A 57922-nucleotide genomic window follows, 5' to 3' on the forward strand; every position below is an offset into this window, starting at 1 on the left:
CACGGGACTCTCACCGCTTCTCCGCGGTTACATCCCTTGGAGATCAGTAGCTGTCAGGTGGTCACAAGGTCTGGAATATCCTGTGGTTGCACAGTCCTATCTTGCTGCTCCACTTCATAAGACTATGTTACTGGCTTCTATAGGGTGTGTCCCACGTTAACAATGTGACTCATAGGATAAGACACGTTCTGCCTATTCCTGCTGTCACAGAAAAGTCATTATCCTTAAGGCCTTTTAGCACTGTTCGATTGCTATGAACTAGTTGCATTGCAAATTAAGTAAAACTGGGCTCATCTATACACTTGCGGGAAGAGTCAGACACAGAGCAATGAGGGCACATCACAAGAGTGCAAACAAGAAATGAAAAAGGTACTACTACTGTTTGAAGAGCAGAAACACTAGCTGCAATCAATAGCACTAACCATGCTCAATAATGTGATTGCTTGCATTAGGCAGACTTCTGACAAATCAAATGAAAACTGCACACCAAGCCTTTTCCCAAAGGGATTTACAATCACTAGGCCCTTTGTTATTTTACTGAAATTTTTTTCTGGGATCTCTAGTTCTGCTTCTTTACCTATCCACAACAACTGTTCTCAGTAGGTGATGCAGGTCAGCATTGATCTACTGCTTAGAACTGACTACTTGTAAGGAATAGCATGTTTTCTTTGGATTCTGCCTCAATTTGACGACATCTGCTAGATATTCTCAGAGGATGCTTTGCCTCCTCACCATTCATAATCCCTCATTATGTTCACGAAAGACATATGGTAGATGTTCTCTGAGCCTTTTTTATCCCCTCCTTTTTCATCTCTTCATTCTGATGGGTTTCAAAAGGAATTGTAAGAATTCTTTCAAAACAAGCAGAACTTTTATGCAGTAGTCCTGCAGGAAGAGCAAACACAAGTCATGGGGAACTGGGGTTTTAGACTGTCTTCAGCTTGAAGGGATTCCAACCCAACTTTGCTTCCCAACACCCTACTCAACATTTTGAAAAAGGTAATCTATACTCAGGGACCATCTAAAAGCTCTGTGGTCTTTGCTCATATTTTAATTCTGTAATGATTTTTTTTTACTGTTGAACACAATGTGAAGTACAAGAGTCCTTTGAAAACTCCACATTATACTGTATCTCTATCTTTTCTCTGTCTCATGGCTTTAGTATTTTTCCATGGCACAGCAATGGGTGGTGGTTAGAGCACTTTTCTGCAAAGTGTGGGGTTTGCCCTCTCAGGCACGAATGGTTACAGAAACTAGCTTTTCCGCCTTATGTGTGAGTAGTATAATGACCGTGCTATTAAAAACAGGTGCGTTAATCTTCCTTTATTGGATGTAGTTCAAAATGTTTGTATTATTTCCTACTGCTGCCCAAGTTAGCTATCTAAAAGTAAGGATCCTAGTTCAAAGGTACAGTCTCAAATTGCATCTAATTTCAGGGTATCCGCAGCTGATAGAGAATGTAGCAACACTGCACTCCCTGTGCCCACAACTATGTGCTGCCACCACATATCTCGTATTAGATTTGGAATTTGATCCATTTCATTTGTGGCTGCACAATTAGCTGATCCAGACGAAAACTACCTCACTGCAGCAAATTCCCTGTTGGATCATGTCATGCCTCTGACTCACCTTGGAATTAGATCAGGCAAGTGAAGAGGTGGGAAGGCACGGCTAGGGACAGTACTTCAGCAGACTGGGTGAGGAAAAACAAGCATGTCCGGGGGATAATTCATCCGCTCTATTTCAGACCTCATTCCAAAAAATGGCCTCTGCAACAGTGACTATTGATTTCACAAAGGAGGTTATTTATCCAACAGTTCTCTGACATAGGGCTTGCCTTTAGAAAGTCTTATAGCAAGTTTTAAGTAGGATATTTTCTAAAAATATGTGCTACTTGTGTCCAAAGTAAACAGTCTCAGATGACTGGTATGGACATTTCTTCTTTCTTTGCACACTCCTTTTTTTTTTCCTGTATTTTAAAGATGTGACATACTTCTAAATTTGCTTTAATAAGTGTTTTATTTCTGTTGTTTGTTTATATAATTTATTACTTTTTTTTTAAACTTATGACAAGAGTTCATCCATAGAAAGATTAGTTCTGGATTCTGATAATATACAATGATTCATTTCCCTATATTCTTCTGGTAGGAAAGGATACTTAGGAACACCAGCTTGTAAATTACAATCTGCTAGGGAAGTTCTAACATATTTTACAATCACTCAACTGACATACATCTGCATTAGATAAGCATTTTCTTAGAGGAAGGCAAAAACATTGTGGCTGTGGAGGTCTACTGCCGTTCTAGTTTATTGGAGCAGTATTTTACTTGTCCTACCCATTTATTTTAGCACATACTAGTTTTATAGTTGCTGCATTGTAAAGATAAGGTGTATAATGCCAGGAAAAAGTCAGGCCAGTACACTTTTAGCAAGAAGACAGATATGAAGAACAATAGTTATCTCATGACAACCAGTGACCTTTATTTTAACTGCATTTTCATTATAGTCTACTGTGTACATTGCTTTTGGAACTGCAAGCTGTGGAGAAATGATAATCAAAGGAAAAGAGAAAGGTACAGAATAGAGAAAGTGCCAGCAGTCCATTTAATCACAGCTTTTGTCTTTGTCTGGGCAAGTACAAGACGTTTTGGATGGCACGCAAGATGCTGTAATGCATAACAATACAATGATATGACTAAGACAAAATTTATCCCAGTCACAGAGCACATGTTCTAAGTACTGGACTACAATGATTTACTTCCTATCTATAATCTTATTGTACGTCCTAATTTTTTTTTAATATATTCCTCAATCTCTCTGAATTCAAAGCAGTACTTGCAAACCAACTCATATGAAGTAATAGTTCATATGCTTACACTGTAGTTTTGTTAAATGATTTTGGATAACAAGTTCACTGAAGTCAAACACAAAATGTGTTTATACCATTTGCTTTTGTAAGCTTATAGTGATGTACCATGATAAATCTGTAAGAGGCAGATCATCTGTAAGCTGCTGACTGCTGGGATCTCTGGGTGCCTGGGCTTCCCTGGCTGGAGCATCACTGTGTGCCAGCCTCCTGACACTGCCGTAGGGAACCACTTGTCCTAGTGCTTTTTTTGGCACAAACACCTGTTCTCAGTGTGGCCAAACTGACTACACCCAATATGGTCACTTTTTCTTGCTGATAACTCAGACCAGTTTTCAACCAATGATGAGGTTAAAATTAATCTTTTTGTTCTCCACCACTCTTTGAAGAGGGAAATAGAAATACTTCCACTGACCATAATGGGCATTAGATTGGAACACTACTCACTTGATAAAGAGCTCTTTTTAACTCAAGTCCTTGAAATAAAACTAAATAACAAGCTTAGATTGCATGTGCTCTGAAACCAATAAAGGAAGCAGTCTCCTCTGTAGAGTTTGTAGTGCTCACACAAGCAAGCCACCATTGAAATATACTGAAAACCAGAAGGTATTCTTAGAATTACTGAAGTGTGTTTTGTGAAACCCTGTGAAAAATTTGCCTGGTATCTGTTGTCAAGGTAGCAAACCTTCTTTATTTAAGAAAAATATTACTTTCATTGTGTAATATAGGGAAGGGAATTTAAGAATATGCTTATGCTAGCAGTAAATTTTCAACATGTATTTTATTTAACTCACATGAACAGTACCACTGAAGTGAATGGTATTAATTTAAGTTTTGAGCATTTTATATATACACACAATTAGAACATTAGAGTGGAGTTAGCCTCCTGATACAGCCAGTCTGCAGTGTGCAAAGGTGCCAACTGCACAGATCACAGTCTGTGGGATGGGTCTATACATAAATCTTACCAGGCCCAGCAATGCAATGAAACATCAGGATAGTTCAACAGTGCTACAGTCTAAAATATCCCATAAAGAAAATAATCGTTTTACAGAATTCAATTTGTCTATTATAGCAAAAAGTACATTGAGTTTGGATAAACTGAAAACTCAGATAAACCGAAAACTCAGATAAACCAAACTCAAATGAGCAGGATACTCATCTCCCTTTAACAGATGTTTGTTCTTCAATGTTGCAGTTGAACACGTTCAACTGTGTTATAGTTTTGTTCCCGAAGAGGATTAAATAGAACAATACACAGGGGCATCTCAGACTCATGCTTTTCAAAACATTAAATATATCAAATGGTTTTCAGATATATAGAATCAATAGTTTTCATAAAAAGCCTTCTAACCAGAATTTTTTTATTTTTATAGCAGAAAGAGAAACTTCCACCTGTGTTCATGACACTTGTTTTCCTTTGCTGACTACTTAGCTGCACAGTCAGAGGCTTAACATGAATCATTTATTTTCCAGTAGCAGTGCACAACTCCAGCTGCTTCAGATGTGCCAAATGCAAACACAGCTTCTAGTTCTTCCCACAAGATTTATGCAATCCATTCTACACCACATCTTTTGAAGGCATCTTATGTCAAATTCCTAGAGTAGTAAATAAAATAATAGATAGACACATCTGGATGAATGCACAAAAAGATATGTAGACATTCTGTTGTTCGACATAGCTAAATTCTGTTTATGTGATTTATTCTTGAATACCTCACTGATTACTACATACCATAAACCTAAAATAGTGTGCGAGTACCATATGTAAGTCTGTTGTCTAAACACATTCTTGTAGTGTGTTGGGAGCATTAAGTGAATACAGGGCAAAAGGACAAGCAGAATTTAAGTTGTTTATTTTTTTTAACAAATTCTCCTTCCTCAGGTTTTTAACTCTTTGCCTGGTATTTAACTACTCTGAAGTATAAAGGTAATCTCATGATTCTGCACGGCTCATACCAAGTAATTCTTGTGGTGTTTCATAGTAGATGACCTTCCTCTGTGATACTGAAGCTGAAAAGTCATTATATTATTTTCAGAGCACTAAATTTTTTCATTTCATAGAAGTGTTCCCATATTGAATAGATAAGTTTTGTAACAAAAAAAAAATTGTAAAGCACTTCATGAGAAAATAATCTCATAAAAGCATCACTTTGTATTTCTGGAAATAGATGGGAAATAAAACTCATCCAGCTTTATAAGGTATTGAATATCTACATGTGCAATACAAATCTAGAAGATAAATATATATTGACAATATCAGTCATGAAGAAGACCAGAAAAAACACTCATTTTTGTAATAACAGTATAGCTATGTTGAGTGAATAGCTGGGAAAAACTGCCTGGGAAGGTGGAGAATGAATATGAAACACAATGATGCTCTCACCTACAGCACAAAAGACTCTGATCTGACCATCTTAAAATTTATTGGGAAGGTTGATTTCACACTGTACTGGAATAAGAGCAAAGTTGAACTCAATTGTTAAGTCAGTCTAAATTGATTTTAAAAGCTGATTTAGATAATGCAATTAATGTAAAAGCCTATTCAGTTCCATTTATTACATTTTTGTATGTAAACAAAATCTGTTTTATGAATAATTTTGAGATTTTTTATGGAGTCAAAAGGTGCTAACCGAAGTTGAAATACTAATGAAATAATTTTGCCACTATATGCTTTGAAAATAGCTGGCACTTTATCAAATTTAAATAAGGGATTCAGAAAATACAGACTAGTAAACCACAAATGTATAAATCTAATTGACAGAAATCATAATTAAAAGAACAAGAATAGGAAACTTATGAAAAGGAAATTACATTTCAACTAATTGCTATTCCTGGAACATGTAATTACAAAAACAAATCTGAAAAAAATGGTATTAACACAACAAACACATTTTGAAAATGCCGCTGAAAAATTATCACACAGGAACTACCAAGGATAGGAAGTAGTTACAGAGTAAGGAACAAAATATCTCCATGGATCAAAACATGGAAAACAGAAGAAAAAGGGCAAGTTTATTATAGCAAAATGGAAGCAGTAAGATGTTTATGAAAGTTCTGTAATAAGTTTAGTGCTTAATACATTAATAAGTGGACAGGAAACATAAACAAATGCGGGATGGCAAAACTTTCAAATGGCACAAAATATTTAGTTTATTCAAATCCAAAAGGATTATGGAGATATCCAGAAAGTCCTCATCAGTTGAGTAAACGGGTAGTGTGATAGCAAGAGAAATTGTAGGCTCATAAAGAGCAACCACAATATTAAAGTAAAAACACTGAGATACTTATCCTAACCAGTAAGTTCTTAATTGACTAAATCAACTCTAGGCAAACCTGGTCATCCTTCAAGATAGTGCGTGCATCCAAAAATCAATACATTTGAACAAATAAATAGGGGAAGGAAAGGAATACAGAATTCTAATGAGAAAGTATCAAACATTACTTGTCAAATTTCAAAAGATTCTGTGCAAAAGCATGGAAAACATCCAAGGAGGGATTTAAAAATGGAAAATGTTTACTTCCGAAAGCAAATCGGATTTGTTCCCTCGAATCTGCTGTGGAAAATTTTCAAAAATAAAAAAAAAGGGAAAGGATAGCTAAAAGTAGTAAGAAATAAAAACTAATATTAAAAATTGGGATCAGGTCACACCTGTCTCCATGTATCATAATTTAAAATGAGAAAGTCTTCATCAGTTAATGAAGTCATAAATTGACAGAATCAAATGAGACAAAAACCACTTTGCTCATAGTACGTGGTTAATTTGTTATGCCCATTTTAACACTACATTCTCAAAGCTAAGAATTAGAAATATTTGAAAAGAGAAGTGAAATTTGAGCAGAGAAAAGGTGTAAATAAGATAGCAGGAATATCCAGAATAAAAATAGTAAATATAGAAAATATTTTGGAAAGCTACAGTTTAAACCAACTTATAACTGTTACACTGAGATGAAATGTAGGCTTGGATTATCCCATTTTGGCAAAATGGGAGTTAGGTCATTCAATCCTGTGTGTAAAATCTTTTGTCTCTTTTTTTTAACCACAGCATTCTCAAACTGGGTTATATTTATGACTTGAACACGAAAAGCATCTGTATGGCCAGTCTTCGCGAGCGAAGATTTTGGGAAAGGTCATTACCCTTCGAGCCTGCGCAGTGGATTTTTTAGGTGAGACACAGTGTGCGCTGAGCTGAGCCCACCCTGTAATCCTGAGGTTCATCTGCCGGGGCCGAGCAAGCTTGGACAGTGGCAGTCAGGTCCTCAGGATGTAGGTTTGTTTAGAGTGACCTTCTCTTAGAATGGATGGCCTTACAGGGCTAACGAGCTCCATCTGCCCAGGGGAGTTTTTCCCTGACGGGGAAAAAAGCATCTGTATATTTATAATAATGGTACCTACTGTAATCTTACTTTCATATACAATGTACTGTTTTGCCAACTATTCATTTCGCACACACATATATTTGCTGTTGCCAGTGGATATGTATTTTGAGGCTGAAAGATGAAGATCTGCTTGTGCGCTTTGGTGAGGAGAGGGAGACTTAGTTTTTGCATGGCCCATATTTTATTGAAGGCCCTCAAACTGAGACCATCTAGATGTTTTCAACATTGAGATAACCTACTCTGTCCTAAAGTAGAGAGACTCAGACTCTTGAAATTCTTTAGGACTGATCAAGTAGCATTTAAAAAATATCCTGACCCAGTTTTGGAATTCTTCTGTGTGTATATGCCTGTGTTTGTGGTGTTTGGGCTGAGTTGGCCATGGTCACCATGAGTAGCTGTGGAAATGAGGAGCCTGTGGCTACATGTACACTGCCTCAAGTAGCGAGCGGCATCCCCAGGCTAGCACAGACTGAGACAGGTGTAATGATAGCAGGTGCAACCCACACCCTTGAAGAGTCATGTCACATCAGCTTAGCTCAGGCTGAGGCTGTCCCCCTTCCAGAGACAGTCCCAGCAAGGCTCCCTGTGCTGGCTTAGCTTCCCTGTGTGTGTGCACAGAGAGCAGAGTTACAAGACAACATGCATATTCAAATGTCATCCTTCAGTCTGCCAGCTGGGTGCTGTTCAGGCCCTTGGAAGAAATTTCCCCCTTCTCAGGTGTGGGCCTCAGTGTTCCTCATGTTCTGAGGATGATATTTATGGAAATCTACCAGACTGGGAGACGTTCTCTCCCCGAGGTCACCGTGGCAGGTAACCCTGTTTGGCCTCTGAGATGGGGACCTTGGGCATATTCCCACCACTCCGTCTCTGAGCAGACTCCCAGATGTTCAACCTCACACACACGTTTCTGTGTTTCCATGAACTGCACTATTTTCTGTCACTTTTGCTGGGGTGGGCTACGCCCGCTGCTGCTGTCTGACGGTGAGCGGCGAGGCCGGGTACCATCCCACAAGGAGCTCCCTCCCGATGGAGGATCGTCCGCCCCCGCCGGGTCTGTCTGGCCCGGGGAGCCCCATGGGGCGGAGGGAGGAGCGCGCAGGGCCATGTGAGCAGCTGGCGGCGGCAGCGGCCTCGGGGAAGACAGATGGGGTGAGAGACAGCGCGGGTCCGGCTGTCAGCGGCCGAGCCCCGCCGCGGAGGGAGCCCCTCCTCCCGCCGTGCGCTCCCGGCCGGGGCAACCATGGCGTCCAGCGAGGAGGACGGAGGTGGAAACGGCGCGGTGGAGGAGAAGGAGAAGGGCAAGAAACGGAAGCTAGGCGCCCTGGCCACAGCCTGGCTCATCTTCTACAACGTCGCCATGACCGCGGGGTGAGCGGGCGCGGGCGGCAGCTCGGCGGCTCCGCGGGGCGCGGAGCGGCGGGGCCGGGGCAGCGCGGCGGGGGCGCGGCGGGCCCGGGGGGCTGCGGAGCGGGAGAGCCGGGATGCGGGAGAGCCGCCGGGACCGGGGCTATCCTGGCCCGCCGGGCATTGCCTAATACGGTGCAGCGCTGCCGGCCGCCGGCGCCCGCGCCGAGGTTAAGTATAGCCGGCACCGGAATGCCGGCCGGGATGACGCGTCCCTCGGCACAGCCGCCGCCGCCGCCGCCCCGCCGCCGCCGCCCGCCTCCGGATGGGGAGGCGAAAGCGCCCCTCGGTGCCGCCGGGAGCTTCACGCCCCGGGGTCCCGTGTGGGGCAGCGCGTTCGGGTCCGTGGGCCCCGGCTCTGGGCAAGCAAAGCCCACCCCAGCTCCCGGAGGGGAGAGCGTGGCCCGCAGAACCGGCGGTCATTAGTGATGAGCGGGGACGGGTGGAGGGGAAAGCGTTGCAGTAGCCTAGGGGGTTCGTTTGAGCTTGTGCTATGTGCTGTGAGGCTTTGCTCTAGGGAAAGTGGAACAGATCATAAGAACACTCAGATTTATGTTATTAGTGCTTGAACCACCTATTTCCACTTAATGAAAATTTGCCCTGTTCACTAATTATTGGGGAAAAATACTTCCAACCTTTTAATTTCCACATGCTTAAAAGAAAGCTAGGAATTAACCATTTTATAACTTCCAGAGTGATATTCATCAGGAGAACAGTTTTACTGTGGTTACCAGTGAGTGAATTCTCTGTCCTTTGAATCCCATAAAGCAAAACTGACATGCTGTAGTTGAAGCAGTTCAAGTACTGATGGAGAAAGCCAGGAATATGATCCTAATGGCTTTCTTCTCTCTATCATCCGTGAATCATATCTCTCTATCAAGTCCGTTCATATATTGCTGCAACACCTTTTGAAAAGTGCTTTTACTGAAAGTAATTTTTTTCTAACTGGCAGGTTACTGTTACCTCATTGAACTCCCAGACTTGTGCTCCATGTGTGAATTTGCTAATGAACACTGACTCTTGCCACAGACTTTTATATGTCTCTAAAAGATTATCGAACCATATTAGTTTTGACCTTAGGTGCTGCTTCAGTATCTCCTACTTCCTTCTCTCCCATCTGCCATTCTTATCAAAAGGGATTAAGACATGCAAAATTGGATATTTTATGTGGAAATTGAGAAAAAAAAAAGAGAGGAACAAATTCTTATAATCTTTTTTGGTTACAATTTAAGAGAAAAAATAAACATGAAATAGAACAATACTTAACACGGGTACTACACAGGATAAATAAGTAGCTAGAACAGCATATTGGTCCAGTTATCCAGACAGTGCAATATAGCGAACTGTTTCTAGAGTTTTAACAAACTAATGCATAACTGCATGTTAACAACCATTATAATAAAGAAAACTTGCAGCTTATCTTCCTTTCTAACACAGATTTAAGGGACTAAAATGACAGATGAATACCCAGTCTTACTGAAGCCCCAACTGGAAATGCTGCCTTTATTATAGGAAGTGTTTTCCATTTCCTTGTGATTTGCAATACTCAGTCAAAGCCACTGACAACTAAATAAATCCAGCTACAGAAATTCATGTCCACATAAAAATTTATTTAAGAAAAATGTATTTGCAGTCTTTGCTTCTGAATGTAGTCCAAGATTACTTCCCTCTGCAATGCTTTGGTTATGGAACAAGATACAGAGAATGTCTTGTTAGATTAGATGTATTATGACTTCTCAGTCTAGGGCTAGGACAGAGCTGTTGCTGTCACCATTCATGCTGCCAGCTGGATGTAAACTCACTGTCACCCTCCTCTTGTTAAACACGTCCCTATAAAACAGGGCAGCTTTACTGTGGAGAACTACAAGTGATATTTCGGTAATTCCGCATTTCCACAATGGTGGGAGACCACCTGAAATAAATCCACTCATATTTAAAATCCGTTATAAAATCTAAGTGACACTTGCAGGGGAAAATTTTGGAACTCTGGCAGATCGGATTCATGGGCTTAAAGTAGAAGGGATCAAGAAGGGGAATCATTCCTACCATGTGTGGAAGTCTGACTAACTATGTGAGTTTGAAATGCTGTCATGAAATGCTGGGATGGGCCATGCCAAGTGACTGCATAGCAGTAGCCACCTTGCGTAAGAGTTGTTGAGGGGCTGATACTGAAGTACGTGCCATCCGAGGTGAACAGGGACCTGTCATGATCCATGCGACACTCACGCTGTTACAGCACAATGGAGCTGACCAAAAGATTAGTATTTCCTGATACCCTGTTTCCAACATTAACCAATACCTTATGTTTAGGGAGGAGTATAGGAACGGTAGATGAGTTAAATATTTATCCAAATGTTTGTGTAAATATTTCTCTGAATGTTTATGCGCTCTCTGAATCTGCCTCTGAGTTTTTCTCAGACCCCTCTGCTTTGTTGCTTGGGCCCTTCCTTAGCCAGAACTCATGTCGCTGTACAGCGTGCTTGCTATGGCCTATGGAGAATGAAAGAACTCAGTATTTTTTCCCAGTATCATCAGATGAGGAGTTAAACTAAAATTGTTATAATTTTGGGGTTTTATTTTTACCTCTCAAAATAGCCATCCATAGCTCTGGTTATGTCTGTGTCTATATTAAAGAATTTTTGTACTTTCTTAGTCTTTGTGGATTGAAACCTGAAGTTTTGAATCATCTTGCTAGTATGATGTCTTTATAAATGTGGTATAGCTCTGAAAGGTTGAGAGAGTTGAGGTTGTCCAGTATGGAGAGGAGAAGGCTCCGGGATGACATTATTGCAACCTTTTGGTACCTGAAGGAAGCCCACAAGAAAGCTGGAGAGGGACTTTTCACAAGGACCTGTAGTGATAGGACAAGGGGGAATGGCTTTAAACTGAAAGAAGGTGGGTTTATATTATATATTAGGAAGAAATTCTTTACTGTGAGGGTGGTGAGACACTTGCATACGTTGCCCAAAGAACCTGTGTTTACCCCATCCCTGGAAGTATCCAAGGCCAGGTTGGATGGAGCTCTGAGCAACCTGGTCTAGGGGAAGGTGTCCCTGCCCATGGCAGGAGAGTTGGAAGTAAATGATCTCTAAAGTCCTTTCCAACATAACATTCTATGATTCTATGATAAAGGAACGTTTAGTACACTCTTTTGAAAATCTTAATTATGTAAATATGGATTTATTGTGTGGAAGGAACTGCGCATGCCTTGGGTTATTGTACAGAGTCTGGGCTGACGGTGGGGATCAACCAACCACAGTTTAGAAGTTTATTTTTCTTTAATCTCAATTTACATTCAATTTAAATTTTGTATCAAATTCTAGTATGATTAAAAGACACTGTTACTCTCTTTCTTTTACAGTGGAAGGGTTATTAGTTGGTATAATTGTTCAGCTTCCCCTCCCCCCCAAAAAAAATAAAAGTAATCCGACATCCTTAAGTGTCCTAGTTAAATATACCTGCCTCTGGAAGCCAGGAGCATAGAACACCCATCTTTCAGCACTTTGCCACCTGATTTTTAAAGATCACTTCTCAACACTATTGAAAACATAATACTAATGGTAACTTCAGTTGGACAATCACAAACAGAAGCACTCAGATCACTAGTCAGTCCTGAAATCAATGAGTTGAGGGGCTGTGAAAAGTGTAAAACTGATGGGCATAGGTTCTGTTCCTTTACTCATTCAAACCTGCAACCCAAACAGTGGCTTCAGTGCCAAGTTCATCGTGTGTTTTCAAATAGCAGTAATTAATGGTAGAGATGCAAGAGGATTTAATAGTAAAAATATGGAGTCCCTGCTAGTGAAAAGTCTGATGGATTGGTGGTTTTGGGGGTTCCCTCAATTCAAGTCAATCCTCTGAAGGTAGCAAGTCATTCTCCATCCTTTTCCAAGTAAAGAGATAAGAGTGTAATGTTTACATAACATTATAATATTTATGTCTAAAGATATTTTTGATAATCTAAGAACACTGACAAGTGAAGAAGCAAAGATATTCTGTAAAGAAAAATACTCTACTAAATTATTTACGATGGATGGATATTTTTAGAATTCTAATTTGAAATGTATCCATTCTCTTTCTTTTGTAGGTGGCTGGTATTAGGTATTGCCATGGTGCGGTTTTATATACAGAAAGGAACACATAGAGGCTTATTCAGAAGCGTTCAAAAGACGCTTAAATTTTTCCAGACATTTGCTTTGCTTGAGGTAAATTTTAAACATTAGTTTGCTTTACTGAATACTGCATATCATAGGCAAAACACATTATTATCCTGAATTTAAAATCACAGTATTATATTAGTACTAGAAGTCCTTTTAAATTTATTATTTCATAAAGGCGTTTTATTATTTAATGAAGGAGGGGCAAGGTGATTACTTGAAACAAGTGGGCACATTTTTTTCAACCTTGATTCTAGTATTTCTTTAAATCAGACAGTGCCTGGGAACAGCTTCGATTTGAGAGTCTTGAATGAAAAAGGCAAAAATTCAAATGCATTTCAGCCATCAGATCAACCCTCTAGTGTTGTAGGTATTTCACCACCATCTCCAGAGATTATAGCTTACCTATTACTCCTTATACTGGACTTACTATCCTTTGTGCCTTTCCTGCTTCTGCTTGTTTCCGGATCAGATTCATGTACATCTGTGGAAGGAAGCTGTTGGGTTTATTGAGCACTTGCAGTTCTTTCCCAGGCACAACAAAGAGTTAACTTTTTTCCTCAATCTGCCACAAAGTCTCTAGTTCAAACTATTAAAATCATGTCGCCAGCTGTGTATAGTAAAATTCTGTCCTGTAAAATTCTTCTTTGAATAAGATAATGGAAGGGAAATTTGCCAGTTGAAAATAAAGTGCTTTGTAAATATCTAAATGTCTAATATATACAATTAGTTTTGAAAATAAATCTTTCATGTGCTTGCACAGCTGAAATCCTGAGCCCGTTGTTGCCAGGGCTCTGCTGAGAATTTCTTTTCTGTTAGTTGGAGACAAAAGACCCTTCCCTTCAGAATTAAGCCTAGGTTTATATTAATATCAAAAGGCCATGCTTGTAGTGTAGCTAGTAACATGCTGCACATCTGTAACCTCTAACTTATTTTTATTTACAGGTAGTCCACTGTGCAGTTGGTGAGTTCTTTGTTTTAGTTTCTCCTATAACTAGTTAAAACATGAATTGTGGAACAGAGATAACATGTTTCTCTTTTTAAGGAATAGTTCGCACATCTGTGCTTGTGACTGGGGTCCAAGTGAGTTCAAGAATCTTCATGGTGTGGTTCATTGCACATAGTATAAAACAGGTATGTGTGTAAGCAAGTTATGTTTTGATTGTTTTTAAGGAGAAGCTGTTAATACAGTTCTCATTCCACAAGGAAGACCAATTTAAAAATTAATGATATTCCTTAATGAGTATGCTTACATACTCGAGTGCAATCTTGGAAATTGGGGGTTAAAAAATGGAATTTATGTGCTTCTTCCCAGGAAACTGAGTCTGGGTCTTGCCTGTGAATCAGCAGTGTCTTCGGCATTGTGCCGGCTGTGGTCTGCCTAGGCGAGATCAATGACTACTGCTGTTATTTAGCAGCAAATCTACCACAGTGTTACCAGCTCCATTTCAAAAACTTTAATTAGCACTTGCTGAATTAATATAAATAAAATGTAGATTTGTGTATTTAAATTGATGTCTCATATTGAATTTACCCTGATAAACATGGTTGTGATTTTGCAGTTTATTTTAGGAACTATCTCAGAATTTAAATGTTATGGTAGTATTAACATTTGATGACATGCGTAAATGCACATCCAGCATGCCACGGTGGCACTTGTGGTCCTATATAAATGACTATAGTTTGTCTGCCTGGCTGTAGGTGGCTATTGTAAGGCTAGTGATTTGTTAGCAGAATGAAAGAAGGAGACTGCTTACAGCTCGTAGGTAGGACATTCGGGTCAGTTTCTGAGGTCTGCTTTCTGCGAAAGGCATGTAAGAATTAAGTGAAGGACTTTGTGCTCCTGAATTTCTTTAGAACTTGAAAAGCTGAGCCATTGAACTGTCTCACCAGCAGATGGCATAGGCCTTTCTGCAAATGGGTTATCCTAGCACCTGCCTCAGTTACCAAATCTTTTTGTTTCAGTTCACAGAGGACTCATTTTCTACACTGCATCTTTTTCCTTACTGTTGCTTTTCTTAACATGGAATAGGCTTTTCATAGTTGTTTTTTTTTTTGGTAAGCTAAGTGTTTTCATTTTTTCCTTAAGGGAAAATGTCTCAAAGATTAAAAAGGTTTTTTATATTGAATGTTTACACAGAAGCTGGACTTACCACTGCATCTTACCATTTTTTATTATCTATAGTGGACTAAATCTTTAGCATATCCAGTAATTTCTTTTATTTCCTTTATCTACAGTACAGTAGGTCAAGCTGTGTCCAAGAAAAAATACATGTGAATGTATGTCTGATTGTATTTCATGCTATTATTGCTTAGCAGGCATGAATGTTCAGGGTCACTTTAGATGGTGAGAGGCATGTCAGTGATAATAGCCAGACCCAGATCTCTCCACTTGACTGGAGATTTGCAAGGCAATAGATAGAAATTCTCTGCATACTTATTTAAAAGCTCTTCAGCTTGGATTTAGCACTGTGACATGAATCCAAGTTTGGGTTATCAATGTTTGTCTCTAATTGCGTGAGGCAAAGAACAGCCTAATTCTGTCTTTACTTTTGCTTCTCAGTTTGGATGTCTTTGCATTTCAGTTGTTCCTATTTTGTTTGTGATTTTTTTTGTTTGTTATTTTTATATCCCAGTTTTTTCTATGATGTTGGTGAGATCCACTAAAAGTGCACCTTCTTTGACTGACACATTGAGGGGGTGATTTTATGAGCACTTACCATTCTTCTTGACTTTTGACAGAGTTGTGGATTTTCAGCATCTTGGAGATAATAGTAAGCTTTGTCACCGTGTTGCATTTTATTTTAAAAAATCATTTCCCTTTTTTGTAATTTTAACAAAACTTGAGTTACTGTATTTTATTTCACAGACGTCCCTGGAGCTTTTCAGCCTTCAGGCATGGAAGTGTATTACAAAATTCCTCCCTCTTAAAGAAAAGAAAATTACTTGTGTGTAATTCTTCTTCTCAGAAGGTAGTGTTTGTAATAGATCCCCGGGAGCCTTCTCTGTATTTGGGGACTTTTGTTTATTTGTTCACTCAAGAGTGAAAAAGAGCCGATGTTTCGAAATAGCAGAGATGTGCTACCTACTGATGAGGCAGTTTAATGACTCAGAACTTAAGTCTTAAACAGGATTGTTGAGTGGGTTTACCCAAAGCTCCTGATCTACCAACTACTCTTCATTTAATGAGCCATCTGTGCTCCACCTACTTAACTATCTTAGAGCTCCCTGAAGTCTGCCAAACTTGATCTTCTGTGACCAAGTTCCAGTTAGCAGATTATACAAAGCAATTCCTTTTGTCTAAAGTTTCATGGAGACGTGCATTATACAGTGAGGAAGAAGCAAGATAAAAAGTAAGAGAAAGTCTAGGAGACAGAGTAGTGAAATGCAGGATGGTTAAAAACTCATTATGGAAAGAACATATCTTCTGTAGCATTGTTTGGTTCTTGCTGTTTTAAGGAGTAAGAAAATAAACAAGTAAGTCAACCACAAATAAAAGAGAGGGGCCGTTAGTGTAGTGAAAATGCAAGTAGAGAACAAAGGGAAGGAATAAGCATAATTATAGAGGTTTATATTTGATATTTGCATAAAGGATAAAGATTGCTCAGTTTGCAAAATGTCTGTATGTTAGTACACACATATGATGTATTTACACTGTACATATCACTTTTATGACAAAATCTTCTTTCTTTATAAGATGTTAGTTCTGTTCCATGTATCTTAAAGAGAAGTCTGTTGCATTTGCACAGAAAAGAGGCTTAAGGATGAAGAAAATGTTGGTTCTTTATACTTCCGCAGATCCAGAATGAGGAGAGCGTTATTCTTTTTCTGGTGGTATGGACTGTGACAGAGATTACTCGATATTCCTTCTACACATTCAACCTGCTCAACCATTTGCCATACTTCATTAAATGGGCCAGGTGGAGATGTCTTGCACTTCAGTCTCTCATGGTTCTGTGCATGGTAGTTTCTCGCATGCTGAGCTAACACTCAGGAGAGCAGAGTTTTGAGCTTTCGCTATGTGTCAGCAAAGTGCAAGTTGGTTGCTTTCTGTACTTGGCATCATTGTTGCTTGGTTTTAAATGTTAAAAGTATTTTAGCTGAGATTTTTGGAGTCTGATTTATTCATTGCTTTCCGTGTCTCACAGTTTGAGCTCTGCTTTCACTTACTCTTAAATTTTTTTCTTTATCTTTGGAATCCTCTTTTAACTTAAATATGACTCTTTAAGATGCTTTTGAATACTGTGCCCAAAATTAAGCACCTGTGCTAGTCTTTGTGGATGTCAGTTCTTTGAAAATATGGGCATTGTTGTCACTCAATCTTTGTGCGTATTGTTACTTTATATGAAGTTCTGCTTTATCAGAGCTTTTGTAAGATTATATCCATGTACTGAAGTATTGACTTAGTTTAGCCCACATAAAAAGTGTATTCCATATCAAAACTGTTTGGATTTTGAAGCATGCTTAGGGTTGGCCATTAGATCACATATATTATGGAGACTGCCTGTTTATCAGGAGACTGGAAGACTATTGTCTGTATTCATTATTTTAAAAATACATGTAAGACAGGATGTTAAAAGGAAAATATCTAGCCTACGTTCAGTGCAGGTGACTCTTATTTAAAAGAGTTTGTTATTTTCCTTCATTTTTGTTTTATAGATAATTCAGTTTTGATGCTTCTAATATACTTCTTTGATATGTCTGATATTTATGTCCACTCCTATAATATGTTATATTTTTGCTAGTACCTAAGATGATAGACTTGGTTACGTTTAAGCATTAAATGGCAAACTTAAAAATAATCAGGTTGGCTGTCATTAATAGCTTTTTATGTAGGCTTCAGAAAGAAATATGCGTCCATTGACAGATATACTTTTTGCCATCAGTGTGCCTTGAATGACAAGATTTTGTTTCCTTAATATAGACAATAGAGAAAATCGACATTCTAACAGCAGAGTTATGTGGTGAAATATATTATAAACAAAACACTTGAAAATATGTTATCTTTTCATAGAGTCCAAAATATCCCATCAAGATTTATGGATAAACAAACAGCACAACTGGACATAAATTCAGTACTCCAAGAGAGCTGGAATTTCTGATCTTTAGCTTATAATTGTAAAAGATTCTCCTGTCTGTTGTTAATGGAATTGGTATGCTTCAAATTTTAGTTCAGAATTGTTGGGGTTTTTTTAACTGCGTAGAAACACACTGTGTGTAAATCATTGCATCAGTTCCTTCTAATACCTCCTCTAATCTATAGTGTTCCCAGTGGTGCCAAGCAATAGGGCAAGAGGCAATGGACAGAAACTGATGCACAGGAAGTTCCACCTGAATATGACGAGGAACTTCTTTACTGTGAAGGTGACTGAGCACTGCAACAGGTTGCCCAGAGAGGTTGTGGAGTGTCCCTCACTGGAGATATGCAAGAACTGTCTGGACACAATCCTGTGCCACGTGCTCTGGGATGATCCTGCTTGAGCAGGAAGGTTGGACCAGATGATCTGCTATGGTCCCCTCTAACTTGACCCATTCTGTGATTTTGTGATTTCCCTAATCTGTAGTCTGACTGCAAGTCCTCTAAGCCCATTTACTTCTAGGAGGGTTTCATGTTTAGTCGCTGCTGTTTTGGATCTCGTCTCTTTTGGTCAGGGAGTGCACACTGTGCCTTTCTCTCTGTGCCACAGCTGTCATTGCTGTTCCCTGCGTGAACTGGAGAATTTTTCCTTAGGAGAACCTGCATATCCATGGTGCACTGTGTGTAAGGACAGCACAAAGCCTTTTGATTACAGTTTTTCATTTTGTCACTGCCTATGTGGCCCTGTGGCATTCAAACCACATTTTCTTTAAACTGAATGCTTCGTCTTTGATTTGAACATCTTCTTCTCACTTTAAAATCGATCTGATAAGTTTCTGGCACTGCCATTTTCTTTTATTTTTTTATTCCAATTTCCATTAGTGGTAAATTTGAATTTCCCATGTGGTAGCTAGTAAAACAGACTGATGTTTCTCAATGTTTTCATTATCTTCAAATAAATTATAATACATACAGTTGACCAAGTGTGCATGCTCTGTGATGAAAATATGTAAGATCATCTGAATTTGGGATTCAGTCCTGATCTGAATCCTGTCAATAACAACAGGAGCCAAGATCAGTACATGTAAAAGAAATCATTATTGGAGACTACAAGTTTGAGGATTGTTTTATTATAAAGACATACAAACACTCTGATACTTCACTTTCTTAAATAAAAGCACTGAGGAATGCATGCTCTGTAAATCTAAGCAACTCTCTCCAAAGTAAATGAAACTGGTGTTCTGTGCCAAGTCAGGATGTGGTCTTTGATTTTGGTGCAAGATCTACTGTAATACATTGCTGTGCCACTAATAATAACAAGAGAAAATTTTAAATTTGGGGAGCGTTTCTCACAAAGTTTTTTTTACTTTTTAATGCAGATACAACTTTTTTATCATTTTGTATCCTGCTGGAGTTGCAGGTGAACTGCTAACCATATATGCTGCTTTACCCTATGTGAAGAAAACAGGAATGTTTTCACTGAGACTTCCCAACAAATATAATGTCTCCTTTGACTACTATTACTTCCTTATTATTGTCATGTTCTCCTATGTGCCATGTAAGTATTATTTAACTGCAGAAACATTTTAACATAATAATCAGTCATCAGCAATGCTGGAAGCACTGCCTGTAGTAAAATTAGCTGAACATTTTCTACTGTAAAAGCCTGCTTTTTCTTGTTCCAAGCTTTGCTGTGCTTTAATTGGTTACACTGAAATTTTCTGTCCTGTTATCTGTTTCAGAACATAAGCTGTCATAAATTTTAGTGAAAATGCTAAAAACATTTCTAAGACTTGTACAAAGTAAAAAAACTTTTTGCTTACGCACAGAAATGTCTGTAACTGTGTCACTGAGACTTCCTAGTGCCTCGGCCACTTTGAAGCAATGGCTTAAAAATGGTCCTGCAAATTGTGCCAGAGATTTGCTGTGTTGTTATTGCTACTAATGCTCATTTACCTCTGAAAAATCACAATTCTAGCATGCTTGGGAAAAACTTGAAACGATATTCTCCAAGATTTCATTTTCACAGAAATCAGCCCTTCCTTCCCTGCCTCCAGACCTCTCAGAACATCTTTAGTCCCTGGTTTAATCAGTTTGTCCTTGTGCTTAACGGATACCAGAAGCCACAGATCAATTGGCTGAACTAAGCTAAGGGTAGAGAGACTATCTGTCTTCCACTTTCAGTGTTATTTCCACAGGTATCCTAAGCAGTGAAGACGAGGAGAAAGCAACCTGATTCAGATACACTGCCACAAATGGGGCTAGATCAAACTAGGGATATATAATATTTTAGATAACATTACTAACAGAATATATAATAGAATATTTTGAAGAATCTGTACATTGAGGTTAGAAACAAGGTAGCAGGTTAGAGAGAGAAATAGAGAAAGAGGAAAACTGAAGTTAAAAGGTCTGTGATTTGCATTCATAAAGGGAGAAAGAGACCTTAAGCATGGACTTTCATAATATGTACATACACTGAAATTTTTTGTCACAGGAAATCATGAAGGCCAACTAGTGAGATTGATGTGAGTAAAAAATGTCCTAAGCTGTCATAACTTATTAATGGGTTTACAGCTGTTTATATAACTTAATGTTTAAGGAATAAATCTAGTTTTCTAACCATTAAGTATAAGAATCAAATCTGTCAGCAGGACAGTAATATAATAGATGACAGAGGGCCAGGAGAAAGGGATCTTCTCACTTGAGACTTGAACAAGTAGGTTAAATTTGTATCCTCAAAGTCTTAATTCAAACATGCTTACCTTAGCACAGATTTGAAGGCTTCAGGCACTGCCAGAATGTGATTAAGTCCTGTTTCTAGAAAGAAAGTGTTGAAGCAAAATTCCTTGAACACAGGGTATATATTCAGGGGACCTTGTCTGACTTTTGAGTAATTGTTTTGTAATTCACTGCAATGTTAATGACTTGTTATTATTTACCTTAACCAACTGCAGCACTGTGTGCCATAATTTTTACTCATTCTGCAAAATTGTATTTTATATGATCTGTTGAATTTTGTCATATAATTTGCTTTCTTTTATTTTTTTATCAAGTATTTCCACAACTCTACTTCCACATGCTGCGGCAGAGAAGAAGGGTGCTTCATGGAGAAGTGATTGTGGAAAAGGACGACTGAATCAAGATGTGTAACTATGGTGCTTTTAGTGGAAAACAAAAAAGAGGGTAAAACCTCAATATTTCCTGTGATTTTTCTGAGTCCAAGTTTTAAAACATGGAACAAGAATAAACAACTGTGCATAAAATAGCATGGATTCTATTATTTTTACAACTGATATATTTTCAGACCTATCTTTTCATCCTCGGTTTCGCTTTGGTTTTTAATTGTCTAATTCTTCAAACAAATTATTTTCTTATTTTCACAAATAGTTTTCTTGGTTTCACAAATAGCTTTAAGAATTGGAATAGTTGGCTACTGTGCCCTCTGTTCAGAAAGTTGTGTTATAACCTGTAGTCATCATCAAGAACAGAAGGAGAGTTGATAAGTTGTACTGAAAGTGAGTCTTCTGGAAAACAGCTGAGAGTAAATTGGGTAATTGTGTTTTTCGTAGTCTAGGTGGCTTGAATGTTATTTAAGCTTTTTATTAAATAATACCTTTCCTGTTATAAGTACTGTAGCACGTTGTTGAACAATCTTTGAATTACAGTAGGACTTTGGATAGCAGCTAAGTCCTTGATTGTCAGTGCAAATTTGGATCTCCCTGTATTTTCATTTGTAATTTACAGATAAGTAGAATAACAGATATCAAATTAAGTGTTTAAAAGTTTGTGCTGAGGAGTAGACTTGATGTGCCTACCTTTCTCTGATCAGTGGCTGGAATGGGACTCATTTGCAGAGAAAGTCTGACTAGCATTGTGTTTGCTATTCTACACTTAAAGTATGTATGCAGAAAAATCTCAGTTTTGCATTTAGAAACTGTAGCTATAGTGAGATATTTGACTTCTTATAAATAGCTCTGTGGGATAAAATATATTTGAAATAATGTCTTAAAATAGAAATTGTGCTTTGAATCATCCCATTGTGCAATTTTAATTGCCTCCTTTCCATTAATTGTTTATACTGTGTTGACCTAATTCTATTCAATGTCTCCAATAATCTGCAAGAAGGATCTGCAGTATATTAATGAAAGTTACAGATGATATTGCATTATATGATACCTGAGTGGGAGAGGTCCAACAAATTAGACACTGCCTAAGGGATTCAAAGAAAAGGTAATGCATTTGAGGAAACTTGGATACTTAGTGAGAGAGAGAGAGAGAAGATTGAAATGTAGTAATGTGGTAAGCAGCTTTGATAATGTAGGCAACAAAATTGCTTCTGGCATCACTAATGTCAAAAGAAGAGTATATATGCAGACGAGCTGCATTAGGCAGCTAGAAATCAAAATATTTGTGATTGCTGAGGTGATATCTGGAGTACAGTCTTATATTTTTGGGTACCTCAAGAATTGAGACAATCTTTTGAAAAGTCACAGAACAAAACCGTGATTAGTTTAAGTGAGAAAGAAGTCGGAAAGATTGAGTCATTAATGTGTATAATTTTTTGTTTTATGAGAAATATATGTAAAGGAAGAGGCTTTCTAAGTATAATGGTGCAACTGGAATTGATTATATGAATTTGAAGCAGGGTGAATAGCCAATGAATGTCAGGAGAAAGATCCTGCTAATGAGATCACTTAGGCTATGGAATGACACAGTAGTGCTTATCAATGCATACAATTTCTTGGAAGGTTTTCATTTATATTTCACAAGAGTTTGAGCTACGTACTTGCAGAGGCAGTTTCCATTTTTAGGTTCAATGGTTCTGTGGTAATACAGCTTTTTTGAAATTTGTAGCTGCACCTTTTTCTGGTGTATCAGGTAGTTTGATAAAAAAACAAGGATTTGCTATATCCCTAACTTTCAAATTCCGTTTTGTGCCTTAAATTTGTGATATTTATGCCTATCTTCATTACACGTAAATGAGTTTCCTTTTAAACAACAGGTGCATAGTGGACTTGAGATAGAAGAGTTGTATTTTTTGCAGTTTTAAAAGGTGGAATCTTCGTATTCTTTAAAACAAATTTCACACAAGGTGCTATAATTTAACTTACTACTTCTGTGTTTTGTATGTAGCTAAAATTATTAAAGGTTTGAGATATAAACTGTATTTACAACACTGAATCACAAAATAGTTGTGTTACACATATTCAGACTAGCAGTTGTATTTGTCCAAAGTTCTTAGAGTACTTTTTTATAAACTCCACTTGCTTTTTGATTCATGAGGAACATCATGGCATTTTTCAGAAGTATATCTCAGTTAGCAAGCAGAATAGTGTGATTAAATATAACTAACTAAGATTCTGTGCCTTTTTTACTGTCAAGGCAGCTCACTGAAGACCATAGCTATCAATTAATTGAAAATGCATTGGATACTTTAAGGGTGTGATTTTGAAATCCTTGGTCAGATGAGTGTATCCCACAGATACTATTCCTGCAATAAAAGGAATACTTGCACTATAATACTGTATTATATTTTTTTTCATTGTGTCCTAAGGATATTATACGTCCATCAAGGAGCTATTTTTATAGCCTTTTGTACATGTGACATGAAAAAAATACAGCACTGTTTGCTAAAATTGTGAGTTGCACTTTCATAGAGCAACAGTGTACAAGGTAATGATACAATTTAAAAACTGATTTACAGCTACAATATAGTCATGATAAATGAGTACAAATAAAGCTAAAAATTACTTACAGTATCACATTCAGCGTTTCATAGACCAGAGAGATTGCCATGTAGATTATTTGACATGGCATGTACTTTAAAAAAAAGTAAACAACATGTATCTTTTCTCACTCTTCTTTTTTGACTGAAACCTTTTGCTGAAGCCTCCATGTATACCTTTTCATAGAATCACTAAGATTGGAAAAGACCTGCAAGATCATCAAGTCCGACCTTTGACCAAACACCACCATGTCAACTAGACCACAGCATTAAGTGCAATGTCCAATTGCTTCTTGAATGCTTCCAGGGATGGTGACTCCACCATCTCCCTGGACAGCCAGTCCCAAAGTCTGACCACCCTTTCAGTGAAGAAATTCTTCCCGATGCCCAACCTGAACCTCCCCTGGCGCAGCTTGAGGCCTTTTCCTCTTTTCCAGTTGTTAGTTGCTATATTGTTAAAATATCTTCTGAAAGATAGGGAGAATTGCAAGTCAAATCCTCTTGCTATTGACTTCAGACTTCCTAGGTAGCTTACTTAAATTTCAGTATAACATCATGAAAAGTTTAATTAGCTTGTTAAATAGACATTAAAATTAAGTATGATTTTCATATGGTGCTTTCTTTCCAACTTCTTTTTTACACCTATCTTTTTTTTGTCTTATTCTCTGCAATACTCCTAGTTTTCTAAAGCATTTAAATCCTCCTGCTTATGTAAGATTAGAAATGTATTCAAACATAAGCATCTCTACTGTTTTCATGTAGTCTTTAACAAATTGTTTTCTTACCTGTGCTATACATGTTTTCTGAAATGAATTCATATAGAGCATGACCTTATGAAGCTTTTCTAATGACATTACACAGGAATATGCATTTGGAAGGAGATTCCTATTCATCAGGTGACCTTGCCTACTATTGGTAGTAACAGAAACACACCACCCTTCATATAAAATCCAGCTAAAAGCCGTTGGATTTCTTGAGGTTCTCCCCAGCACTCTCACAGCGTTCCCGTTGTGAAAGGCTCTTTTGAGACAGATTGAGGTGGCTTGTGTCATCACAACTCTGCCTAGAATGTCTGGAAGCCAGATCCTAGCCTCAGGGCAAGGACAGCAGAAAGGAATATGATGCTGAGATATTGCATCTCCTGCATTAGCTGCGAGGGGGTCACTGGGGCCATTGTGAACAGTAGCTGATAGATGTAATTTCTGTCACCACGCAGGGTGTGGGAAGAGAGGAAGCTCAGTATGCTCTCATACCTTTTGCCTAGGAAGCTCAGGAGATCAACTGGGAGGATCTCTGTGATAAAGGGTGTGTTGCAGAAAGGGCTTTCCTGCTCCACTCAGCTATCTTATTACTATCTATTAGGCTATATATCTTGAGATATACTGGTATGCCAAGGTGGGTGTGCCACACTACTCTCAATCATCTAGTTCAAAATTAACTGCCTTGAATAAATGGTGCAGCATGCTGCTTCTAATTCCCATTGAGCATAACATTTAGCCAGCTTCATGTTAATGAATAGATTGCAATGACTAGTTAATAGGTAGGTGTATGAAGACTTTTTCTGTGACCAGATGGAACCTACCTTTCTTATTCAGATAAAATATTTTAAATCTAGGTCTAGCTACTGCTCTGACTGTGGTACTTGCAGTCTTCACAGTAGCTTACTTCAGTGGATATTTGGATATTTATGTGATTAGTAAATAAACTATAATGAAAACAAGTTACAAACATTATAATAATTTATAATTTAAGGTAGTTGCTACATTAACACTTTTTTGTGAATTCAGTTCTTACTTAATGAAGAACTGAAAAAAAATGAAGGAAAGTTAATACAAATAAGTGTTCTGCACTGAGAAGTAGGGCTTCATAAATCAAAATTTTCATGCAGGCAAACTGGCCGCAGTTCATAAAGGATCGGTTATGTGTTTTTGAACAAAAAGGTTGAAAGCTTTTCTGAAAATTAAAATTTATATCATAACATATATTTTAAAATGTGCTGAGAGATACTGTATTATTTATTACCAGTTTACAATTTAAATTCATGCCAAACATACAGTTTTTATAGATGATTAACTGTAGGCCATTAAAATGTTTCATTCTGTGTTTGTTACAGTGGCTGTTTAAAAAACAAACCCCTCATGTTTCTGCACAGCTCTGTGTTCTCTTGCTCAAGTGAGTTGCAGTATGGTTATTGTCTACAATGCTTTGCAAGGCTGCTAAAGTGGCAGGCTCCTATTTGCAAGGGATAGCTCCTTAAACTTGCTTTCATGATGGCACACCTTCACAGTGGGTTCAGTGAGTAAAACCGTATGCCACTGGTGCCATTCTAGGGGTCCTGAGCGCCTTCAGTAGGACTGAAGGCTTTACAGATGTGCCTGAGTCATCCTTACGACTTCCTCAATGGAGAAGACCTGTCTTGTGAACTCTTAGGTCACAGAACTAAGTCTGGCAAGTGAACTTAAGGCTGTACCAAGACAAACTGTGGAGAACCTGGATGTTGGGTAACTCTAGCCCTCTCATAGGAAGTTGCTGTCAAGTTCAGGCCTGCAACTGGTAGTGGCTGGCAATGTTCAATACTTTCTGTGTCATGTTGTATCACCTGAAACGTTGTCTTTTTATTCATACCTCTCTATCTTCTGTGTTCAGTCTTGAATGTATTTGAATGTCCTTTCAGTTGATGGCTTTGTAAAAGTGTAAGTACAAAAAAATTTATCTAAGTGTATCATGTATAGAATTGTACTTAAAGATTCTTAATAATGTAATTGCACTGCAGCTGCTTATTACTGTTATTTCTTCTGAAATGTGTTATCACTAGCAGTTTACAGAGACAGGAAAACAACACAATACAATACTTTAATAACTTATTTATTTGCAAAGATTATAAGGTTTTTTGGGATATAGATTCAGATATTTGTTTTAGAGATTGTTAATACTGTAGCACTGTAGAAATTATCAATTAAAAGACATGTTCTAAAGTACGTTCTATTTGATTTATTTTTTTTTTTAGCATCTAGAAGTAATTCAGCATTCAGCATAATACATCAGCCTGGTTCTGTTTGCAAATACTATACTTTTTTTATCTAGAATTATTTCACAAATTAATCTTGAGGCCCCCTGTAACATATTTACTATTAGAAAGCCTTCGTTTTCATATTTCTTAAAATATATTCCATAAAAAGAGGTAGGTTTGAGTAGTAATGTTGGTTTATCATACAAGAGGGGAAAACACAGAGCATTAAAGAGAATGTCAACATGTATGAAGAAAATTGCCTTACACTGGTCCTGAAATAGATATTCCAGTAGAAGATGTTTCGGTGATTTGGAACAGGATTTTTTTGTGGTATTAACCTTTGAGGGGAGTGGAGGCAGTGAACATCCTCTGGCTGTCCTTTGCTATGTGACTAACAATGACATTGCAGCTATGAGGATTTTGTTGCCATGACAGTATGATAAAGCAGTATGTAAGCATTCACACCTTCTTCTTTTGAATTAGGAATCAACCCCAAGGAGCTTAACTGTGTACAAAGCCTAAATCCTGTTAGTCAGATGTATTTTAATGGAGACGTAGATCTCCTAATCTGAAAGTCACAGAAATGGTCTTCTGATCTAAATTTGCAGAACAGGATTTACTTATCCTGGCCCTCTACCAAGGTTAAACCATTCAGATTTCCATAGAAGCTAGTGGAAGAGTATCCACTGATCTCAACAGGAGTATGATGGGACATAGGCATTCGTGCGTTCTGTTCTGTATAAATCTGGATTTGCAAGGAAAAGGGTAAACTGTAGCCTCCCTGTTAGTACGATCTGGGAGAAAGGAGGTGCTTGTTGTGCATGATGCATGATGGCACACTTCTTCCCAGCTTTACAGTGTGCCCAGCACTGCTCCCCCTGCAGAACACACCAAAAGGCCTGGAAATCTCCAGCATTACACCACTATTGCATTATACTGATTTGAATTCAGCAGTCATAGAAAATCCCTTCACATATCTGCAAAAGTATCTTTTATTTCTGAAATTAATCCAGGCCCAGTGACACATCCCATTAAAAATAGGCAGGGTAGATCATCCCTCACAGCTGCTTGGACATTCCTAGCTTGCAATATTGCCGTCACTGAACAACTTTGATTTCCATAGGTACTCTCTTGGGGGTTTGTCCTCATACCACTCTCATAAGATGGCACTTTGCCTGCTCTTAAGTGGCTGTTCCAGAGTCAGTAGAGCAAATTGCAAATGACGAGTAAGAAAAGATGCAGATGTGTACTGCTTCACACACCAGGCACCCTCCTGCGCTCCGAAGAGAATCCTGGGTGTGTAGTCAAATTTGCATGCCTCTTAATTTGCCATGTATGAAGCTGCATAGTAGAACAGGATAGACCTTCAACTCATGAAGAAAAGAAGCGAATTTCAGTACTGAAGACAGCAAACTAAGTTCTATTGTGTAAATTAAGTCTGGGAAGACCATTAAGATTGAGAACAACAAAAGAGCAACAGAACAGACAGAACTGTGGATCTTGCAGCCGACACTTGCAGCCAACTGAAAGCAAGTATTTAACATTACTCCTGTTTTCATTCAAGGTGAGGTGGTCTTACTGAGAATAAAAGAATGTAATTCTTGCCAGAAGGAGTCTTTTACGGTGATCATCTCTGGGGCTCAATTGATTTAACCTTCCTATCTCTACGTTATATCCAGCCAACTCTTAACAAAAGAATTCTGTCTCTAGAAAAAAGACCCTGGAAACAATTCCTCTCAACGTTCCTAAATAGCAAATTTGTTTTAGAGTTCTTGAGATATAAACACTTTTGAACATTTTCATACACTTGAGAAATGATAATTTAAATCATATGAAGATTGATTTATTTATTTTGTTCTCTGTGCTTACTATAATACAGTGCTTGAAAAGGTGTAGGGAATGTAGAGAACAATACCCAGATACTAAATATGCTGGTATTGAATCTTTAAAATGATCATATCTTAGGGTTACCAGAAAGAAAGCAGAGGCACAAACTAACTTTTCTTAAATGGAAAGAGTATCTGAAATTTCATATCTTCATGTTCAGCTCTGCTTGATCCATAGGCAGTGTCTGCTATTGTCTATTATGTTATAAATTTCACTGTGTTCATACTTGATACAGAAGTTTGGGGTTTTTTTAAAACAATAGACATAAGTAGTTCCTGGTAGAAATGTGTCAGTGCCATGTGCAACTTGGGTTGGAAAAAAACAGGGTATGGTATGTCCATTTCTTACTCCTCTTAAATTGAAAGATTGTCTTAAGAGCCATATCAGACAGTGTTGCCATGATGTTTTTCTTTTGCCATGAAACCAAAATTAAGCTACTTTTTACTTTATTATTTTCCCACAACTTTTTTGCTGCGTGGAAATAACTCTATGGTCTAGATGACTTTCTCAGTCATCTCAGGGCCTTGCTATTTTACAAGTCAGCAGTAGTCCACAGTCCACAGCTGGAAATACACTTCATCATGATATTCCTAAACCCGGGCAATGGCTGCATTCTTTAGGAATAACTTTATTCTCCCACAAATTGCAGGATGATGATAAAATCTTCAAGGCTAATATTCTTTATGAATGTGCTTGCCTCCTGAAATAAGTCTGTTATGTTTGAATGGGGCTGTGTGGTTTTCTTGTTTGTTTCTTTCCACCTCTGTAGTTACTTAAAAACTAATTACTCCATTGCCTACTGAATATGAAGTCAATGGAGTTTTGTGGTTGTCGGGTATGTGAGTTCTTTGAGTTTATGGCAAGTTTGTAGTCCACTTTTTTGATCATTAGCTTCAACTCTTAACCGCAGATATTTGTGGGAAAGATACAGTGATTTCACCTTTTGTCTGAAGTGAGCATTATACTTTGGGATATCTTTCTGAAGACATTCAATGTTTAAACATTTTTGTCCTGCTTCCTTCTGATCTGTGCAGGATACTGACCAAGAGGGAACAATCATGAGATCTCTTGTAAATAACGTCAGGTGGTTGTTAGTTCTTATTTCCCTCCCCTAACTCATTTGAACACTTGCTAGAATCCTTGAGCTGTTAAACATCACTAAGTTGGAGATAACTCAATCCCCTTCCTGTGGTCTGTAAAGTATTCGGGGTTAGACTGTGCAGAGAGCAGAAAGTCAGCAGAGAACAACAGAAGCAAGACTGTGTGTTAGATGAAGAGTGAGAAGCTTTAGCCATGTGCTGAGAGTAGTATGTACGATATTTGTTTGAGGAACTCAGTGTGTTTGAAACACCGACTGTGTTTCTGAGTCAGTCAGGCCTGAATGGTTGCTGTGCTTGTGACTGGAACAAGCTTGTTATTTAGCCCTTGGTATTGAGAAGACACATGAGACGTGCTTCACTGATGAGAGGTACCATTTATATATCTGCTCTTGGTTTTCATCTCCGGGCACACTATGTCCCTGCAATTTGCACGGTTCTACATGTTAAAAGAATTAACACCTTCCTCCAGTGTTTTAATGTAGTTTAGTTCCAAAGAATTGTCAAGAACTTCTTGGAAGAAATAGCACCTTAGACTGATCTGATTCCATCTTGAGAGCATGAATGTTTCAAGCAGCAGAACTAAATCTATTTAGGGTTTTGGGTGCCCTCTGTAAATAGTTCTGGCAGATAATTTAGTCCAGTCTTCCATCTTTCTGATGTCGTCTTTTCCAGTACAGTCTTCTAATTCATTCTGCGTTATAAAATCTCATTACACAAAATAAAATATGTATGAAAGAGAAATATGAGGTATGCAGGTGAGCCTACATATTTTAAAGGTGGGACCTCTTCTTCCTTACTGCAATCTTTTGTGGCAATTGTGGGAGGAATGTCAGACCAACAATTCTGAGGAACAGTAAAACTGTTGGTCGCTAACACTGGCCTAAAAGTTTTCTGAGCGAAACAGTTTGAGGGGAATCTGCTCAGGGATGTGTTTTTTGTGAGCGCTTGCTAAGAAGTCAGTCACAAGCTCTTTTTGACAAGGCATGTCAGGGTGGTCATTTTGCTTTAAGATGGGTGCATGTATTTCACTTCAGAGATGGTGCTTAAACCTTCAAGGTGTCTTGTACTAGTACTAAGATTTCTACCTTTCAAGGGGCTTTAACCTTTCTGTGATTCAGTTATATTCCCATTACAGGCCCATAGCATCCCTCCAGTTATGATCTTTCTTCAGTGTCTATTTCTTATATCCCTGAGACTGTTCTACTTCAAAATACTCACAGCCCAAGTAAGATTACCCAGTATTTCATCTGGTTTAGAAAGGTTATTAAGCTTGATTTGGTGACTGTAAGCATGGAGGTTTTTTATCAAGGAATTTGTAGCTTCAAAGCTATGAGATCTGCAATGAAACCTTAAATTGGAGGAAGGGGTTAAATTCATTATTTACTAGAACTTCTGAGATTGTAACAGGTGCTTATTGAATGAGATAATTAGATACGTTTAAAGTCAGCTGCAGACAAGCTATTATTTCAGTATGTTGCTCTGAGAAACCACAGGTAGAGAATTACAGGTCTCATGATGATAGCAACTGCCCTCAGAGCACTAACCAGTGTCACTTCCCATTGCAGCTCCTCTTCTGTGGGAAACTGAGAAATAATTACCATGTAACTACTCTGAGCTCTAAATAGCTATTATTCTTTAGGTATACTATTTACCAAGAGGTTTTATCTGTAAAAAATACCTCTTGAAACTGTCTGCAGGCAGGATGTGATAATTTACAAAAGCTTTCAAGAGATTACATTTTGAGATGTCACAGCTGGGTGGGTTTGCAGTTCACAGTAGGTTTGCAGACACAGATCATGGGACTAGATTCTGTGCTGCTGTATCTCAGTGGCATTGTGCTGACTTACACAAATTTGAAGAGCTGACTTTTAAAAGAGTCTTTCTAAGAGTAGTTCAAAATTCGAATATGTGGTACATGTGATATTTTTCTTTTTTAATTTAAAAGAATTTTAATTTATTTAACAAGTTTCTTTAACAAAGTTGGAAACAGTGAGGGGGTTTCTTCTGAACCGGTTTTAGATGATACATTTTTCTGAATAATGTAATAATGTGAAAATGCAATTTTCTGTCAAAAATGCATTATTTTTCTAGGAGACTCTTGGCTAGCGTAGTCTCGAAGTCCTGAGACTGGGGATGTGGGTATAGAAAGTAGGGTGGAAGAAGGCGAATGAAAAGCCGTCTTGCCTCCCCAGCTGTGAGTGGCCGGCAGAGGCTCCCACGTTGAGGCAGCTGCTGTGCAGGATTGTGGCCCCGGCAGAACGGGGTCAGTGGCTGGAGACACAGCCAGCTCCCAGGGCAGGCTGGAGAGATACCAGCTGAAAGAAGCTGTGGAAGGAGCACTACTGAGTGAAGCCTGAGAAGCCAAGGAAGCAGGGAGTGGCCACAGGGGGCGAGGGACAGAAAGGAACAGTCTTCAGCCACTTAACACATAGTCGTAAAATCTAGAGGAAAGATTTCCTGGGTCTTCTGTCCTGCAAAAAAAAGGAGGTAATGTTGCTGGAAGAGAAGGAGGTGAAGGATTCATTAATCCCAGACCTGAGAAGAAGTCTCATTCAATGAGATTTCATTGTATTAATTTACCCCAATCTGTCACTGGCAGAGTAATCTTTTGTTCTGAATTAATCTGTTTCTGTCCAATATAAGCAACAGGATGGAAACTTCTTCTGACTTGTCATGGCATCTCTTTTCATTGCTGAGTGTTTGGCTTGTTCAGTGCATCAGGACGTTAACCCTGATTCACCTTAACTCTGTGCTGAGAAAATTCTCTAGGGTCCATCTGAAACACCTACACAGTCACTTCCCTGAAGCCTTTGAAAATCACTGAAATAGAGTTTTGCTAGAATCCAGCAATCTGAGTTCCAACCCTGCCAAGGATTTGGCTTCAGACGTAGGTAGCCTCCAACCCCCTTCTGATACAGAGGTAGGTCTTCAAAAGAAACCAGCTACTACCATGAATCTGAACTCTTGCAGTGGTTCATTGCTTTCAGTCTGGGAATCTAGGTGGAGTTAAAATAATCCCTGTTTGAACAGTTAACCCATCTCATTTTTAACCAATATCACCTCTGGGAAGGGTGACTGACTGAGAGAACCATATTTTGTTCTCAGAAGCTTAGAAAGAGGCTTAATGTTGTGACAGACAAGAAACTGGCTGAGAAAACAAAGGATGAAATGACAGCAAGAACTGTTTAAAGAGTAGGAACATGGGATTTAACAACAGTGCAAAATAAAAACAAGCTAGTTCCAAACTACAAATGCTTATCTTGCATATCTGAGGTAAAAGGAGAAGGTTTCCATATTACCCAGATTTTTTTTCTGACACTTAAAGTGGACCAGACAGTCATTTGATGGGAATTAGTGTAGTGTCAGGAAAGTTACGTTGCTGGTTTACACCAACTGATACGTGGCCCTTTGTGTCCATAAGCCACATTGTGTATTTCTCTTTTCTATGTTGCTTTAGGTTTTCTAAGCTGCATCTCTAGATCGTTCCTTTGAAAGCTGAAAGAAATCAGCGACTCATTTCACTGTACTTCGTCTTACTTGGTTTAAGGCTATGGCAAACACAATTTTTCTTTGCTGTTGTATGTGAGTTCCCTTCTGCCACTGAGAACATTATATTGTCTTCACAAAGGATTGATGCTGTTCATTGGACATAAAACTAAAGGGGACACTAAAAGCAATTACAATAATACAGTATCTGCAGACAAATAGCTCTTCTGACACAAAACAACAAAATGAGTTATTGCTGTAAGTGTCAATTAATGCTTTTAAAATGCTTTAATTGCACAGTATCTATTTCAGACTATTGAAATACAGAGGTAATTTGAGCTAAAAGAAGATATGATTCACAGTCAAGATGTAAGCTATGACTTGACAAGGGGTTTAATAGCTGCCTCAGGCAGATCAGAATGTGTTATAATGAGAATCTAGCAGAAAAACACATTGTGGAACTGAATTTGAGAGGTTCTCAGAGCGAGTGATGTCAGTGACTAGCTGGTCATGCTCCTTCTACAAGGCAAAAAGACAGAAGTGGTCAGTCTTGACAGCAGTGACTGCTGCAAGCTTCAAGTTGGTTACAAAGTACAATTTTTGAGGGAAATACATGCATTCATACATAGTCATATTCATATATATGTACATACATCCATATATAAATATCAGATTATTTTTTTTTTTGGAGTACAGTTCAGTGAAATGCATTTCAGCATGACAGAGAAGTAGGATCGTGACAAACCCTTCATCAATTTACTGTTCTCTGTTGTCTGTTCATGTCCCCTGCCAAGTCCTTTCTGGGAAGCTGTAAAAAGAAAATTATTTGCTGGCTTAGGCTTGGACTTGACTCTGTTCCCTTCATTGCTACTGTACTCTTCTCTGCGGGGGATCATTTTACATTTTCTTAATTGCAGTGAGAGCTCATGGTGTTGGCAGTGGTTGTACTGAGAAATGGATTTTGACGAAGTGTAGTCCATTTGCTCCACCAGATCTTCAGCATTTGCAAGCTGAATGACAGCATCCTGTCAAAATAATGCTGACAACTTTGTCACCAAGGGGACAGATTTATTTGGCACCCATGCATTTTCTAGCAAGATTGTACTTCAAAAATATCTTGCCATGTTGCTTTATGTTTACCTGTATTTTTCTGTTTGAGAATATTGCTACATGAAAGTAAAATAAAAGGGAAGTTGTTGGCTGGATATTAAGGTGAGATTCCTTTCACCTATCCTTAGATTTTTATGCTGCAGATGTTTGCAGCCAGGGCAGGTATACAAGCTTCCCCCGAGAATCAGGAGAGAGAAATGGGTGGTTCATTTAGCTTTTGTAGACATTGAATTTTAATTGAGGTGAATCGCACTCTAGCCTCTTTGGCTATAAATATCACACTGTACTTGGCTCTGCAAACAGTATTCCTAGAGATACACGGATAAAGGCCTCCACACTGTTCATAGGCTGCCACATCACGAGTAGACTGGTTGTATCCCCTGATGCATAACAGCTTTCACTTTAGAAACTCTCCAAAACTGATCAGTCTCCAGGGCTTGTAAGCCCCAATTGAAGCAAATGAAGGAAAATATTGCAGATTATCTCTAAAGGGGAAAATCAATCCCGTATTTTTCAGGGTCTTGTCTATGAGAAATTTAGAAGTCCTACATCTCTTAGAGGCTTCCTAAGGAGTAACATGTATGTGACTGTGCTTACAGTTCATGCTTGTCCGTGCCCTCTCTTCAATGGCTTTTCAACCCAGTTGTGAATTTCAGCCACAAGAAAAAGAGACAGTAATGTTTCAAGGACATTGTATTCCTAATTAATTTTTTTTTTTCCAGAAAATTTGTGTTTGAATAGAGAAGAAAGCACCAAATGAATGCTACCATGAACAAAAGGCAGCACCATCAGCTGGTCATTGCCTTGCCGCTGGCTAAACCGGGGTGCACACAGTGGCTGCCCTACCAGCACCAACAGGCTCTGGATGAGCCACTGCACCCTGCTGTTTCTCACTCTCTAGCTAGTACCTAGTGGATGCAAGGATTTCAGGAATATAAGAGCAGAATCTCAGGTTGCTGAGACAGAAAGGCAATAGGAAATAGCTGTATCTGTGGTGAAATGCTAGGTAGATAAAAATCCATAAGAATACAGGCTAAGACTGACCTGCACATATCATTCCTAATCACTTGTAACGTTGTAAATACTGTTTACTTCTAGAGGTCAAAGGAGAACCAGGAGAATTTGAGAGCATAAAATATACATACTGTTCAGAAACTGGAGCAAACTATTGACTTGCCTTCACTTGCAGCATAATTTTTTGCAATCCCCAATTTTCTGACATGAAATCCTCTTAGCAACCCCCTGAAACACTTAAAAGTGTAAAGAAAATTGCACTCTATCAGCAACTCTGTTCAGCTCACAGAGAAGAGATCATCTCTACTGCCTGGGTATTGTCTAAATGTTATATTAATGAGTCTACTTAAACATCTTAATGAGAGAAAAAGGTATAGAAAGGAGGTTCCTCTGAGCAATTTATCACAGAACTAGGGAAAGCTCAACAGGGGAAATTCTGCAAAACAAAATACACAAATTCAGTGTGGAAGAGGATCAACATCCAGGCTGAAACATCCACTTGTCAAGCTTATAACCAACCTGAACAACTGCTTAAAATCAGCATGTGCATGTCTCTATCATGTCTAATACCTTAAACCTCCTCAGTCTTTGAGTAAGTCTTGGGTTTTCAGAGCATCTCGTGGGCACTGGTTCCTGACGTGCTCCCTTTGTTCCCTGCCCTGCTCTGCTCAGTCGTAACTCTCTGCCTGTCCTGTTGACTGACTTCTTGGCCCTTCTGCTTGAGACTCTGTGATTTGGGCATACCTTTTTCCTTCTTTATCTCTGCCTCCACTGAGACTGCAGACTGAAGGACCTCACTAGCATACCATCCCTCAAACATTGGTGCTTATGTCTAGTGAGCCTGATTTTATCCCTTTCCCCCATTCCAATTACCATGCTGGGGTAAGAAACAGCTTCGCTGTTAAACCTGTATATAAATTCATCTTTCCATGAAGATGACAAGGACAAACACTTTTGTGATGTACATTTTCTGTTTGATCTGTTGTTTTCTCATTGTATTTTAAGGATTTTTAGTGCCCTGCTTTTAAGCCTGGTTGTTAGGCAAGGAGGTAGTGTCTGCCTGTAAGCCAGCAGGGCTTTACCCACCAGTCTTTTCAAGTGTCCTTCTGGCAATTTCAGTATGGTTTTCTAGGAAGGCTTTAGGCTGTGGCTTATTCTATTTTGAATAGCATCAGAAATTATGGTAATCATGTGGTAGTGTATTATTTATTATTAGCATATCTGCCATGTGGAGGCCAATTGAGAAGTATGAGATTACACATCTTGCATTGTCACAGTGCTATTTCTAAAGAGTGGGAATAATAATCCAGATGTGTATATATATATATATATATATATAGTTAACATAATCAGTTTGTTTCATGCTATATTGAACACTGTCCATAAAACACAAGACTCTTTTCTTTACATTTTTAATGGTAATGGTATTTTTTGTTACTTTATTTTTGTCTTTTTTGTCTGCTTGCTCAGAATTAAACTTTTTGTTTGCCCTTTCTAGACCTTATTGTGTCCATCATTCTTTTTACCTGTGCTTTTACTTTCTGTCTTTATGGACTCTTTCCTTTTACCTTTTAATGATCCGGCATATTTGACCTGTTTTCCCCCTTAGAACAGATGCAGTAGTCTATACCCTAAAAATGAATGTTCAAGATGTTATTGCCCTTTTACATGGAGCTCTTGAACACCCACTATGGCAGCCATTCTGTCTGTGCACAGCATGTCCTGTACTCAGCAGTATGAGATCTTTTTTTTTGAGATCTCAGATTAGTTCAAAAGCCAGTATCAAGCTGATAAAAACTTTAACAGAGTGATGTTCTGCTCACATCATTCCCTTTAGAGAAATGATTTTTTACTGTACAGACTGTGAATGAGTCCTTGTTTCCTAATAGGTACATTAAATCCCACTCTGCAAGCTCTTACAAAATATTTCCCCCTACAAATATAACAATTCTGGCCAAAGTCTGGGTGCTTAAAACACACAAATCTTGCATGGTCTTTCAGAGGGCTGCATGTTACATTGACTGTGACTATGATTTTCAGTCTTTGGCCTACAGAAATCCAGTTCTTTTATTTTCCTCTGACCTCCACTGACTTCTGGTTTGGTTACTCTCTGTTCTGTAATACCATCTTTTGTTCCTTCTAACTCTTGCAATCAGATCTGGTTCTCTTTTGCCAATGCTAAATAATCCCTGTGTTTTCACAGGTTAAATCAGGACTGTTGATTGGATTTTTCCCCTTGATTTTGGTATCTGATGCCCATTACAATTTGTTCTGACACAGTGATTATAATAACAGCATATGATGCATTCTGAGTTGAGAAGTTACAAATCTGCTATACCTGGCTCAGAATTTTTTCCCCTCTGATTAGTTTCTTTTGTAAAGCTGATACCTTTCAAGAGTACTTTCTATATCCTAGAAGTGATATACCCCTTCAGTATCTTTTGTGCTGCCTGATCAGTGGCTCCAACTTCGGCACTTCCCTATGCAAACCTGAATAGATGAAAATCTAGTGCCTGTCTCTTAGCAATATATAAAAAAAATACCCACTTCAGGGCCATCTTTCTTTCCTGTTGTCTTCCCAGAAAACATAATGGTCACTTGAACTTTTCCCCCTTGTCTGATACATTTCTGGAAAATGTCACCTTTCTTGTAGTTTTAAGTTCATGCCTCTCCATTAAATGCTTGATTCACTACTTCTTTCTATTTCTAAAACCTCTCTGTTTTTAATCTACTTTTGTTTATTCTCTCTCTCCTTCCATCAAGGAGCATTTTTTGATTTGGGAGCCTTTGCAGAATTCAGAATTACAGCTTTTAAGCACAGTGAGTCATTATTACAACAAAAGGTAAAAAGAAAGACAATGTGAAGAAATAGTACATGAGGGAGGGAGAGGAATCCATGTAGCCCACTCTCAGCCTGCCTGCAGACAGCTAATTCTGACAGGATTGCTCCAAGCCAGCACATTTTACTCTGTCATGGCCCCTTGTCCTCATGTCCAGTTTATAATCACCTACCTTCAGGGAAAAATACTAGTTTACTCAGGTAAGTTAGAAACATGTTAAAGAAATATTCTGGACACTAAAGAAAAGTGATACAGTTCTTTGTACTTGAGAAGGTGTAGGTAATTATTTCAGCTATTGATATATGTTACATGATAGTTGTAAAATATGAAACCTTTCTTAGTTGTTTGCAAAAATACTAGTCAGATAAAAAAAAAGTACAATTGAGCTGTAAGGTGACTGTGAAGAGGATCCGTGCTTCTGGAGATTGATGCTTCTTAAATTCCAGTGCGGGGGGTGCATCCATGTGTGTGAGACACAGTTAAGCCCCATGACTCACATTAACTGAAGAAAAATTGCACTGCTACCCTAATAGCTGCTCCCAAAATGTGCCCTTCTGCATTTGCAGGATGAACCTGACTAGTGACTAGTGCGTTGTTAGCAGCAATAAATAACTATTGGGAAGGTTGTTATTGAAAGCCTTGAGATGACAGGGATGAAAGAGACAAAGGGTTATTGTCCCAGGTAAGAATCACAACTATTTGGAAAGGTGTACCTCATTCAACAGGAGAGACAGGGACCTACCAAAAGCTCTGCAGGCATACTAACAGCAGGAGGTGAAGCAATTTAATGATGTGAAAGGCAGCTTCTATATGTGAAATACGGAGGATAACAGGTCTGGGAGGAGGGGTGATTTGCTTTTTTTTGTTGTTTTTGCCAATAGCTGACAACAATAGCAACAGCAGCAGGGAGTACCTGAGAGTGAATGAGAGTGAAGAAGCTGGGATGATCGGCAAATGATAGTAAATAAGAAAAGTGACTTGAAAAGGCCGCTGGACCCCCAGTGGCTCTAAGAATAGTGAACTGGGACAACAAAAGCAAGAGTGCACTTTGAAAGAAAACACAAATGTGCTCTTTCTCCTGGCCACATCTGAACCCTTTCTCAACTGATAGATCAATGCAGGAGCAAAGATGTGTTGTATCTTTCATGTGGCTGTGCTGTTCTATAATAACATCTGAACAAACAGGTTTTGTTTATCAGCCTTCTAGTGAAGCCACATTTTTCAGTCAGGAATCTTCTCATGTCCCACTCTCCAACCTACTGAAGCAGAAGGTTAGATCTTCCCTTGACATTGACAAAGCTGCACCAATGTTCATTTGAGTCTCTAGCTGCTCAATTCAGAAGCGAACCTTGTAATGGAAACAAAGTTTAGCTTTTGAGTATGAGGAACAAAAATTTTTTCCTTCAACCCTAGAGTTCAGTGAAAACCAGGTGCCACAATTCTGTGAAGTTGGCAACAACTTTTGGTGATGTTTGAATTTAGAGACTTTGCAAACAGACCTGGATTTAAGTCGTAGGCTTTCTCCCCTTGGATAAACATCTTCACATCTCTATTGTCCTGCTTGTTTAGTTGGTTGATTTTTAAAACTGGGTTTTATCAAGGCAAATAATATGTTAGGTGCCTTGTAAAGCATTTAGAAGCAACCTTCTTAGTCAAGGGTGCGTTCTTGCCTTGTTTTCTGCCACTGGCAGTCTCAGAAGAAGCTTGGTTCAAATACTGTAGGTCGGGAATTTTTGTTCTGACTCAATGAGTTTACTTTTACAATGTTTCCTGTTTAGTAAATTACTTATTTTTGTCTTCCTATCATTGATTTTTTTACCACCTCCTTAACTGGAGACTACTCTGAGGGGCAGCAGCTGCAAAGAAATTGGCAGCAGCATGGAGATCTGATCTGATAGCAAAACTCCTTTCCCTTTGTAGTGACCACAACTTCCTCACATCTGAAAATCTTGTCCTCATTCTTGAAAATATAAACCCCTTAACTAAGACCTCCTATCACTGATAGCCCCTCTCTGTGTAGACCCTGGCCAATACATGAATATTCTTTCTGATACTTGCCTCCTGTGTCCGAATATAATTTCATGGATAATGAAATATGACAGTAAAATTTGCCAGTGACTGTGGGGTGAATAATAAGTCTTCCCTCTTTTTCCCAGTACATTCAGTGTACATAGCACTGAGTTTGGCAGAGCTGCTGGATTTGCTCATTTCCTTTACTCTGAGCCAACATTCCCAGTAGTGTCAAGACAATTTTAGAAGCAAGATGGACTCAACTGAACCTCATCTATGAAGAGACAAACAGGTGTTTATAGCTGAGTTGTCAAGTCCATATATTACCTTGATGGGTTTTTTTCTGTCTCAAATAGAGCCATTTTTTTTAATATGGACTTTTGGCCACTCCTCAGATTTTAGGAAGCCATCTACTCCTGAATTGGTTTATTCTGAGGGAAATGAAAATTCAGAGAAAATAGAAACAAGATCTGCAACATGCAGAGCAAATGAAATAGGTGAAATAATTGTTGAGCAATATCCAGAATGCTTTCTAACATAATAATGCCCTCTCTCAAACCTGCTAACTCAATGTATGTTAACTTCTCTATGCTTTGCCACATTGGCATGATTTCAAATTATGTTTCGGGAAGAAATAGGGCTGAGTGCATCCAGCAGCGTAAAGAAGTGACAGGGAAAGGTTATGGGGAATCATGAAGTAAGGAGCTGGTTAGGAGAGGGGTATGTGAGGAGGAATGCATGGACACCCTGACGTACAATCTGTGAGTTTAGTCTACAGATTTTGAAGTTTACAACCTGCAAGGTTGAAGATGTGCCAGCTGACATGCTCCAAATGAATCAGAAGCATGAGAGACCCTATATTGCTGTTCAGATCAGCAGACACATAAATCAGCATGAACCCGGCTGGAGCATCTGAATGGATACCCATACTAATGAGTAGTGCCCTGTAATAGGAGTAGATCTGTGGAGTGAAACAGTTGGCACTGGGGATCCAATGTCCACACTATTCGGGGTGGGGTGGTGGAGCGGGACGGAGAAGGTTACAAATGCCATTAGTGATTGGACCCCATTTGGTACAAAAAAGTTTGGTAAGAAGTGAATAAGTACTCATGGGAAACAAAGCAATACTTATTCCAGAGTTCCCTATTTAGGATGTTGAAGTCTTTCTCACCCAGCTTTTAACAATTTGTAAAATACCACAGACCCACCACTCTGGCAAATGCTGATCACCTGTGCCTGTGCCTCTGGTCTCTGGCCCTGCAGACCCCCCTGTGGGTCCTGGGGTGATGCTGCATAGCCAGTAACATAAACCCATTGCTATTTTCTCTGATCATTAATCACTCAGGATTTCACTGGTATTTAATTGCTATACTTCAGGCACTCCTATAAAGACTGTAAGATTTCTTGTACTTGGAGCCCTTCTGCCTTTCAAAGGCACTTACATTTTCTTTTTCTAGGAATAGCCTTGGTGATAAAATGAGTCACCTAACCCTCTGCCAGCAGTGAACATGATGACTGATGCTTAAACGGCATCTTTCATGCTAAGAATGTTTAAACCTATGTGTGGAATCCTGCCCTGGCTGCTGGCTGTGCTGTCAATATGATGCCAGAGCATTTCTACATGCACAGATCAGGGAATCTCTGTGTGAGGATTCAACACCCTTTGCTACTGCTTTGGAAAGATCTGTGTGTGAGCCTATCTGACCTGGCTGGCAGGCATAAGTATTACATAGGGAGTTATGGTGCTCACATGCCACGCTGCAGGGAACAGCAGTGGAAGGGAGTGTGCAAGTTCTCAGATGAGGGTCCTACAGCCACATCACTGTCAACTCTCCTCATCCCTCCAAACAGTGAAGTGCCAACAGCTCCATCCTTCAGCACACCAGTGCTCTCTTGGGTACTGTGGAGATCCAGGCAGTTGAGCATGAAAAGGTAAGTGACGTGAGCTTTATGTTCATACTGTTCCTACTGGCTTAACATAAGCAAGACCTGACTGTGTGCCTTAGAAGCATGAATTACTGTCTCAGGAATGTGGTGCCACTAATGTGCATTTATTCAAGCATAGCAGCACTAAAAATAATCAGGCAAAGGAAAGAGATGGTGTTTGATGGGAGTTGATGATGTTGGGTCTATTATTTATGTTATATATGTCTCCATTAATTTCTAGTAATATCTTTGAGATATTTACTTATCTGTGTTGGCCAAGAGTACCTTTGCTTTATTTTTCATTTACATTCCTTACTAATGGATATCCTAATTGTACACAGGATCTGGGTGGGAAAATTTTCAGAATCACCTTCTGTAGCCATTGCTGAATTTACTTGTAATTTTTCTCACCCAGTTTCTCACTAGTCCCAGCTCAGTAAGATGCGATATGATGAATTTATGGAAATTGTTACTGTAGCACTGCAAAGTTCCTGAAAAATAAAGATGGCATTTTAGATCAAATATGAAATAAGGTAGAATGTGAATGCCCTTCCTAAATTTGTCATTCTGATCATGCACCAACTGAGCGTCCCTAATGCTTTAATTACAAAATGAGAGCTTGTGGGGCAAAAGAAGAGGTTCTACAGGAGCCTACCGATTGATCCATTATGTCAAAAAGAAACATGACTGTTAATAAGCATAAATATCACTATTCCTACCTCTTTGTGCAAACAGCCAGGACTGATGCCATGGATGCTGGTAAGGAAAGCTCTGAATCAAAGAGGGATACTTGAATATTTAAGTGTAAAGTACAGTTCAGAAGCAGAACTGTTTATATGTGACCAAAATAAAAGGTCTGGGCTCTGTACTTCAATCACAGGCCACTGCCTGTGTCTCAGTGCCATTCTAATTTCCTAGCATGCTTGAAATAGGAGAATGATAAATTCTTTTTGGCTGTTTAGCAGCAATTTAAAAAACAAAAAGCCACTAGCAGTTTTTAGATGACAGACTGAAGATTGGCATTATTTAATGATAGTAGGGAAGCCAAGAGTCATGTGCAGATGTCAGAGAGAAGACTAAGTATTTAATATTGGTAGTTTATGGAACATTCTTCATGGACAGAGTTGCAACACAAAACCATCTGAGGAGCAAACAGCTCAGCTGTTCCTTCAGCCAGCCTGCCAAACTCATCTTCAGGTTCTATACCACAAAGTACCTGATTCAGAGAAACCTGTAAACTGAAGGATTTAGAAAAGTAAAATTGAACTTCATTTTTTCTTTTATGAAACTTGAACTTCTGCAGAGCAGATACATAACTTCTTACAAAAAATATTGTAAGTGTCAAACAAAGATATAACTTATTTACAAGGGAAATCAGTTTTTCTGTAGGCACGAGAAAGCAAAGGGTTCAAGAGAGAGATTGAAGATGGTGGTGTCATTCACTGTTGATGGGAGCCCTGGTCTTTCAAAAGCCTATGCACATCTGCCCAGCAACATCAGTAGTTTTCTATTTAAAGTCAAGCACTGGTTCACTGAACCTGACTCAAAGATAACCGCAGCTTGTTTCATAAAACTGGAAAATTAATCGGTGTGAAATGTATTGGAAAACAGAATAGTTATTCATGTGCCTCAGCAGTTTCCTTATTAGGTAAAACAAGCTTTTGATTGTTCTCCCAGGGCGTACAGTACCTCAATATGCTGCAAAATGGGCTGTTAGAAAACGAGCCAGCATGACTTGCATACCTCAGTGACCACTTCTGTGACAAATGCAAATGAATATTTTGAATCCAAGGTCAAAGTCTAATCACTGAAATGACAGAGGCTCAGTCTTTGATGTTCTTAAGGTTTTTAGATGTATGCTTCACCATACATCGAAGCCTTGTCCTGGGCTGACTGGGATCCAGTGGGGTTTGCAGAGGGCAGGACCACTGGCTGCCCCTATGATGAGTTCCCTAGAAAGTTACATGCAAATTCTTCCCAGCAGATGCAGAAGAAGCCAGCATGTGATCAAAATATTCCTATGGAAAAGGAAGGCACTGCACATTAAAATAGAAAGATTAGAAGCTCCTAAAACAAAAGGGTGGCTTAGGGTTCCAGATATATCATACTGCAAATGGTCTTTCACAGTTGGCTCCACTCCTTGGAACCACTGAATCATTTCCTAGTTGGACACGTTTGGAAATGTCAGCTTTTTCCAATTCAATTCCATCTGGTTGCATCAACTGAAAATTCAGAGTGGCTCAGTGACAAACTGTGGTAAAGGCAGTGGCATAGAAGAATATAAATGAATTAATTATCTCAGCAGAATTAAGCTCATTTAAATAGCACCACCCTCTACCCTGAACAATGCTAGAATAAAAATTAAAGGCAGGTCCTTTAGCAGGAAGAAAGTGTCCCCTTTTAAATCTACATTGCTTTTCAGCAAGTAATGATAATAACATCTGTAATAATATGGATGCAGGAGATCAGGATGCTCTCTCCCTCTGTCCCTGAGGAATGGGGTGATAAGAAATTATGTTGACTTAACAATACGTCCAGAAGGATTCATTGTGATTCTCCAGTCTCAGTATCAGCTGCCAGCTCAGTGTGATGGTGATTTTTCAAGGCTACTGATACCTTTCTATCCCTGATTTGAAAAATGACGAGTCCCCTGATTTTACACGTCTCCAGCCTGACTGCAGACTACTGCTAGGAGAAAGAACTATAAGAAATGGTGAGGCTGCTTTATATATATCTTTGCATCTGGTCTAAACACAGACTTCCTAGCCCAAGGTGTGATTTGATGGTGTCAGTTCAATCAAATAATATCTGGGATGAGGTTAAGTCGACACCATGTAGTGAATACCACAGCAAAATCCCCATGCGAGCTGGCAGAGCCTCCCTGGCCAGCAGCACCTGCACAGACATCAGATCTTCTGAGCCTCAGCTCTTAACTTACATGTCCGTGTTATGTGAGCAATATACAAAACGCGATATGCTTGATGATTTTGGAATGCAGACAAGTAATTTTTAAAACCTTGTCAGTCTGCCTGTGGTTTGTGCCCTCCCTGGGCCTGCCTGCTCATACCAGGCAAACCTCCAGGGTGCTCCCAGGCCAGCCCCAGCAGTTGGTGGATGGACTTCACATGTGGGCAAGCAGCTGGTCTGCCACCTCCTGCCCCCCTCCCCTTCCCCACAAACACCAGCCAGAGCAGCTGGTGGCTAATGCTGCTGTGCCATAGTCCTGGGATATGAGCTTCTCTTTGAACACTGCCCAAGTGACTGGTATTTTGAGTGTCTGATTAATGCCACTGCTACAGACTAATGCGAAAACATCTATATACAAATAAGTTGTAATAATCTCCAAGTGGCTTATTTCTAGTGGGTTTTTTTAAATATTTTTAAATAAAGTAACACCACAGTTCTGGAGGATCTCCACATTGTGAGTGGACTGTTTCACTATACAAAGGGCTAACACTGATGTCTGTCTGCAGTGGCAGTGAAAAGAACTTGGCCACAAAGCAGCACCCATGAACACATAATTTCTGACATTTACTCTCTAACCATATTGTTTGCAGACATTTATTTGTAAAGATTTTATTTTTCTCTTCCTGAAAAAATTGCATTCTTATGAATAAAACAATCAGTGAAGGTGGCCAGGGTGCCACTGTCCCCTGTAAAATATCAAAAATAAAAGACAACCTAAAATTCTGTGATGCACAGCTACTTTCTGTTTGCTATCTATTATTCATATGCATTGTCAATAGCTCATCAGTTCTGGTCTGTTTTTCCATGTTAAAAAGCTTGTTTTTCATGCATATGGCCATGCAGTAGAAAAAACAGATTAATCAATGACCTCAATACAGTGAAAATAAACCACTTAAAACGACCTGTCTGCAGTCAGTCAACAAGCTGAAAATTTCACATCCCATTTATGCAAAAAACCCCAACCCAACAACGTTTCAGGGAAATTAAATTTATTTTCAAATAGAAATGCATTCTTTCTTACTGTTTTGAGTGAGGTATTTGAATGAATTCCTGCAAATAACAAATACACTGGCAGAAATTGGGATGAGTTTGTAAACAGCCCGAAAAAAAGGAAAAATTGTACTCTTCTGATAACATTTCCCTCTTCATAAAAATTGCAGCTAGTCCTACCTAACCAAGAACTGTTTGTGAGCATTTCTCAGTGATGAATGGTATCTCAGCATTTCCTTCTCTCTTTCTCATGATCTGTTATAATGACAGCAGCTTTTATCATAACTCTATTTGTGAGGGCCCCTGGCTTCCTTCTTTCTTTTACTATAAAGGCCCTCAAAGGAAGCCTTTGTGTATCAGGAGAAACCACATTAACATAATATGCAGCATCTATAAATAGTTACTTCAAATTAGACTAAACCTTGAAGTGATATTTCTTTGTTTTGTTTGTTTTTTTTCTATTGCTGGTAAAAGATACAATCTGGTATCACATGTTTTCCTTTATAAAGCATTACTTTTGTTCTTCTGCTTTTGGCTATTTTTCAATTTTTTTATCCAGCCACAGGTGAAAGATAGCCAGCTCCTTTTTATGGTATTTTGAATTTGTGCAAAAAAGAACTTGTTAGAAATGTGGCATGTGGTACCTGCAAATTAATTACCAAGGACAATGCAAAATTGTCCTAAAGACAGATATTGGAAAAAAGGGATTTTCATAAGCTGTGCTCCTAAATTTTTTCAAATCTTTTGAGAATTGCTTCCACATGTAAAAAAAATTGAGAAGAAGAAATCAGCTGAGAAGCATTAAGACAAGGATAATTAAATCACTGTCTGGTTTGAGGATGGTGAGAAAATATTAGTCACTATTTGCACACCATAAGGATCACGTGGTGAAATTGTCAGATATTCAATGCAAATGAAATAACAGAATATTTTTTTTCCACACTATTACCAACCAAAGTGCAGAATTCAATTCCATGTGGCCAGTGAGTTCAAGAGGAATTTGGGCCAATTCCTGAGAGAAAACTCCTAGTGTTTATTAATAAGACAGTTGAGAGATAACCAGTAACTTAGAGATTTCACAGTGCTGAGGGGTTACACTTAATGGCAAAGCTTTCTGGCTGCGTTCTCTTCTCCTTATGCTTTTCCTCTTGGACATGATTGGAGAGAGGCATTGAGGCTACCCTAAGCACACATGGTGGTTGTTATGGTCTTAAATATCGGAGTCATTGCCCAGGTTTCACTCTAGAGGTGAAGACCAGGTGCCATCTAATACGTGTTGGGAAGGTGTGTGTGTGCATCAGCCCTGAGGTCCCTTCCCCACATCTTTCCTCTTGCCTTCAGGACAGTCTGACACAAACATCAGGTCCCAGAATATGAGCACAGCTTTGAGATCTGTGGAAAAACATTGAAATTGCTTGTTGATTGAGGGTACTTGCCTTTGAGTTGTTAGCACTGTAAATGTGAGTCACTGCCAGGGAGGAGGCACCAGTTCGCTCCTACCTTGAATGTGTGCCGCTCGCTCTCTGCTGCAGTGGGATGGAGCAGGCTCAGGGCTTTGCACCAACGGAGGCTGGGGCTCTTCTGCCTGTTCATCTGTTTGATACTTTCCTATAAGGACCAAGGGGTGCAAAATGGCTTAAAAATTATCCCTGTGAACTATACAATCTCTTGTCTGCATTAGTTGCTTACTAATGGCTGATATTATCAAATACAGCTTTTCAGAACCTGCATATGAACACATCAGTTCTTCCAACATATTTAATTTTTTTTTCCCTAGGCAAGTTTAAGGACTAATAATTTAGTTTTTAAGGAAAAGGTTGGCTTCTCAGAATCTCATGATTCCAATGACTGAGCAGTGGAAAAAAACACTAAATAACACAAGATGCATAATTAAATCACAGGCATCCTTCAGATTTTGTCCTGAGAATTTTTTCTTGATCTCCAAAGCAGCTAACATTTTAATCCTGGCCAGGGAAAGGCAACCATCCCTAATCTAATCTAATTTAATTTAGGGTGTACACTGAAGCTAACTCATGACCAAACTGTTTGCTTTTTAATTCCATGGCAGTATAATCCATCGCTGGGCAAATTGCTGATCCCAGTTCAGGTATAAATATAAAGGTTATTTACATAAAGCTTAGACTAAAGTATTGAATAGCTACTCAAAGAATGTCTGTTTTGTTCAAATTAAGAGTAGCATGGGCATTGAAGAAATCCTATGAAAACTGTTATTTCAAATTAACAGGGCTCCTCAATAAATATTTTTTGAGAAAAGGCAATAGCTGGGGAATCATGAAACAAGCTCTTTGTGCAGCCAAGCTCACTATGCTTCTGAGACAGCACCGTCTACATTAATTACTAGTTCCCCTTCCCTGCAAAAGTCACTTCTTCAGGAGGAATTTACAAAATTAAAATAGCTTTGAATGTTTTGCATGACGGAAATTCTTTTAACTCTTCCATTTCTGTAACTCAATACAATGACTCACTCAAATACAACAGACAAAATTTCTAAAACAGGTTCTCAGGAGGGGTTTAAGAGCAGCTTTCTTACCGTGCCTTAATTTGACTGTCATTTTCCAGGAATTGCAGAGCGAGCCTTTCTTCTTTTTTTTTTTTTTTTTTTTTTTTTTTTTACAGCTTAAGAGGGATTTTTATACTGTTGCCAACCCTTTTTTTAAAGAGTTTAGCTCCTCTTTGTTCAGTGAGACATTCCGGCTGTAATGCCACCCAAGAAGGCCTCCTGCATGGCTGGGCTGTGTCTGTACTCACCATGCCTAGTGGATCTCAACTCTTTGTGCCTGGGCCCATGAGCCTGTCCACGGGCTTTACCTGCTGTAATCACCTTGCACATTTATGGCTCAGTACAATAAAATCTCTGACAGCTTGTTTTCTTGAAGAAGCATGCTCAGCCTGACAGAATTTGAGTTTTAAAAACATGTGGCAGTGAGTGGCATGGTTTAGTGATGGACTTGGTACTGCTGGGTTAACAGTTGGACTCCATGACCTTACAGGTCTTCCGACCTAAATGATTCTATGTTTCACTGATTTGAACCTAGTCATTTATTAGGGTTTTTTTTTTCTCATGAACCTAAATAAAAATTTAACCCAATATTCCTTCCAAGTCTCTTATCACTTTGAGGAGAATGGGCTTTTAGCAGTTGAATCCCCAAAGCAAGCACACATGTTGTGACCTTCTTAATATAAACACGGTGAGCAACAAGCCTGGTGGTTCTCTGCATGCCAGTGCTGTCCAGAGCCCTTCACAGATGATGGATGAGTTACTTTGGTGGATGCAGAATTTCTCTGAGTAGTTCATATCAACTATTTCTGCTCTCTGGAGAATTCAACTGCCTTTGATTTCAGTGGTAAGTGCTTGAAAAATTCCACCCTGCAGTAAGGTAGAGGGTGATGTGGGAGAGAGTGTGGCAGATATTTTCTACATGAAAAGGATAGGAAAGGAAAGATAAGGACAAATTTTGGCTCTAAATTCAGGAGAAACTGAAGTAGGCAGAGTGAATATAGCAGGGTGTCCACTGATAGGATGACTCACTTCAATACGGCCGTGAGAACATGCACTGTAACAAGTCTATAAATTATTTTTCCCGCATAATTAAATATGCAAGTGTAATTAAACTGTAGATTTGTCAAGCTTAGTCCATGTCAAAATATGACTTGATTCAACCTTGTGTCTCCAGTAGAAGTTGTGTACCAGGCTATGTAAGAAATACTCATTTAAAAGCTTGCTGCCATCTCACAGTACAATACATTTGAATAAATGAAACAATCTGCGTTTTCAGATGAGGACAGGAATGCTTTTAATTCCCCTAAATATTTCTCATTTAAGGGAGGAGGGCTTTACCTCACCTATAGTGCAATCAGTCTCTCTGGTATCTTTTTTGTACACGTGATAATAAATCTCAGCTTAAATATGTTCACTTCTGGGTGAAATAAATTTCTCCCCAGAAGTGAGTATCTTTCCACTAAGTATAAATGGAGCAAAGGTGAATGGTTCAGATGTGGATGTATATATTTCATATGACTATATCTGATTCTATTAAACTCATGCCCGATTTGTGTCCCATAAAAGTAGACTTTTGTGCCTTTTTTTTAAAGATCTTTTAAATACATAGATATAATGAGGTCCGTGGTTTTCATGAAAAATGTATCATTTCAGCTTTCTTTTAAAAGGAAGCCCTTACAAGGTTTTATATCTATAACTGGTAAAACCAGCTTGTTTGTACAACATTTAGTCATTTTACATCCTATCTAGGAAAACACAGTATATATAGGCTATTTAAAAAAATTGTGAATGGGAAGCTAAGTTTATATGTAATAACTTAATTTCCTAAAAATGTTCTCTGTGCCTAAATAAAAGAGAAGTAACTAAATATGGACTTGGGAATCTAACACAAACTTCCAAATTTTATACAACTTTAACCTTATGATTACAGAATAGATCAGTTCATTAAAAGGGCCAAAGGGAGAGTTCTGTCACTTTTTTCCTTATATTACCTTAACCTGGCAGTGCGGATGCTGTAGTCTACAGAAAATAATGCCTGTTTACTATAACCAGAAAAAAAAAAACCCAAAGTGATCTGATCCTCATGTGCCCACTGCAGAGCTCCTTCAGTACTTCTTCACCCAGAGCCTGGAGAAAACACAGCTCCCTTCCCACTATCTCCTCCAACAGCTGCAGAATGTAATTAGGATGATGCCTTCTGTGGGGGGAAACAAGTGGGCAGCTCAAAGCCCTGCCACTCATGTCACATCCACCTTAGCACCTCAGACAGCTGGTATCCAGGGCATGGCTTTGTACCAGAGCCCTACCAGTACAATTCTCCATGCTCCACTAAATCTTCCTGACCCACTCCTCCTTCACCAGTTTCCTGTGGGATATCTGGCAGCACCTTCTCATCACACACTGGGAGGGTACTCACATTCTTGACTGTGTTTAGCCTGAAAGATTTTTGTGTTTGTTAGAAATGTTCTGTACTGTCTTTATGAGTCTAGATAAAATACGTGCTCAATAAATGTAAAATGTCAGTAAATGGTAAAACAGTATAACTGGGCCAGTCGTTAAAGTGCAAAACACTGAGTTATAGTGCTGTGTTGCAGCTTTACGAATTATATGGTGTCTGAACAAAGAAATCAATATGTCACAATTTTGAATTACTTGGCACCTTTTTATTTCCAGAGATCATCTTGCTTCAGATCTTGACATGCATCACTGGGTCAGACAGGAAACAGGCCCCATGACAGCACTGGTTCCTGTTTTGCAGGGCTCAGGAGGCCACATGCAAATATCCCATACAACAGATCTTTGAGATACCTGCCACAACACATTATTCATCCTTAGCTACATGCTAACATGCCAAAGAAATGCAATTCGGTGCTGAAAATCTGGTTCACTGTGGTTGAGAAAGGGAGCTAACTCCAACTCACCAGTGCTCCAATGTGGATTGAATTTGTTGTCTCAATCTCATTCCTAGTGAAAAAATTACTGTTTGGGTTTTTTTGTCTCAAAAGTTATTGCACCATACACATTACTGAAAACTGAGCCACACAAGAAGGAAAGAAGTGATGCAAAGGCCGAAGCAGCATCTCTTATTGAGACAGATCCAGGCAGAGTGGTTTGGGGCAGTTCAGGGAGGCACTGCTCTGCTACTCTCTGGTCAGCTGTCAGCAGGGTTCATTCAGTTTTTCATGATCATACCCAACAGTTATAAAAAAAATCACATATTGCTTACTTGTTAAATTCTCAGTTTGCTCTTAAGCACAGCAAAGCTGAGCCTGAGTACATCTGGGAAGCCTGAATAAATTTTCTCCAGCTGCAGGTTTCAAGTGATGATTCCTTGCTTTAGAATTGACTTTTACACACACTCAGCTATTCGGTCAAATGCATACTCATGCAATATGCAAACAAGGCATTAAAGGCAAAGGATTTTAAATGTTGGTATTTAAAATGCACATCTCCCCAGCACATGATAATGGTACTTTAAGCATCAGCATTCCCCTCAGCTTCTTCTTCCCTCCCCTCTGCCCTTAGGGCTCACGTTCCACATGAGCATGGTGTCCCCTATGCTGAGCCCTGGTGGTCCTCATGCACCTCCTCACCACCCCAGAGCCTCCATCCTCCCCTGCTTGCTCCTGCTCTTCCCTTTTGTTCCTCCTCCCAAACACTGATACATTTTTAGATTTCTTCAGATCTAATGGTGTGGCTAAGGCTGTTCAATAAAGAAGACTCAGAAATGATATATGCAAGCCACATTCTTAATAAGCTTAGTCTGCTTAGACGGACTTGTTAACTGTGGGGTATGTCCAAATAAGTAGTATGGGTGTTACAGCTCTTAAGGTTAAAAATAAGGTTGGTCAATCTGTAAGAAGAAAATTACCATGTGCTGCAGAAAGTCTCACCTGGGAGCGAGGTACTGAATGCCTTTTCTGAAAATAATGCTAAATATAATAGCTATTATTGATCCCTTCTGTTCAGATGGCACTCACTCTTCCTAGGCTACATTTGGTTTTCCCCTCTGCTAGACCTTAATTCTCTCCTGCCAGACCATCAAAAGCACTGGACATAATAAACCAAAATATGCTTTCTCTGGAAGTACAGTAATTGAGAGGGAGACAAATAGATAAGTGACTATCTGAGGACCACAAGAGAGACTCTGGCTTACCCAGCACATAGATTTTGCGGGAATGGCAGTATATTTGCAGAGCCTAATGAAAGTGAGCCAGGAGTGCAATATGATCAGCAAGCCCTGTCATTGAGGCATGGGATATCAGCATATTTACTGAAGAGGACTTCTACCTAGCACTACATGTTTAGAGGAGAGAGAGACAGAGAAACAGAGAACTGAGCCCAACTGATGATGACCTGCAACGAGAAGGAAAATGTCCTAGCTCTCTCCCTTGGCCTCTACTTGCTGCCTTCTGCACTCCCTGGCCATGGCACAGGCCTTCCAACGTTTCTCACTCGCTCCCTATGCCAGAGAGGGGCTGTGCTGCTCCACAGCTGCCAGGGACAGCCCCAGTCCAGCTCCCCCACCAACAGTCCCCTTCCCAGCTGTACAGCAACGCTCATGCACCAGCTGAGGTGGCTCTCTCATATGTTGGCATGAATCTCATCACGTATTTGCCCATTTTGGACTCTGATCTACAACTGGTATCACTCAGAAAATTACTTCAGAATGGAGAAAAAAAGATATTAAAGACAACTGCAGTTTACAACAAGCCTTCCCAAATGCCTGTGTATCTTGCTGGCTCTTAAAGAATGCTGAATGTATTTCTATTTGAAGATAAAGGCTTTCAGTTCCAGTTTATAAATGGCTCAAGATGTTACTAGACAAACCAAAATAAAGAATTGTGTAGAGTTTCTTTTCCCTTTGCTTTCACTGAGGATCCTGAAACAGGAAGGCCACCTTGATGCTAAGAGGTTTGGGGTTTTTTCGTATGGCTTATTTTCCTACACTATTTCTCTTCCCAGAGTGCTGAAGGTTTGGTGACTATCTTGCTTTTCTCCATCACTGCATGGATATGCCCCTTGCCCTGTGTAAACAATGCAGACACACACTGTGCTTTCAGAGGACTGGGCAGGTACCTCATCAGAAGCATGAGACTGGCCCCACTTTAACAGAACTATTCACATGCTTAAAGCTGCATCTGAGCTAAAGGACCTTGCTGAACTGGCTCCCTGGCTCTCAAGCACCCTCATGATTACTTTTCCTACACAGCCCTATGACTTTTGGGGCACTGTTTCTCCTCCAGGTGATTCCATTTTCTCAATGAGGTATCCCACACTCACAAGCCCTGTCTGTCTGTCCCCACTGTGGATCCCCGTGTCCCTAACCTGCACCCATTTGGCACCTCCCTTGCGCTGAAGACTTATCAGCATTAACATCACAGTGCTGCAAACAGCTTAAGAAGTACCTCATGATGAAAGAGGAAAAATCTGGAATTTGCAGCCACTATGTTTCTGTGGAGTATTCAACAGTGTTTACTGCAGAAGAGACTGTGAGAATCAGTATTATGTAAGAATATGTTTAGGCCGCAATCTGGGCAGTTATATTTTTAGCTCTATTTAATGAGGTTAATGGCTTTTCCCCAGTTTAAAGACAGAGGTCTCGTCTTTCTTCCTTCAAAACTCATGGCGCTGAGTATCACTTCTGTTGTTTTCTTTGGTACCAATGAAGTAGTCTATTCCCATACATTAGCATACAATTCTTCCTTATTTTTTCATTTACTGTACTCAGGGAACTTCAGCAAAGGAAATGTAAGAATGCAAAAAAAACAAAACAAAAAGGCTCTAGCTTTTTTCAGTGCATTGTGATCCCAAAAAGACAGTTTGGAGCTGAACTGTCAGACCACCCTCCTGGATCAAACTCAATAAAAAATCTTCCCTTCCCAAGATTAGGCCTTCATACAGCCATCCCTTTTTTTCTTCTTCCAAGTAATCCTTGCTATTTGCTTACATCATGCATTTATTTTCTTAAATTGTTGCTCTGATTTTCCATAAACATAGACATTGCTGACTGACCACTGCAGCCCATCACATGTATCATAAGGGATGACTCTGAACTCCACTATGGCCTCTCATTTCTATCGCTGTGTATTTTATACGCACACTTCAAAGAACACGTGATCCCAACTTGGATTTTTCTACAGATAAGCAGCTGGACACACTGTGCCACACTCACTGATGGAAAAAAAATGTTTAGCTTGACATAATTACCTCAATCATTGACCACAGTGTCCAATGAGAACCCTTCCATTATGTGACATCCCTGGAGGCATATTCCCCCTTCAACCATGCAGGCATTTGAAAAACCTCTGGGAGCTGTACAGTCAGTCTGCACGCTGATCTATGATGAGTAAATGTTGCTCCAACAGTTTTTGTCAGTGCTAATTTACTTGCTTTGTTTGTTTGCTTGGGGTTTTAATAATAGTATTAAAAGTCTTTGCTCCTGGTGTATTTGACATTGTGCCATTGGTCCATTAGGATTTAGTTGAGTGTTGTGCATTATTTTTAATTTGCATTCACAGTATGCTCTGTAATAACTCCCTCTGAATTCTAGCAATGGATGCTGTGAATTTGTATTAACAGCAGCGCTGTTTTGTGCAACTGTAGTGAAATTCTTTGCAAAAGAATACTAACACATCATGTCCTTTAGCAAAGGAGATCAGAGTTTCTAAATAACAACAGAGACTTGTCTTAGCAAATTGTTCCTGGGCTAATTGTAATGGAAGGATTTCAGCTTGGATGGAAATCATTGACACAAGTGACTGTCGATGCCAAAAGTTTACATGGTTTTAAAAAGCAATTAGACACAATTATGGAAGAAAAATCCATGAAAGGCAACTAAACACACAGCTAGCTCTGGTTCAGAAATTCCCCGAGCCATTGATTGCTGGAAGATGAGAAAGAGTCCTAGGAATGGATCACTGCACAGTTCTTCCCTAGGACTCTGCTACGGGGCACTGCCTGAAGAACACGCTGTTCTAGTCTGACCCAATATGGCCTTTCTCATGGTGTCACGTTAAGATGTCTCAAGGCTAAGAGCCTTTAGGAAAAAAAGAGAATGGTGAAAAAAAAATAATCTCCCTTCAGGTTAACAACTTGAAAGTTTTGGGGTTTCTGTATTAAAATCTTCCTTTGTATCTAGTTGTAATTCAGATCCTCTTGTCCCCATCAGCTTCCTTTGGAAAAGCACACACACCAGACTGCACTACTGTCACAGGCACATCAGTGCCTGCACTGCCCACAGTTGAGTGAAGGCTTGCACAGCGGCTGGCAGTAGAGCACTCATTTGCAGTAGTTACTGGCCTAGACTTTGCTTATGCTACAAGATGCATTTTTATCAATGAGCATTTTTCTGCTGTGGGGCTGGATCACGATTGCTAAAGAGGAGAAGCTGGTTTCTCAGTTAAATTGAATAAAGAAATCTGGTGAAGCACATACAATACACTACTCTGACAAATAAAAAACCATAGTTTACAACAGTGAAAAATTTGTTAATTTTGTGCAGAAGAGGCATGTCCTACCGTTGGTTAGAGCATGGTGCTATTAACACCAAGGTCATGGGTTTGACCCCTGTATGGGCCATTCACTTAAGAGTTGGACTTGATGATCCTTGTGGGTCCCTTCGAATTGCAGAATATTCTGTGATTCTGTAAGTATGACATCTTATAAGACTCTGAGAAACTTGAAGATTTCTCCACATGCTCTGATTTTTTTCACCCTGACCTTCTCTGGAGAGTGAACAGTGCCTGACTGGATGAGTCATCACTGGCACACTTGACAAACATCTCAAAACCAGGGTACAAATAGCTACTTTAAAATACCTAATACTTTAGCTAATTTTATGGATCTTAACAGACTGTTTGCTAGCTGAATTTAGTTATTAAATTATTACTTTAATAAAGCTAATTTGTAAATTATGGGACGCAAAATCCTGCCCTCAAAAAATAGTGAAAAACATTAGGGCAGGAAAAAAAAAGCTAGCAGCAACAGCCACACAAGGTAGTTACTGGGTTTGGACTCGACTTTTTTTTTGTTTTTGTTTTAATGGGGTATAGGAATGCACTGCTTTTTTCCATTTTTTTTTTGTGAAATGATTGGGACAATTTGATGTCCTGGAGTTTGGCAGACAGCACCTCAGTTCTTTCTGCTTATCATTATGTGGAACCACGTTGCCCAAAATTGTGGGTGGAAATAAATGAAGAAGTTGTGAAACGCAATGAACCAATGACTTTCTCCCAGTTTGAAACACATATGTTTCGGTTTTGTGAGTTTGTTGGAAATTTTTTTGCTAAAAGCACTCACATTAGTGACTACACTGAAAATACCAAAATAGTCGTCTCGCACCAACACCTCGCTCTGGGGACTCTCATGCTTTGGCACAACGTGGGACTCCAGCTTCACTGAATATCTTTAGTTTCTTTCTCTTCCTAATTGTAACAGTCATCTCTCCTCCTATTTGCAATAGCTAATATCTCTATGACAGCCATTGCTTAGATGAGAAGGCAGCACCAGGAAAGCATTTAATGAACATTAATTGCTTCTTAATATGATTTAGCTGCTGGAAATAAGAAGGCTGAACTAGCTCCATGTGACCAGCAGCCCTACAGGCACCTCCACCAGACTCCTTTTGAGGTGCAATCCTGCCAACCTGGGGGGGGGGGGCAGCAAGCTATTCATGGATGATACCCAAAGCTGCATTTTGCTTTTCCAAATTAGCAGCTAAGCAGGGCTGTAAGAACTCAGCAACAAAGTCATGATGATACCACCTGGCTGATTAGTGAACTCTTCCTTCTGTGCTAGCCAGCAATTATCAATTCCCACTGACTTCAGAAGCTAATGGAAATCAGAGGATGGGGGATGCTAAGATGCAGCAGCTTCCAGCTGTGAGCAGGAGGATGAGATGGGACACAATCTCTGTCTTTTCCTGTGTGGCATCTTTGGCACCTGTGCCTTGATCATTTTGACCCTCAACGTTACATTACCTGACCCCATGGCTTCTGACAGGACAACATCATGTAAGAGGAACTTGGTCTTTTTAATCCAGCATTCCTAAATCTGAATCCTGATTTACCATGAATTCTCATCTCTCCCTTTAGCAAGGTCACTTAACCTCTCTACTAAGCTGCTCTGCCAGGAAATTAAGGCTGGTAAAACTTAAAGATACTGTGACAATCAATCAATACATGTTTGTAAATTTGTTGGTAAACAACAAGCACCAAGTGCCAAGTCTAATTTAAACAGATATGATTTATAATCTTCCCATTTTCTTTGCAAGAACTTTATATGACATAAAGATTAACCTTCTGATCTTGGGAAAAAAAAATCTTTACTGGTATTATAGACTAGTGTTGGCAGCAGACCTCTAACTTGAAATACGATGTCCTCACTGACATCACTAAATAACCCATGGATTAACTGACAGTGATACTTCAGGACTTATGGGAAAACCG

General features: G+C 39.1%; 1 protein-coding gene across 4 annotated transcripts; it reads left to right on the top strand.

The window, feature by feature from the left end:
* The first annotated feature begins 8245 nt into the window (after window positions 1-8245).
* Window positions 8246-21152, top strand: HACD1 (3-hydroxyacyl-CoA dehydratase 1). 4 transcript variants are annotated; one of them, XM_027720555.2, is made up of 7 exons: window positions 8362-8614; window positions 12738-12855; window positions 13753-13771; window positions 13859-13941; window positions 16606-16727; window positions 19264-19442; window positions 20941-21152. In XM_027720555.2, exons 1-7 carry the CDS (start codon window positions 8487-8489, stop codon window positions 21021-21023), a joined length of 732 nt encoding a protein of 243 aa, XP_027576356.1. In that variant the 5' UTR covers window positions 8362-8486; the 3' UTR covers window positions 21024-21152. The 4 variants fall into 4 exon arrangements, with proteins under 4 accessions (XP_039244428.1, XP_039244429.1, XP_027576356.1 ...); XM_027720554.2 differs by having other exon boundaries at window positions 8376-8614; window positions 13853-13941; XM_039388494.1 differs by lacking the exon at window positions 12738-12855 and having other exon boundaries at window positions 8246-8614; window positions 13853-13941.
* The last annotated feature ends 36770 nt before the right edge of the window (window positions 21153-57922 follow it).

Source organism: Pipra filicauda, unplaced genomic scaffold (genome assembly GCF_003945595.2).
Source record: "Pipra filicauda isolate LSUMZ 115617 unplaced genomic scaffold, ASM394559v2 scaffold65_size3143899_pilon, whole genome shotgun sequence".
Lineage (NCBI taxonomy): Eukaryota > Metazoa > Chordata > Aves > Passeriformes > Pipridae > Pipra > Pipra filicauda.

Bases quoted from the DNA above. Each gene is read 5' to 3' on its own strand.
- HACD1 (XM_039388494.1), top strand. From the start codon at position 8,273: ATGGAGGATCGTCCGCCCCCGCCGGGTCTGTCTGGCCCGGGGAGCCCC. The intron at 13,942-16,605 runs GTATGTGTGTAA...ATACTTCCGCAG, and splicing joins TTGCACATAGTATAAAACAG to ATCCAGAATGAGGAGAGCGT. The intron at 16,728-19,263 runs GTGGAGATGTCT...TTTTTAATGCAG, and splicing joins TACTTCATTAAATGGGCCAG to ATACAACTTTTTTATCATTT.